Below are 72089 nucleotides of genomic sequence, written 5' to 3' on the forward strand. Positions count from 1 at the left end.
AAAAAAATGAATGAGGAAAGAAAAAATAATTTGTATAAATATTATGAAAATGTATTAGAGGGTAACGAATGAAATATTGTAACCCACATTTTAATTACATAAAATATAAATCTAATTCTATCACTGAAAATAAAGGAATTTGTCCACCTACGGGCTTAACTGATGTCGCACTTAATAATTTATTAAAAAAACAATTATCAGAATATACTGTCAAAGAAAAAGAAAAGGAAAATAAAAAAGATTTTCCAAAGAGAAAAAGAAAAAGAATTGATGATGATTTATTGAATTTTTTACAGAAATAAATTGAATTTCTTGTAAATAATATATATATATTTATAAGTTATTAAAAAAAATTATGATTTCATTTTATATCTTTTGTTGGTTGTGTGAACTTCTAACTAATAAAATAATAAAAAATGGCAAGCGTTAGTGAAAATGAAATTGATAAAAACGATTATGTTGTAAGCAGTAATTTAAATTTATTTCAACCAGTTCCTCGAAATCGCACATTTTTAGAATTTAGACCTATTTATTTAAATCCTGAACCTGATGAACCTTATGCAAAAAAATTCGAATGTATAATGTCAAAATCCGAATATGGTTTGTTGAGAACTGATGACTTTGATATGAGTGGTAGAATAAAATTAATGGCTGGCGGTACTTTATTTAATGATTTAAACATATGCGTTTATCCAAGACCTCTAACTAACATGTGGTGTAATATAAATTTATATATTAATGATGTTTTAGTAAATAACATTACTAATCAGTATAATAGAATTTCATATTTAAAAAATATTTTATATACACCATATGAATCACGTGGTGATTTAGGTGATGCAAATCTAGATATATTGGATGGAAGTGGAAAAATGGATGAAGTAGATAAATTGCATCAAATACGAATGCTAATGAGCGAGTTGATATAAACGGGAAAAATGCACGAGTAAAACTTATAAATAATAAGAGTTGCAAAATTATAGACCAACTTGATATGAGTTTGATAAATGGATATGGTAAAACAACATGGATTACATAAGCTAGTGAATTGAAATTTCAATTTGCAAGAGCAGAAAAAACAAATTATTTGATGGTGTTAGCTGCTGATAATCCTCAAAATTACGATATTCATCTTAAAGATTTAAAGATAAACACTAGAATGTTTAAACCAAATGAACAATTGAGTAGAGCCATAAATAATAAACTGATACAAAAAAATGAAGAGTGTCATTATTTTATAAATAATATGAGAGTTGTTTTAAAAACTCTTCCTATTGGATCCCGAGCAATCAACTGTTATGATGTATGCACTGGGGGTTTACCATCAAGAGTGTTTATAGTTTTTCAAAAAAACATCAAGATTTAATGGTTCATATCAACTCAATTGTCATTTATATAAATTATTGAATTTCCATTATTGTTGTGCACGTACTAATCGTGCAGTAACACATGAGTATCGCGGACGCAAAGAAGCATATTGGAATTTAAAGAAAATTTTAAATAAAAAAAATGAAAAAATGAATTTTGATTACTCTCGATTTAAGTCTGAATGTGGAATTATCGGGTTTGATTTATCTCCTAATCAAGATAGTTTCACCGAAGTTTTATCGGGTCAGAATACAGGGGATTTTGGATTTGATATTAATTTAAAAGCAGCATTAACTGAAGCACATACGATGATATTTTTTGGAGAATTTAGAAATCAAATGAATTATGGATATAAAATTCCTATATATTTTGGATATCGATTTTAATTTTGTTATTATTGTTGTGTATTCATCATGAGAAGAACAAAAAATTATATAAATTAAAGAGAAATAAAAAAAATTTAAAAAGAAAAACTATAAAATTAATTGATATTGATTTTCCATTAAAAAAACAAATTGTACACGTTGATTCAGTAATAAATCCTAATTAATTATAATGGATGATAAAGAAAGTGTAAATGAATGGGGAATATATGATATGGAAAATGAATATAATAAAAAATGCGGAAAATATTGTTAAAGACGAAGAGAATTTAATTAAAGAAAAAGATAAATTTGATGAAGAAAAATTTAATTCTGATGATGATGATGATGAATATGATTTTGATGATGATGATAATGACAATGAAGATGATGATGATGATGATGATGATGAAAATATTTTAAATGAAGAGGTTTTAAAAGCAATTGTCAAATTAGTTGAATTTTCAAAACAAAAGAAAAAAAGTAAAAAAAATAACATTATTCCAAATTTAAAATTATTTATTAATTATAGAGTAGAAAATAGAATAAAACTAATTAAAAATAAGGTTATATTTAAAAATTTGATTTTTATTTTAAAAAATATTTTAAATCATAAAATAATTCTGCATGAAGAAATAAACCCATTTCATAAGAAAATGTTATTAAGAAGTTTAAAACAAAAACATAGTGACGATATAAAACATTTATTATGTGAAGATGTTCAAACAGGGTACTTATTAGAAGATGCTTATAACATAATTAAAAATAATGGTAAATGATAGTGTTGAGAAATTTGGTCTTGTTGACACAAGTCAAATAAATAAATTATTAGCAGAATTGAAGAGAAGACGTGAGGAAGATGATTTAATTAATGGGAAAATTTATAATACAAAAAGACATGAAGTAATAAAAGCATATAATATATTAAAAAAAGAAAGAAAAAATAAAAGAAAAGGAAATTTAATTAATTTTTGAATAAAGCGAGTGACTTAAGACGAGCTGAAAACGAGGATGTTGTAGATACAGATGATATAATGGATGATGGTGATACTCTAAATATAGATGGGGGGGAACTCCCTTTAAAACACCAATAATAACGAGGGGTTCAAAAGCACAACATCACAATTTAATTTCAAGATTTTTTAATAATCAGGGCATAAACAAAAAGGATTTATAAATAAATGGGAAGAAATTTAATTTTACCTACTTTGATTTAGTAAATGATTTAATATCTAATAGAAAAACATTAAATCTCAAAGAACATGAATTAAGATCTATTTTACCTGAGTTAAAAAGAAAAGGAATGCCAGTTTCATATATTAAAAATAATAAAATTAAGGAGATGTATATAAATTCTGATGCGAGCAATACTAGAAGGCGAAGTTCACAAATACCTATTTTATCTACTCCTCCATCACTACTATCTCCTGCTTCAACATCGTCATCCATACGTTTACCACCGCTATTAACTCCTGATCCATCTTTAAATTTAGGGAGCTCTACACCCCATCGTTTTTCTAGTTTTTCTCGACGAAAAACATTGAGAGAAAATAAAACATTTGATATATAAAAAAATGGATATAAAATGTATGTTGGGAAAGTTTTTAACAACTGATAATTTAATAAATTTGGGGAATAATAATAAAATCATTAAAAAAAATTCAAAGGTGTTTTTCCAGCTGATTACTACCCGAAAATAAATTTTAAAGAAGGTGGATGGATATGGAATACAGATACTAGTGATAAACCAGGTCAACATTGGGTAGCAGCGTGGAAAAATGGAAAAATATAATTTTTTTCGATAGTTTTGGATTAACTCCAGAATATTATAAAAATAAAAGATGGCAAAAACTTGCAACTGATAAAAAATTAAATTTTGAAATATTTTCTTATAAAAGACGTCAAAATATTAATACAACCACTTGTGGAGTTTGGTGTTTGTTTTTTTGTTACAAAAATGCTTAAAATGAAGATTTTAAATGTAATTAATCATAATTCGACTTTAGAAAATGATAAAAAATTGTTACGTTTACTTAAAATACTTTTTTCAAGAATTAAAAAAGTGTATGCATGAAAATGTAAAAATGAAATGAAAAATACTCAAATATGTTGTAGTTATAAAAATATATTTAAAAAGTAAAATTATACTGTCGTCATTTTATCAGGATTTACATCAATATCATATTTTTGGGTACATATCCATGTCTAATACATAATTTCCAAAACTTTTCAACAAAGTCTTTCATAGCATAGCATTCATCAATTGTATAATCATTGAATTTAGGTTCTTGCATGAATACTCTGATAAATATCGAGAATACAACTTCATCCAATGTAAAACGTACTTTTTCATATTCGTTCTTGTAAAATACTATGGCAACCATCACTTTCTTTTTCTTCTTCAAAATCTTTATATGAAACACGAAGCTCGGTAATTCGTAAATCAGACTTGCTTAGAACTTCAGAAAAAAATAAATATTTAAGAAAGCAATTCAAATCTTTCATCACATTTAAACAAAATGTTTACCTCGTTCAGGAATCAATGAATTTTTAAGAAAATACTTCCAAACTGTTGTGATAAAGTTTTTCATCAATATATATCTCTTCGTCCCTTTCATTGACAAATGGGACTTCTAAATTTTCTTTTCCTATTTTACTTACTATATCTTCAAACACATCCAATTCACACCAAAATTGAAAATGGGAATAGTGTAATTATGCTCAAAAAAAGTTACAATCATTTTTTTTAAATAAGATGTTTTCGTTAGAACTATTATACATAATTTGAAAATTTACTCTCTATTTATACAAGTCATTTAGCGAAAAGAACTATCTTTATTTAATAAAAAATATATTTCAGAAATAAAATGAAATATTTACATCATATATTGTTGTCAGTTCATTGGGAAAAATATCTTTCCTAATTCTTACATTATGTTTACTTTTTATTTGATTGTCGAAAACAATATAACCATGATCATTCTCATTCATATCGTCCATTAAACATTCCATGAAATTTTTTGATAAACATTTATTAAACAATAATGTTTTTAAATTCCTATTATCTCCTACATTAATGAATACAATAATGTATTGACTATTTCTTCTAGCTGTTCTTAATTTTGTATTTCCGTAATTTAAATTTTGACATGTAAATATGATAGAAAAATTCTCATGATGACAGTCTCGTGTAGCAATTTCATCCAATTTTTTTGTATTATCTTTATTATCCGTTGCATTAATCATCAAATCGTCCAGTATTATTAATGTTTGATTTCCTAATTTTTGTTTTATGTCAGTTACAGAGGGTATGTGTAATTTGCATTTGATAAATTCGTAATTTTGCAGGGCTGTATTTTTTTGTTCATTAATAATAGATTTTATTTCATCAAATATTTCTTGATAACTAGACGAGTAATAATATAAAAGTTTTGTAAAAGGAGGTTCAAAGATTTCATCATTAAATTTTATCAATTCTTTTATAAAATGTGTTTTTCCACATTGTGATGGTCCACAAATAGTCATCATAAAAGGATGTTGAAATTATATAACTGGTTTATATATCATATTTTCAATCTTAAAAATTACCATAAGGAATTGTAAAAAAATTATCTAATATAATACGTTTATCAAAAGTGAATGCAAACTTTTTCACTTTTTCGTTTAAAAATACATTTTGTTGGTTATCACGTGATATTTTTTCTTTATAAATTACTTCAATTATTTTTTCATTATCTTTTACACACTCATTTATCGAATCAAATGTTATTTTTCTTTTCCCATCACCCTTTAAGGAAAATCCTTTCGCATGCACTATTTCATTATTTTGATCTGTTTTAAAAGAATAACTTTTTGGTCCCGTAGAACAAAATGATATAATTTATTCACCATTTTTTAATTCATCAGTAAGGTGACCTAGATAATTACCCGTTTTAATATCATTCCCATCAACACTAATGTAAATTATTGAATCGGTATCATAATATAAAACTTTGTCTAGTAACTTATGTAATATATTTAAAAGCTCTAATCTTGCATAACTTGTTACAAAAGAAGCAATAACAACATTACGATTGGGTAAAATTGACGAACATATTTCATTTTTTTTATGTGTTGTTCTTAAAATATCCGAAGACACGATATTAAAGAAGTTATTTCATTAGTATGATTGTTTGCTAAATACAGTAAATCATATAAGTTATTAATAAGTGATACTGTAACTGCATTATCACTTTGTGCAAACTTTCCCAATAATGAATTTAAAATCATTTTAACAATGAAACGAATACATATATTTTCCTTAATATTACTTCTATCTAATTCAATTCTCTCGTGTTCATAATAATCTAATATAAATTCATTTAATTTTTCTTCATTAACAGTTTCATCCTCATTATAACATTTTTTAGGAATCCCACTTTTTTCTTGTTTCATTTTCATAAAGTTGTCTACAAATCCGTCGAAAATTTTCCCCTTATTTTTATAATGATAAATTTCATATATTTTAATTATTCTATATCCACATTCAATAGCTTTATTTATTTCAACACTAGTCCATGTACCCCTTAATGCTCTTTCTCATCATTATGATTACATTTTCAATTTTTTTCCATAGCACAAGTGTAACATAGTGTAAATATCAATTTATTATTAATGCGTAAGGGTAAAACAGGAAATAAAAGTGTAGTAGGGGGTAATATACAACATTTAATTAACCCAAACACACTAGTGACATCAATATTTGAACATTCTTCCTCTAAATATATTTCAGGATGATTTAGAGGATATTCATACTTTTTTTGAACATATGGATATAATGACGTAAAGTCAATATATTTAACCTTTTCATTTTCCTTCAGTTCATAATATAAACATGAAGGTGATGTTCTACCACCATATAATGCATCACGTCGATGTAACGGTAATACATTAAAAAATTCCTCTTTCCTATTTTTTATTTCACTAATATTTTTATCTTTTAAATATTCACATTCCCACATTTCGACTACATTATAATTATTTTCAATTAATTGTTTTGAAAACTGTTTTGTTTGCATTCTTAAAAAATACATTTTTTCTTTTTCAATGTATTATAATCATCATTATTAAAACATTTTTTACATCCATGGAAAAAACACCCGTGAAATTGATATACAGTATTGTTTTCTTCACAATACCCATCAAAAAATCTACCCAGAATTTTTCTTTCTCCATTAATGGATAGTTTGTATTCTAAAGTGTAATCCATTTCATCTAATTCTGATTTCACTTCACTTAACCAACATAATGCTATTAAACTTTGCATGGTATTACCCCTGTATCCAAATGATGGAATTTGTGCAATTTTATTATCTTGTAAATAATTACTTCTAAATATTTTGAATGTTAAACCAGCGATTGTTATGCATGTTGTATCGTAAAAAGGTAAAATTTTTGTAATGTTGTAATTTAAATTTGAAAATTTTATACAACCAAGTCTTAGAATATCAACATCATTACTACAGTAATAATAAATTGCATCTCGAAATACATATTATTTTTCACATTGTTTGTCATACCATATGATAAAATCGATTTCATCATCTTCTGAAATATCAAAGTATTTTTTATCAATCATGTTCCCCCTATACGCCAGATCAAAAAATTTGTATGGGTGGTACTCCTTTATAATATTATCAATTTCAAGTGATTGAGGAAAGTCTGCTAATTTCATAGATAAAAACGAATAACTATCAATAATTTGCAGATTAATTTCTTTTATTTCTAAAGATAAAATTTTATTCCCGTTCATAACAGTTTCCGGAATTAAATTTTTTCTGACAATAAGTATTTTAATAAAAATATTGTGTCAAATCTACCACCATTATGTGCAATCCAAACAGAATTTTTTTGTTCTAACATAAAATGAGCTAATCGTGATGTTACATCATCATTATTACAATCAAAGATAAATTGACGATAACCACAACAGTCAACGGGATCAATTGATAAGTCAGTAATATAATCAATATCTGGTAAAAAATACTCAAAATTTTTATGAAAAGGAATTTTCTCGCATTTACGACATACTTTTTGAACAACACAATAGAATGGTATCATTAAAATATTTTCATCTGTTTTTGTTTCAAAATCAAAGAAAAATAACGTTGGTGTAGACTTATACTTATTAAATTCTAAAGGTTTGATATGACATTTATGTAGTTTGTCCAATATTTTCTACAATGAGCACAATATGTTTGTTGACAATCATGTAAAACAACCTTATTTTTTTTAACAAAGAAAAATCTTGGAACAATTTCATTACATGTATTACAAAAAAATGTTTTTGACATGGTGTGACTTTAATACTATTCTTATTTTTAAACAATTTATTAAACAGATGTTTCCGGAAACAATCTGATGATTTTAAAATTATATTACATTCGGTGCATTGAATAGAAATATTTGCTTCTTTTTTACAGTTTGAATAACATTTTAAACATGTGTCTTCATTTTTACAAATATGAGAATCCGCATACTCGTCAAATTTTAAATAATGCATGCAGTTAAAGCAAAATAAATCCAATTTTAAATTAGAAAAAAGTTTAGGATTTAAGATTAAGTCATAGTGGAAATCATTTAACCATAAAAAAATAATTTTATCACTTATGTGAAAGGAATCATGATTACTCACTCTTGAGTCATAAATTATTGTATCTAATTTATCTTTAGAAAAATCACCAAATGAAAATTATCTTTTTTTAAGTAGTTTTCGTAAACTAAATTTAATTGGTTAATGGCAACACTTCCTTCTGATGATTTAGCTTCATTATAAAATGATTTAACTTCGTCTACAGTAATTATGTCATCAACTGTTTTATTTAAATTTTTTTTAAAAATAGTTAGTTTCTCATCATTATTAATAAACATTTTTCCAACTATTACAGCCACAGCAAAACAACAATTCTTAACTTGACCTTGCAACTTGTCACACATAATTTGCAATATACCATTTCTAACTTCTCTTTGATGTTTTAATACTGGACGATTTGTTTCACCACCACCCCCTACTACCATCATCAGGATTTAAATTATAAATAAGTTTTTTGTTTTGTTTTTCCGAATTGGTTTTTTTTTCCTAAATGAGATTTTCTCATGTTTACATTGATGTGGAACAATAATAATACCTACATTAGTTTCCCAATCATTATTTAAAAATTCTGAAATATTACTTTGTAAATTATGTTCAAAAGTATCTAATAATCTCTGTATAGTAAATTCCTTTAAAGGTAATAAGGATGTGGAAAAAGGTTTTAACGGAGCTTTTTCCAAAAAAAATCTCACTAAATCATTCTCAGAATTTACAGATAATTTTGCTATATTGAGCAAATATTGTAATATTTTTGAAAATTGTTTCAAAAAATCTGCTAAATTGTTGAAATTGTTTTTTTTAAAATTTGATATATGTGATCCTTAACTTCACCATTTAATGTAAAAATGGTATTTTTATATTGTAAATCAATTATTTTTTATTTTTTTGATGTATTCAATTTTTTCACCAATTTTTGAATGAAATATACTAACTATTTTCTTTATTTCATCATTCGAAATGATTTTCATTTTTTTCTTTTTTCTTCTTCAATTTCTTCATTTTTCCGTTTTTACATGGTTTTGCTTTTTCTTTTTGATTTTTTTCTTTATTTTTTTCTTTATCTTTTATTTTTTCTTCACCGTCTACATTATCATGATAATCAATTTCATTTTCGGAACCTTTTATACACATGCAATTTAGATTTAATTTTATAAGCGGTGTATCGTTGGATGGTTTAGACATAGAATTACCCATTGCTAAAATTAATTAATAAAATGGCTGGAGAAACACTATGTTTTATAGAAGTTTATTTATTCTTAAATAAAAATGAAAAATAAAAAATAAAAAATGATGAAAGAGGAAGTACTAATTGTACCTATCAAATACTGGATAATGATAAATGTATTTTATTCTCACCTTTCTTATTTCAACAATCAATTCAAGATTGGAAATCAGATGATAATGATGATAATTCTGTAAGGTATTATGATGTCAATTTATTAAAAAAGAATTTTCTTTTTTTTAAAAAAGAAATATATAATCTCGACTCAAATCATTCTGATATATGTTTTAAAATTGAGAAATTAATTGAATATATTGAACAAATATTGAACTTTATGCTGGAATAAGATTAATTTACTAAAAATGAAACAAAGTATACGAAAAGTACAACAATGTGATGGAATTACCTTAAAAAATGTAAGATGTCGAAAAAAACTTCAATAAGCAATTTATGTTGGATTCACTTGGGAAAAAATTTAATTTAAGAATTAAAACGTCAAACATTTTAAATGGGGGTAAAGGATTATTTGCATACAAAAAAACAATTTCAAAAAATAAAAAAAATTGCAAATTATACTGGAAGACATCTTACCTCAAGTCAGGTAATAAGAAAATATGGTGATGGTTTAGCAGAATATGCAATTTGCGATAAAGGAAAATGTGTTGATGCTAATGAAACAACTGACGGTGCACCAAGATATGAAAATGATGCTCGAGGCTCACGCTTTAAAAACAACTCGTTTTTACTTGGGAAAAAATTTAATTATTTCTTAAAATCATCAAAAAACATTAAACCACACCAAAAAATATTTACTAATTATGGTAAAGAATATTGGAAAAAAAAAGTAAAAAAGTAAAATTATTTTGTAAATAAATAATATTTTTTTATTGAATAAAAATATATTTTTACATAAATATTTTTTAATTAACTAATTAGGTACACAAATTGATTTCAACTAAAAAATTGACCCCAACATTGGTGGTAAAAATAGTAATATTCCCCCTTTTTGACCTCTTCTTCTTTTACCCCTTACATACATTTGCCCTCTATATGCACCTTTACCTAATTGATTATTTGCAATTTCAAATGCTTTATCCATTAAGGGTAAATTTACAAATTTTTTTGCTTTAGAACCCAGTATTCCTGATTTTCCTATAGCTCAGGCAGCTTTTGTAGATTTTAACGCTAAATGTTTTTTACTTGATGCTTTTTTAAATCCAGATTTAAGTGTATTGCGAATTTTAGAAAATTTAATAAATCCTCCTCTTTGACGTCTCCCAATTTTTTTGTAATTTTAAAAAAATATTATTTCAAAAATTTAAAATGTGATTTTGTAAAAAAATCTATATATATGTTATAACAATTGTACTACTTCTGCATAAATAAACAGATACTGCTTTCCATGCATATATTTATTGAATTTGCTTACTATTTATTTTACTTATTTATATGTTTTTTGGAAAATAAAAATAAATAAATGCATAAAAGAAAACGAAAAAGAATTAAAAAAAGAAAATATAGAAAAAAAAACACAAAAAGGAGGTATTTTTGGTGGATTAGCAGGATTGGCATTAAAGGGAATTGTTCCAGCTATAACCGGCGGAGTTGTTAAAAAAATATTTAAATAATAAATTAATAAGGGATAATTTTTTTCTGGTGAGACAAAAAAAATGTGTAAAAGGAAAAGGAAAAGGAAAAATTATTGTATAAGGGGATCAATAAAAAAAATAAAACAAAAGGAAGTGGATATTTAAAGACAATGATGAATGAAAATAGAAAAAATAGAAAATTTGTATTTAATTAATTAATCCCATTATAATTTGAAAAAAATAATTCGTATCTATCAAGACCATTTTTTTTAATATAAATAAAATATCATCACAATTTGACGTATGAAAATTAGGATCTTTATCAAATATTTTCCCCAATTGTTCAAACGTTAAAAAACTACGTGTTGTTAATGTAAAATTAGGTTTTTCTAATTGTTTACATTTTATAACAAGTAAACTTATAAAATCATGAAACAATATATTACAATATTTACAAGATAATATATGTCGTGCATAATCCGTATAAATTTCGTTTTCCATTAAAAAATTATAAATTACATGTTTATTTACATTTTTCAATTTAATTTTTTCAATTATATTAAAAAGTTTTTTACAAGATATAAAAATTTTTACATCACTAACATATTGAAAAAAGTATCTATATAACGTATTACACTCTAAACCTAAATGAAAACTATCTTTTTTTACAACCTGAGAATCATAGAAATAAATGTTGAAATAATCATATAAAATTCTATTTGTTTGTTTATCTACATTAAAATAATGATATCTGCAACAAAAATTTTCATTAAATAATAATATTTTTTTATGTTGCATATAAACTTTGGGTAGCCAATAAGTCGAAATTAAATAAAGATGTTCGGTATTTTCATTTTCCCAACAACGTATTATCCCTACTGTACCATATAGAAATTCAATAAAATCTACATTTTTGTAGACGGTTTTGAATTTTTCATCATTTGAAAAAGATTTAAAATAAAGCGAATATTTTAAATCTTCTACAGTTGGTTTAATTTTAAGCACTTTCATTAGCGTTGGGGTTCTTTTCAATTTTAATAAATAACTGCATACAAAATGCAACGGATATAACAACGGGTGTCCAGGATATTCCTTCAATAAAATACCAAATACTTGAATAGTTCATAAATCCATATCATCGAACTATAAAAAATTTGTAATAACTGTTAATTTTTGGCAGGTTATGTAATGGGAAAATCCACAAAAAATCGTCATCAAATATAAGCAATTTCTTTCTCACTATGTTATCTGCAAAATAATACTAATAAAAACCATTTAAAAATGAAACAATTGATTTTTAATAGAATATTTATTTATATACATTGTATAGTTAGAGTTAATATCAACTCTGGGTTTCTTTTGATTATAATAAAAATTACAAGTATGTCCACCAAAATGTCCTACACGACAAAAAATATATCCATTATGATCTATAACAGCACATGACTTTTGATATAGTGTCTTTCCATTATTCAATTTCCAAAAAATTACTAATAAAAAAATCATAAATTTAGTTTAACTCGCTTGATAGGATTTTTTGTCAGATATTATTTTTCTTTTCTGACCTTTCTTTTTATTAAAATCAATTATATCGTTGTCATATTCTTCTTCTTCAATATCTTTGTTATATTCTTCCTCTTTAATATTATCATCTTTTTTTAATTGCATAAAAATTTTATCCAACAATCCATCGGTGTTTAATAAAGTACAATCCATATTTCCTTTTTGCAATATTTTTAATAGAAATTTGTCTTTAATTCGAAAATAATCCTTTCTTTGTATCTTTCCACGAATAAAATGAAAAAAATCAGCTTCAATATATTCCAGTATTAATTTTACTAAGGTTAACTTGAACTTTACACAATAATTGCACTTTTCGCAGTTCTGAAATTTTCTTTCGCAGAGTTCTTTAAATAAGCTCATAATTTTTCCAAGCAAAAAATTAACATAAAAATGTATTGTTCTTTTTTAATTAAAAGCCTGATACTTTGGATTATGCGTATAAAAATATTTAAAACTTTATCAAGATCTTTAATATCATAAAAGTTCTTTTCATATCGTCTAACTTTTATATTAAAATGTTTTTTCATCCACATTAAAAATTCTAAGGGTAACTGATATACGTCTTTACAATAACATTTTAAAATAAAAACCCAGTATGATATTTCATCAGTATGACCAAATACTCTTTCAAATGATCCATTAATCGTTTTCTATACCGTGTTATCATCTATAATTTTTTCCATAAATAATATCATACTTCGTAAGTAAAAGCAAATAATATTAAATTCTTACCTTTATTTCAAACACCGTATACTCCTTCCAATAAACACACTTTAGCGTAGCTAGAGAAGCGTTAAAGCAATTGTGAATAAAAGCAAATATTAAATTCTTAACTTTATTTCAAACAACGTATAGTCTTTCGAAATAGTATTTGGAAGAAACAATAAACAAATAAATAAACAGATAAGTATATTTCATAAAAAATATATTTCAAATACAATACAAAATAAATACATTGATGAAAGTCCGAACTCCAATTTTAAATGATAATATAGAATGTTCAAAACCCAATTTACTGATGATACAAATTGTCTCGTTTCAATACATCATCCACAATAAAAAATCGGAAAAAGCATTCAAACCTTTCACCATATTCATCGTCCCAAAACCAGTCTAGCCAATCTTTCATTTGTAAACAAAGACATGGGTAAAACCTTGAACTAGTTGGTATGTTACAAAATTTACCAAAATCCAATTTACTCATGATATAAATTGTTTTGCTTTAATATATCGCTTTCCAATAAACAGATTTTAACGTAACTAGAAAAATGCAATTGCGTTATTAAGAACTACCTCGTAAATAAACGCAAACAGTATTAAATTGTTAGCTTTAATCCCAATATTTGCAAGACTCTCAAGTAAACAGACTTTAACGTAACTAGAAAAACGGTAATTCAATTGCGATATTAAAAAATTAGCTCGTAAATAAAGGCAAAATTCTTACCAGTACAAGTTTCGCCTCAACAAATAGCGAGTGATCAACGATTTCCAACAAGATTTCAACCGATTTCCAACAAGATAACTTCAACAGAGCTTGAGAAACTTCGACGCAGTTGTGATATTTACACGTTCTTAAATACTCTCGTTACAACAAAATACCCTTTGTTTCCGTTTCACCTTGAACGTTCGTATCTACATCTCAATACACTGTGTCTTTGTTTGCTAGTTGCCCTTGAACATTCGAGATCACAAACAAACCCATTTACTGTCATCATATCAATTAAATATCAATTAAACACCTGTGATTGGTACAATCTGGCACTGGCTTCAACAGAATCGAAAATGAACGCTTTGTAATAAAGAAAGATACAAAAATTGTTTTCATCTCTTTAATGTATTTAATAATCAAAGCGAATTGTACCATGACAAAAATCGCAAGATTTAATACATAAACTCACACCTAAATTCAAAACAGAATTGCACAAACTCTAGAGAATACTAATAATATCTCAAACAAAATCCATTTGCTGTCATCACATCTATTAAGCAATTATCTTTAATACCTGTGACTGGTACAATCTGGTACTGACTTCAACAAAATCGAAAATATGCATTTTGCATTACACAAAGATTCAAAAAATTATTTTCACCGCTTTAATGTTTTTAATAAACAAATCGACGTATCTTATAATAAATAACGCATGTTTAATACATAAAATCACACCTAAATTCAAAACAGAACACAAATAATATCTCAAACAAAGACCGTTTGCTGTCATCACATTTATTAAAAAATTATCTTCCAATGCTGTCATCACATTTATTAAACTATTATCTTCAACAAAATCGAAATATAACATTTGTACTAAAATTTAGTAAAATTCTAACATTTTCTGTACAACTTTATCACATTTATCAGATTTTTGCGTTCTTTTTGTAATTTTTTGATTGTTTTGATTTCATCTTTACACACCCGAAAATATCGATGTACTTTAACTTGATCGTAATTTTGTTCTTTTAATTCAGAGTGCATCATCTCTAATATGTCTTCTATAAATTCCTTGAGGGTGTCGATGCGAAGTTCACATTTATATATCTCATCATCTATTATATTGTACCAATCCCCATCAGGTGTCAAAGCCATTATGATACACGAGTTACAAAACACACTTTAACCTTCAACTACCAACAATCGATACAATTCGTGTTGTGATAAAAAAACGCAAGTTTTAATATATAAAGAAACAATTTTTTTACAAATAAATTCAAAACAGAATTATGTAAATTTTAGACAATACTAATAATAACTGAAATAAAATCCATTTGCTGTCATCACATCTATTAAGCAATTATCTTATGGGTAATGATGGATTCTGATACTGCTAGCTTCAAAAAAATCAAAAATATAAGTTTTATTAGAAAATCTATATACAAATTTTTTTTTCAACACATTAATGTAGTGAATACTCGATGCGGTTTATGTTATGACAAAAATCGCAAGTTTTAACATATGTGAAACAAGTAAACGCAACAACAGTATGTTTCACTGGGTCAAAAGGTTATATTTGCGCAAAAATTTGATCTATAAAATTCAAGTATTTATTTCGTTTACTTCACTTGCAAGCATACACTTATCGCAAAAACAGTGAGAAAAAACGGTGAAAGCAAACAAAGTAAAGATGGCAAAATGCCAAAAAGAAAGAGTATTACGATACAAAAGACGGGAAGAAAAAAATAAACAACAGGATAGAAAATATATGAAAATATACAGTCATATTTGGAAAGAAGTTTGCGATGAGATGATCGAGTTTATTGAAAAAGAATCAATTAAATTTGAAGAAGAAGCCAAATTCAGACAAAGACAATTAGAACACGGTTTAAAATTAAATGAACTAAATAAAAAACAAAAAGAAGAAGAAGAAAGAAGAAAAAAGGAAAAAGTAATAAGAAAATCTAAAGATTATTTAGAATTTATTTATTTAGATGTTGACATATCCGAAAATGAAAAACAACTGCATGTTAATCGTTTGAACAAAATTTTTAATGAGTTATATTAAATTTTATATGAACTATATTTCACTTTGAAGTTCTTCATCCAACTTAACTTGTGCTAATATTAACTTTACTTGGGTACTTTCTTTTATTTTTTCATAATCAGTTAATGAATTGTTTAAACAATCGCATTCATCTTGTAAATCTCGAACATCTTTTAAATATTCAAAATGGGCTGCTTCATTCTGCTCTTTCTTTTTTTTCAATTCATCTTTTAAAGCTTGAATTTCTTTTGAAAATTTTGTAATTTTTGCTTCATTTTGCGTTAGCCTCTCTTTCGTTTCTTCTAATTCACTCTGCAAGTCAAGTATTTGTTTTCTAAATTCGGAAAGTTTTTTATAATTTTCGCTAAGTTCGATGTTTACATCATCATCATCATCAGCTATATAATAAAATTTTCTTTTGAGCCAATGCGTTGTGTTTGGACTTTCATCTTCAGATGTATTTGGAGTTGAAATGTTTGATGCATTTGCGTTTGATCCATGTGATTCCATTTTATAAAACAAACTTAACAAATATATGACACGTTAGTTCTTCAATGCATACAATTTCAAACAACAGATCTTTTATATACGCGCAATAAATGATTTTTTTGCACAAAAACAAATTTCTTACAAATGCAAATATGAGGCGTTCAAGGTTATCATACATATAATGACCATATATAGTAATAAAAACATATAGTAATTCTTCATTGACGTCAAAAAATGCAAAGCATCTCAATTAGTAACTTCTAGACACTCAGTAATGTCAATCAACTTTAAAAGTCAAGGTTATATTCTAAATTTAAGCAAAAAATGGTATCAGATTGTACCAAGTACAATCAAGGGTATGTAGTAAGTTCACCCAAGGGTAATCATACCATAAATAGATTAAATGAAAGGAAATACAATTTTTATATCAAATTCCAATAGTATTTAAGAGCTTGCTCGTTAAAAATTTCTTTATTATAAAGAAAACATGGGATCAAACGTGTCATATAAAGATTTTTTACTTTATTTGAAAGATAAAAGAAACAAATATCGCTTCGATATTTTTATAAAAAGAAATAAAGAAAAAAAAATAAAAGCAAAAGAAAATCAAGAAGAAAATCAATTTCAAGAAGAAAATAAATTTCAAGAGAATAATAAATATCTCTCTCTACAAACACCCATACCGAATTGGACAAATACTGAGACAAATAAGGAGACAAATTCTGAGACAAGCTGTATCGAAAATCAAAATCGTACATCATCATCACCAGACTCTCCACAACCCATGGATGAAGATACAGCAGAAAAGAGTGATGGTAAAGTCCTTTGAATACTTATAACGATAATATTCAAAAATCATCTCCTTTACCAATAATTAATAATGTTTATTCAACAAAAGATTCCCTACTAAAAAAAATACAACTCTTATGAATATCATGTCTCCAATCACAACTACAAATATGATGTCACCAAACACGATGTCTTTCTTGAATTAAAATGTCCCCACACCGCGCACTTTTTTAAGAGAACTTGGAGACATTGAATTTAATCAAGATCAAGGATTTACAACTCCCCCTAATAATAATAATACTGTGGTTCAAAATCAAGGAAATACATCTCCTCCTCCTGAACAAATGAATCAAGATCAAGTATTTGCTCATCCCAATCTAGTATTTACAAGTCCTCCTCATAATCTTAATGAATGGATAGGGAAAAAAAGACAATTAATGGATACTAGTGAAAGTATAAAAAAGAGAGGACGTCCCACCAAAAAAAAACTTGAAGAATACAACAACGAAATCACTAAAAATCCTGAATACTCTTGTAATATATTATCTTTTAACACCAGACAAAATTGTGTTAATAGACAATTTTATTTACTTATAAAAGGAAATATCATATGTAAAAATGAGGAAGAGGCAAATTTTTTAATTGATCTGTTTGAGAGAAGAAAAAAATTACTTGATAAATTAAAAGAACTCAACCAAGAAATTAATTTAAACAACACAATGGAGCATTTTTTTTAGAAAAATGTCTTAAAATTCGTTTATATACATCAATTTGTAAATACTTCATCTAATACTTTATATAATACTTCATATAATGAAAAATTAATGTTTTTTTATTTTTTTGAGGTTAGTATCAGGTTGTACCAGACACGACTCTTAAAGATGCTCGCTTAAATGATGGGATGGTTGTTGGTGTTAATAAATCAGTTCATCATATCGGACAGTTAGAAAATCCTTGTAATAATAATTGTGTCAAACAATCAAAATGTATTTTGTGACCACATTTTAACATTCCGATTCCAGTTAATCTATCTTCCAAACATATCATACATTGAACATGTTCGTTTTTGCATATATGATATTGATTTTTTACATTTTCCTTTTCGAAACACGATCCACAAGCATCACAATGAAATGATCTATGTAATTTAAGTCTACAAACACCACATTTTACGCAATGATAAGGATCTTTCGAATAATCATCGTAAATCTTACATTTGTCACAAAAATAGTCAGCCAGCTTTTTCTTACACTTGATACAATATTGTTGAATTCCTTGGTCAAAACCACAATAATTACACATTATCCAGGAAATATCTTTTGGATTGACTTTTTTATTGCAAAAATGATCTTTATTATGACAATGATGACAAGGATAAAATCTTTCACAACATTTAAAATAAAAAGAACAATTTTTTTAGAGTGTATACAATTTGTAAACATACATTGATACTTCTGTATCCGAGACATTTTTCCATCAATCTGTTTTTACATGGAAAGGTAAGTTATATATATACAAACATCTTCAGCTATTCAGCTACATAGGAAATTATTTTTTCAACATTACTGTTCATAAGTACTTTCATTTGTTCAAAATGTTGATGATTATCATCATTTTCATCCAAATATTTTTTTAATATTTTAATAAATGCTTCAATAAGTGATTTTTGTTCCAAGATATATTTCTTTTCAGTTGCATCAAAAATCATTCTTAAATTATCTTCTTGACATTCATCAATAACATCAAAAACCCTGCACTGCTTTTTCCAACTCAAAATGACATTTGAAGATAGAAACACTTTATTCGAAATAAAGTCATCATCAGTTAAGAATACTATAGTTCTACTTCGCCAATCCGCCATTATCACCAGCAAGAAATGATAGTAAACATCTAACACTCAAATGTCAATCAGACTTCATCTTCTTAAATATATCTTCTACGTCATCTGGAAAACTGAAGCGGTATGGTTGTCGCTCTATGAGTACAACTATATATATAATACTTTATCCATCTTAAATTTGCATTTGAAGACCGCAACCATTTTTCCGAAATTTCAGCAATTAATACAATAATTCTGTACAAAACACTCATATTACCAATTAGAAATTATATTATGCAATATCCCGGTACTTTTACCATCTTATAACTATCATATAGTTACTATTACAATTTTTTCAATAATATTTTTATAAAATACTTTAATTAAATCCAATTGTGTAATGTGCTTATAAAATTCTTTTTCATCATGATAATAAAAGTAGTCTTCCAATTTTTCTATAAATATGTCAATACTATCTTTTTCGCTGATTATCATCCCTTCATCGCATAATTTGAAATTAAATTTTCTTCCATCTTCAATTTCTTTGTTAAAAATAATCATCCCACCATCATCAATGAATTTAGATATACATTCTGATTTCATAATAATTTGACTTAAATCTTTTTCTTCATCAAATTCGTCATCACGCTCAAATATAAAAATAATACTTTGATTTGAAAATTTCACCATTATCAATTAGACAGCAAAACATTCAAATGAAAAATAAATCTTTTATTGAAGATTTTAAATTAAAAGAGTGATAAAAACGGTAAGAAATTCGAATTTTTATAAAAAAAGAAAAAAAGAAATATGATGAAAAAATTGAGAAATTCGAATTTTTTTATAAAAATAAGAAATATGTTTTTTTATTTATTTACTAAAAAGTGTAATATATAAATCCTTAATATCAATGTAGAGTAGATAACCACATTGGTATTGGATAAAGAAAGATGGAAAAAATGATGTGAATAACCCTTCCAAAAATTATGGTGGATTTGGAAATATTTCATATGGAAAACCACAAACATTTCGTGAATTTAATAATTTTAATTCACACCGTATTTCTCCTCTAAAAATATGTAAGCAATCAACATGTACAAAATGTATCTATTGTGAAATTGAATCTTCTGTAAATTCAAAAGTTTTTTCTGAATTTAACAAAATAATACCAGTAATAAATGGAGAAATAAAAAAAATTGAAGAAAGACTTACAGAGAAAATTGATGAATTTATAAATCATCTAAGAATAGAATTTGAGTTTAATATAAAAGAAATGTATGAAAAAGTAGAAAAAGATATAAAGTAAGAAAAAAAGAATAAAAAAAAGAATTTTTATTAATTCAAAATAAAATTATTTGGGTAAAAATGTTTGTACTTATAAAAAAAGAAAAATAAAAAACACATAAAAGGAAGCATTACAGTGATATGGTATTATTTTCATGATGTCAAACAAACTGGAAAATGCATCAAGACGAAATACAAGAGAAAATACTAAACCACTGAACTGTATTAACTATGTTGAAAAACACTCTAAGAAATATCCCGATGGAAAATGTATTTACAGCCACAATGCAAATGAATTTCTTTGGAGAGGAAATATTGTTCATTGGTTGAATAATCGACAAGAAAGAATTCAACAAAATCAACTTTATTATGAAGGAGATGATGAACTTTTTCAATTTCCATATAAATCAAATAGAGGTGAAGTTGAATATGTTCCCTATTCTTTTTTTTTTATGGTTAATGCAAAAAGAATATAAATATGTTGGTATTTGCAATCGTTTGAAGTCGTTTTTTAAGAAATAACTCAAAACAATAAAAGATCCCCCATTTACAATGTGTGTACAATGTGCGACGTACCATCTTCTACAAATTCTTTTACATGCGTTTGTGTACAAATAGAAGATTGGGTTAATTGGTTTTTGGACGAAGAAGTTGGTGAAAAGACTGGGGCATATTTGCGATTCTTTCTTGTGGATCATCTATTGAAGCAAAACAACTTATATCATCAGTAAATTCGATTTTGGCAAAATTTAGAATGTGTAACATACCAACGAAGTCAAGATTTCATACATGTCTTTGTGATCAATTGGAAAAATGGTTTAAGTGGTTTTGGAGCGATAATGAATTTGGTGAATTACTTCAGTCCTTTTATCGATTATATATTGTGGATTATGCATTGTTGCGAGACAATTTGTGTCATCAATAAATTGGACTTTGGACTTTCCATATATCATTTTAAAAAATTGGACTTTGGACTTTCATCAATGTAATTATTTTATATTGTATTTGAAATATATCTTTTTTTATATATTCTTCTTGTTTATATATTTTATATTACTCTTATTCACTTTTATAATATATATATGTATATTATCACAGGCTCACCCTCCTCTATTATTATGTTTACTACCGCTGACTGCCTGAAAAACGATCCCCCCAGTTTTTTTTATTATAAGATGTATTATGACTATTTTTAGACATAATGCATTTTATAATAAAAAAAACTTGAGCCTGCGATGATATATATATATATATATATTAGTTAACTACTGTTGCCATGCATACTCATGTATAATGGAAACTCAGAAAAAAATGATGTTCGGTTATCCGATTCCAAAAAAAGACAATGATTTCTTAAAGATCTGAGACAATAACAAATATACAAATAAATCTGTAAACGTTTCAGTCGCTATATAGCATAGAAAGATATGTAAACAAATAAATTAAAATGGTAGTTTGTGTTAACAGATGCTAAGTACTTAAAAATGCTTTAAACTACCCAAATTCTGTAATATAGTTTCTATATACCTAGATTCAATTAACGTTGTTTAGCCTTTTTATTTATTACCCGAGCGAAAAAGGTGATCCCCAGTGTCATACAGCCCATACGCCCATGGTTGCAGACTTTTCAAAAATTCGATTATCTCAAACAACCTGTATGAACCTTGCTGAAGCAAATAATCTCAAAGCAATTACTACTTGTTGAAGTAAAGCTTTTCACTTAATCTCCTAACTAAATCTTGAAGAAGCTGATTTGTTTTACAACTTATTTTTTCTGCCAGATGTAGACATTCTCCTTAGCTCACCGTAATAAAATCGGTAGTATTTACTCCACGCACAGACGATATCGTGTTTTGCTATGTGAATAAATTACACGGGAGATGGAGGGCAAAATTTATCGTAATTGATTTATTTGCGAAAAAAATATGTTAACTTATTGTTAATCAAGTATTTTGACCCACTATGCAAGAATAGTTAAATTTAACTCTTGTTTTAACCGAGGGTTTTAAAATAACCTAGTTTTGAGCAACGCAAACTAGCCTAGGGTAAAATTTAAACCTAGGCTGGCATATTTAACCCTAGGTTAGCAGTAACCGCCTTGATGCAAGTGGGGTAATCATTCGTTCTATAATCCTGTCCACACCTCTAAACTGAAATTCATGGGGGGCTCCCTGATGTAAATAATTGAAGGCATATCGAAAATCCAGACACGCAAGAGTACACCATTAAGATCTATAATAACTGGAGGGGCTAAGTGGACTGAGGCGAAGTTATCAAAAACGTGGATGCCTAATTACCTATTACGGCTGAAATGATCTTTTGCAGAAAAAAACTTTTCGCTCCTCCCTGACATGGTCAATGATGACTATGGTCAATTATTTAGAGTTTTATAATGCCAGCAATTCGATTTTTCACTTGCTGGACTTAGCACTTTCCACGAAAGGAGCAACTCACTTTTAGAGGTGCTTCCTTTCTTTGTTCGAAAAAGATGAAATAGCGATTATACCCTTGATAAGCCGTAAAACCAGTAATCGTATTTTTTAAGACTGACTTGAACGATAAATATATCGTTTTTTTCTGTTATTTAACAACTCGGAATACTTTTCTGCTATCTTTTAATGTATAAAATCTTTACTTTAACAATTTACTTGCAAAATAACAGGTACAGTCGGACACCCACGACTTTGTGCACCGCATACTAACAGGATTTTGTGTTCTAGCATATGTTGCAAATATGTTCAATAAAATACTGTAACAATCTGTTTACACAAACAGTATTGTCCTGGATTCACTAAAGTATCCGGATTTTTTGTTTTTTTGAGGCTTCAGCGTGTCGTTTACACTTGAATGTTGGGTGGTTAATGCAGCTTATAAATTTTTTATTGTATCAAGTATGCCTCCTAAGAAGAAATCAAAGACTCACACTACTCAAGAAAGAGAACAAGCGCTTAATTTAATCTGGTCTGACGACGAAATCGAACTGCTATTTCATTATATCACTTTCATTCACTCCTGTGTTATCCGCCACCTTGAATTTTTTGTATTCGGATCATTGAGTTCTATAAGACCTGGAGGGGAAATGTCAACCAAATTACTATAGATTATTAGCGCGCGGTCCCGTTGTCAAAAACATGGCAGATTTTGGCTGTCAAAGTCAGAGGAAAGACGAGGGCTCATAAAATAAAATTATTTTCGACCATCCTTATTTGACAACCACAATTGCGATTATATAAAATATCAATGCCAAGCACAAAAACATTTAGAAATTTTATCTTTAAAACATGCTGCAAACTTGTGTAGTATAAGGATGCTGAAGTAATGCCAGAAAAGGGAACATTTCATGACACCAGTAAGGAACGTAAGATTCTGTACTATTCAAAGTGTTCAGTTTTTTGTTTTAAGTCAATACTTGAAGTGTGATGGTATATACTTTGAATGTTTTTACTCCTAAGTTTTAATTTAAGTTATGTTTATCCAGTCTTATTTGGTCTTTACCTAATCGCTTGCTAGACGAGGCAAAGCAACCAATTCTTATCGAGATATGCATATCTTAAAACTCCTTGTTTCAAATGAGTTTACCTTCAAGAAATGGAGGAGTTTTCATGATTTTTTTCTAAAAATATGAAGCAAATATTAAGAACAAGTATTGAAATCAAATGCAGTGTAGGATTAATTAATGTACTCTTTGGTACATGTTGTACAATAAAAAATACCTGTATTAAACAGCTAGCCTGAACATTTTGATAGATTATGGACAGTCATGATGGTGGTGTTTAAAGGTTTGCTTTATGCTAAAAGTTTTAAAAATGCCATCGGATGTTTCTGTAAATGAATTGTTTTTTTCTAGTAAACAGGTTAATACATCAACATCAAGATAAAGCTACTTTTCTCAATAATGTGTCAAATTATGCTCCAAACTTTAAATATTTGCTCAAGAAAAGCTTATGATGACATGCATGAAACATTAAATATAGTACTGCATCATGTGACAAAATCCATACTTCTTTCAATTTCAGGTAATTAAAAATTCCCATAAGATGCATTGCTTGCAATGAAGTTAAATGTGAAAGAAGCAAAAATTGATGTCAAAGAACTTTTTATGTCTTATGAAGAATTACGATATTATTTAAGAGAATAAGAATAGCAATCTAGTAAAAGGAGCGACATCTGTCTTCAACATGAGACTTTTCCAATTATGTATACTTTCTTTGTACAAAATATTATTATAGATAAAATTGATTTTTAAGTCGTTCGCTGATATATTTACCAAAAGACAAAAACGAAAATTCAACGGCATAATGTAAAATTCAAAAGTTTGTCAAGTTGTTTGAACCTAGAAAAAAATAGTTTAGGTAACTGTAATTTGTAAGGACACAAGAGAAAAGTAGTGCAAGAAGGTTAGCATTTTTTGAGGATTAATACGTTCTTCTTGACATACATTTCACAAGGCCATAATATTATAAAGAATGACTGTACAATAACAACTATGCAACATGCTAAATATCTTCACCTACATTATAATTATTTAACAGGTTTGCCTTCATGCAGCATAAAAAAAAGTGTTACGTCAGAGAAACCATTGCACTTTAATTTAAGAAAATCGTATTTTTCATGGGAAATTAATATAAGTTCTGTTCAGTAGTAGATTTATGGTTGTCAATGACAATCCAGTTTCTAGTATCTTGGCTCAAAAAAAAGCCAGCAAAATGATTATAGAATTTCTGAATTTCATTCTTTTGCTCTCCTATTTCAAGATATTTTCTTCATAAGTTCTCAGTAGATATATCAGAATATCATAATACCTTATAAGACACCCAGAATCAATCCTACCAAAAAAAAAAAATCAAAAAAATTACATACCTACTTCCAGTGGACATAAGTCGTAGGGGTAAGCTAACTTTTTCTAACTCCTTTTTGGACATTTTAACTAAGATTTACCCACCTATTTAGGAAGGACATTTGCACCAAGCTGTTCATAAACAGTCAAAAACACAAGTATTGCGCATGGGATTATGCATTAAAGCTGAACAACACATTGACAGTGTAAAAAATGCTGTTTGATATTTATTTCTAATATAGCTAAAGCAATACCTGACAAAATATACGTCATTTATTTGTAGATTTTCCTCATTTAAATGCGTGTGTCTATTTCACAAAAAACTGAAGCATTATTTTCAAAATTTTATGTTTACGGTATCGTGGTTGTTTTCGCTGGTTGTCATTAATATAAGCAGTAACCGAAATCCGGTTTCCGGAGGGAGCGAATGTTAAAAATTTTTCTCAAAGTGGAAGTTTTGGCAACCAAAATCCGCCATTACTGCCATGTTTTGACCACTGGGTTCAGGCCCCTTTTTCTCCTCCAGGTCTTATAGAACTCAATGATTCGGATTCGTCCGGCTTTCTTTTACACGAAGATTTTTGGAAACATGAGCCCAATAATATTGACCTGCTCACCACTGTGTTACTTCAGAGCTCAGTTGGTCAGAGCACTGCACCGGCACCGCAGAAGTCATGGGTTTGAATCCCGTTGAGCCACCTGATTTTTTCAGGTCCTGAGACAATTGCTTAAATTGTCCAGCAAAGTGCGAAGATCATATCTTCATTTAATTTCAAACACCGCACTGCATAAACATTCATACGGTATTATACTTTCTTTACTCGACCGATAAATCGAACGCATGTTTACAAGTTTACATACGTAAAATTAGACGATATTAACAAAACAAAGATATCATAGAACTATATTTTCTCGCCACTATTTAGTCAATAAAATTTTAATATGACCTTATCGCTCGTGATTCTGTGCCGATGGCAATTAAACGATATTTAATCTTCAAATGTGTAGACTACGTAGTCATCGCAGTAAATATCCCATTGAATTCTTTGTCCATGCCATTTCTATACTTGCATCATTCCTTTAAATTCTTTGTAATTCTTGACGTTTTGTTAAATCCATACCAATACCATATTTTCCTAACCCGAGCACTGTGACAAGAGTGTACAAATAATGGGAATATATAAGGTCCGAACTTGTAAAACGGCATGGTGAGTCATGTTTTGTGTTCGTAAAACAAGATAAAATTGATGTTGCTTATCACTCAGGCGAGTTTAGCATTTACAGTATTGAAATTACGTTGTTTTCGGTATATCTAATCAAATTCCAAACATAAAAATCAAACAAGACGTTCAGCAAGATTCTACTTTGTTGTTATTGTGCGCTCCTCCTCGAACCTTTAACCCCAAAAAAAAAAATAATAATAAACCGACAGACAGACTGAGAGACAAAATTAAATCGAGATTTCACCAATATATAGATCCGGCGAAGTACTAGGCCATGTCTTAACACGCTGAGGAGTGGCAGCAATAAGGCAATAAGTAGAAATCCTACAATTCTAGCCCGAAAAAATAACACTGCCCATTGCATAAAAAGAAGCAAAAAATAATGATAGCCATTATGCTAGTTTCTCTCTCGAACCGTTGAGATAAACTGGATATACTTTTTTGATAGACTAAAGAGTTAAATCGAGCAAACATGTTTCACGCTGGTAATAAAAACACGCACATCTGAGTTCATAGGTAGCTGAAACATAGCTCCATCGTTGACAGTTATTAAACGAATCATCGTAGGAGCACAGTAAAAACAACTTGGCCATTTAATCCCATGATGTCGTTTTGGCTTTTGAAATTGCTAGCCATGTTAGCTAACATTAAAGGGGCGTGTTGGCACAGTGACGGTGCTCTACGATTTGTGCCAAAATAGAAAGATATGGGCCGTTTTAGCAGCATGAGGTTGTTTTAGCTTTTCAAATCGCTAACCATATTGGCCGACAATCAACGCTAAAACAGACAAGAGCTCTGGAGGGTGATCTCCGCCAAAATTAATTGCTACATTATTCAATTACTAATGCGCATTTTGTCCTTAGCAATGTGCATTTTGTCTTGATCATATTTCATTCTGGAATTTCATAATCGGATTTTGTCCTGTACAATTCCGTTAATTAGCATTTTGTTAATGAACATTCCATTATAATGACGTAACATTATTCGTGACTTGCAAAACATCAAATTTTAATCGATCACATTATAATTTATTTATAATATCTTTCTTGATGCGGTAATAATGAAAACAAAATAAATCAATTGTTTTACCAACAGGTCTACAACCCTAAAACATGGCAGACATGTTGCAACTCTATTTTGGGTTTTATTGCTGACCTCGAAGCAAAGGTCAAATTTAAAAGCAAGAAAATATTACTGACAACGATATTGTTCAAACAGATAAACTTACTGCTGCTCCAACATATAATATATAATCAGTAGTGGTGCAAACCATATTCATACAAAAAACACATACATAGACTGACTACAACCAATTACAACCTTCCCTGCATCTTTCTACCAAAAAACGTACTACTATTTGTCCCATCAAGTAGATCAATTAATGTAGGAAAGAATGTGCAATCATTCTTCCAATGCAATTATAGAAGCCTGTACTTCTCAATAGTGAGTGGGCTACAGGAACTTAATGGTCATTTTCTCCTTCAAAAACTTTTATCTTTTATGTATATATATATATATAATGAGCTAAAATAAAATGGACAATTGTTTGCTGTCGCTACTCGGAGTTTCACGCCGTAGGGCGATCTTCAGGCAACTGACAGATTATATATTATTTGCTGACTATATACATCGACTAAAAGGTGTTAAGTTACATGACGGCATGCACTAAACATATCGGAACGTTTATTTAAAATGTTCTTTTTACGTCCTTTCAGGATAAGTAGCCTTTCTTCAAGGCAAAGACGGCAGGTTCTTTGGTTTTTGTTCGGAGGTCGAAGTTGTTTGATGTAGTCCCATTTAATGTTGTAGTTACGTTTGTTTTCTTTCAGTGTCCACGTGTATTTAGAAAGTTCTGTCTCGTTCCGGTATTTAATGTTCGTAATTGATTTAATGTGGTTTCGATATCGTGTCTTAAAAGCGCATGCAGTAACACCTATGTAAGTTTTTGTTTCGTTGTTGTCAGTCGTTGTCACGTCGGCTTTGTAAATCACGTTGGGTTTCAGGCAATTGCCATTTGTCGGGCATAGATGTTTCTGTCTGCAGTTACATTTCTTTGGTGGGTTGTTCTTGTTCTGGGTTGTGTCTGGGTTAAGTCTTTTAAAATAGTCTTGTTGTGTCTGGTTATGAAAGTTTTCATGTTTTCGCCGCAGCTGTAGCTTACGCGTATTGTGTGTCGGTTGAATATCTTGGAGAGTATAGTATTTGGTGGGAAATGTTTGTCGATAAGTTGTAGGAAGTCATGGGCGATGTGTGTTTTTACGTTTTTGCTGTATGGTGGGTTAAACCAAGTGACGTTACGTTTTCTGTTGTACGTGGGGTTTACATTGATGTTTGATGGATTAAAGGTGAGTTGGGTGGTGAAGTTGCTTTGTTTAAGAGCTTGGTTGTAAATTGGTGCGGCATTTTCGAAGGTGTCTTTGCCAGATGAGAGTGTGTTAATTCGGTTGTTGATGGATGTGGGTAGTTGGCGTAATACTGATGGTGGGTGGTTGGATGATCTGTGAATGTAGAGGGGCTCGTCGTTGGGTTTTCTATATGGTTTGTAGGTGTCGTTGCTAAGGTCAAATGTTACGTCAAGGAAGTTTGTGCGTTCATGGTTTGTCATCGCTGTGATTTTTAGTCCAAGCTCGTCAAATAGGTGTGAGAGGGTTTTTCTTTCTTTGTCGCAGAGCCTTCCAGATTTCGTATTTATGACTGCAAGGCCATCGTCACGGTATAAGCCGACGTTGTTTCCGTACCGTTGATGTAGTTGGTCGAGTAAGAATACCACTACAAGCTCGCAAACTTCCGCTCCATCATAGCTGCCCATGGTTACATCAAACGTGTTGGTAGCGTTGCGTTTGGACCATGATTTGTTTTGGTGGAAAAGAAGTGATTTTCTTGCGTGTTTTATAATGGTGTGGTCTTTTTCTGTGATTGTTGTGTATTGTTTTGCCCACGCTAGGCATTTGTCCAGTAGGTGTTCGGTGATCGAAGGGTAAAAGTCAACTATGTCGAATGATATGAATGATTTTCTTTGTTTTCGGTGATGGATTTGAACCAAGTGATAGCATCTGTTGTGTTGCGCCATTGGTTTAGTTTTAGTTCGTTTCGTATTATGTTGTTGATGTTGTCTAGGATGTATTTGCTGACTTTTCCGAGGTGGCTTTTGCGGGGTTGATGAGGCGGCATTTGGGGTTGTTTTCAAAGTCTGGTTTGTGGTCTTTTAAAGATATGAATGCTGGAGTATGGTTCATGGTGTTTATTTGGTCGGCGATTTTAGGTTGTCAGCGATTAGTTTTAGTTCGGAATTTATTTCTTCTACAGTGTCTTCTTGCGTGTGTTTGTATGTCTTTGTCACATTGTCTGTTAGTAGTTTATTGTAATTTGAGGCGTCCATTTCATAGATGTTTGTTGTTTTGTCGGCGAAGATGAAGACGTTGTTTGATGCGTTGATTTTGTTCATGTCTTTGTGTAATGATTTTAGAAAATCGTTGTGGATGTTGCGGAACTCGATGTTTTCGATTAACTGGGAAAGGTCGTCTTCAAAAGGTTTTAAGGATGGAACTGGTGGTGGATTTCGTTTTGTCTTTAAGCCATAAGTGTGCGGTCTTTGTGTGCGAATGGCGTCGTCAGTGTGGCGGAGAAAGAAGTGGGCTTTCCATCTCATGCGTTGTACGAATTTGTGGGTTTTGGTGATGAGGTTTCTGAGATAACTGTCTTTAGCTGGTAGGCCAATGTTTTTCAGCGAATAGTTAAAGTTAATCTGTTGCATAATTGTCCTCGAGTTTTCAGGTTTATAACAGCGCTCAACTTCAGAAGGAGCGAATATATTATTATGGATAATATTCCTGGATAAAAGAGCGCTCAATATTCTATATAAAAAGAACATTTTAAATAAACGTTCCGATATGTTTAGTGCATGCCGTCATGTAACTTAACACCTTTTAGTCGATGTATATAGTCAGCAAATAATATATAATCTGTCAGTTGCCTGAAGATCGCCCTACGGCGTGAAACTCCGAGTAGCGACAGCAAACAATTGTCCATTTTATTTTAGTTCATTTTATCTTACGCTCTTCTAATATTTAGAATATTGAGCGCTCTTTTATCCAGGAATATTATCCATAATTATATATATATATGTATATACAAAGTGTATAACAATGTGCCCTCCCGGCTATCACAATAGTAAAATTGTGACTCCTGCACTTGGGACACAGTAAAATTGTGACTCCTGCTCTTGGGACACAGGACGTACGGTTACACATTGTACGGATTGTATTGTAGAGTCACCAGAGCGCTCAAACCTATAAAGGTGAGCTTTGCATAAAGCGAAAGCAGTGATAGCCGGGAGGGCACATTGTTATACACTTTGTATATATATATATATATATATATATATATATATATATATATATAGGAAGTTTTGTTTATTTGAATCTCCGTAAGTACAATGCTCGATGCTTAAGAGTAGAGCGTAAATATTGATGAGAAATACACAAAACTACAATTTCATCCCGACAAGCCTGTTTCGTGATTTCTCACTCTTCAGGGATAATATTAAAAATAGGGATAATTGTAGTTTTGTGTATTTTCTTCTTCTCATATATATATATATATATATATATATATATATATATATATATATATATATTTAGCATGGTGTCACCATTTTTCATTTTACCAGTCACCAGTCACCATTTGACTATTGTGATAGCCGGGAGGGCACATTGTAATACACTTTGTATATTACGCTCACTGCGCGTGGGTAGTTTGAGCACTGTCGGATTGTGAGAGAGTCTCATATGGAGACGTTCACCGCGTTCGCGATATGCAAAGCTCACCTTTATAGGTTTGAGCACTGTGGTGACTCTACAGTACAATCCATACAATGTGTAACCGTACGTCCTGTGTCCCAAGTGCAGGAGTCACCATTTTAATGTGGTGATAGCCGGGAGGGCACATTGTAATACACTTTGTATATTACGCTCACTGCGCGTGGGTAGTTTGAGCACCGTCGGATTGTGAGAGAGTCTCATATGGAGACGTTCACCGTGTTTGCGATATGCAAAGCTCACCTTTATAGGTTTGAGCACTGTGGTGACTCTACAGTACAATCCATACAATGTGTAACCGTACGTCCTGTGTCCCAAGTGCAGGAGTCACCATTTTAATATGGTGATAGCCGGGAGGGCACATTGTAATACACTTTGTATATTACGCTCACTGCGCGTGGGTAGTTTGAGCACTGTCGGATTGTGAGAGAGTCTCATATGGAGACGTTCACCGTGTTCGCGATATGCAAAGCTCACATTTATAGGTTTGAGCACTGTGGTGACTCTACAGTACAATCCATACAATGTGTAACCGTACGTCCTGTGTCCCAAGTGCAGGAGTCACCATTTTACTATGGTCACAGAATAGATACATACAGAAACGCCACTCGATGTCGGAGCCTTTGATGTTCGTGTCCCCAGCATCCGGGCAACTTTACATGGCGGCCATGTTTCCAGCCAGATCGCAATGTAATTTATAGTGCCAAGGACAAGTTTTTAACCAAAAACTAAAATAGTTCGGCACATTGGCAGTTTTTTGCGTTTTTCGAGTAGAGACAGTAAATCACAGCAAGTGTTCTATGTCTTATCAGTCAATTCGATATCGTATTTGAAAAATAATTGTTTGTAGAAACATTCAAAGTAGAACTTGAATACGGACGACGTGTCGCCTGTCCTGACTGTTCATCAAAGTTCTAGAGGTAAGGGTCAGGTTATTTGTCTATGTTTTCTCTTGGACTGTGAATAAACCTGCTCTGCATTAAATTCTTCAATTTTGTTTAGGTTAAAGATGTTTGACTTTTATATATTTCCGACATTTCCTTTTGGTGGTGGTAAAGTTACGATTTCCAAATTTGATCGCGTAATAGATAGGCATTCGGTCTAAAAGCTTTAACAAATAATCATGTGGGAACTCTGTACATACATCAACTGGTGGAATTCCCTGGAGGACTTTTAATATATTTGCCCCAACGTTGGAATTTTTCGTTGTAGCAGAAAAGCAATTGACGAAAGTATCTTCCTGTGTCTTCGTGTATTCCAGGTATCTTCTAGCCGGGACATTCAATCCACCAAAATTCTTACTATCATATGCTTTGAAATAGCAGAAAAGCTGTTGATCACTGTCAAAATCATTTGATGTAAAATTTCTCTTGCATTCATCACAGCTGTGCCTCTTGAATGATTTTTTCAGCAAGTAGCCAGGAACATAAGCTACAGCGTTATCTTCAATGATGTTAGAAGTCACATTCTGTTCTCTATAATCTGCTGGTCGAATTGAAAGAATGCTTGGATGGGATTGGGGCATGTTGTCTACATGTTTTGGCTTTGATATATTTGCTGATGTGCATTGAATCAAGAGGGCATCCATATCTTTACCACAGTTGCCTTTTGATGATGTAAGAAGCACTAAAAAACAATTTTCGAAATGCTCTTGTGAACTGTATTGGTGTGGGGTTGTCGCAATTCCCCGCTTGTTGTCGTATGCTTCCGAAAACATTTTCAAGTGCGTCAGTGTTCAGCCGTCTGGTAAGTAGGTAAGTAAATTTGTGGGCGGTTTGCAATGTAATCCAGATGTTTATAATTGCACTAATTGTAACCAACCAACCATTTAGAGATTTTATCCTGCCTGTTACATCCTCATTGCCATTGAAAACTTTAATTTTTTTAATAAATTGTAAGGATTCTTGCAAAAATGTGATGTGTGAACTCTTTGTTGTGATTGGTCTTCTCAACTCTTTCATTGCTTTTAGCTTGGAGCTATTTACACAATCAAAGAGGGAATCAAACTTCAAGAGAAACTCTGCAGTTCCACTGGCACAAGACGATAATCCTCCCAAGCTGACATATCTGCAAATAGCTGCTGCAACGGTATGACTAAAAATCTGTGTAGCATATTTGACTTTCATTTTTTGGAAGTTAGTTGGATGGATGTGAATCAAACATAATTCTAATCATTTTTCACATACAATTGTTGGTCACAACTCACAAGTGAAGTTTAACCAAAGAGCTAAGCTGTAGGAAGTTGACAATATGTTTGACATAATGGCAAAGTTGTTAATTTAATTGTAACAATTTATCAATAACTTCATTCTTTAAAAAATTGTAATTTCATATGTTGTTTATTAAAAATAAGACAACAAGAAACATCTTTATTTGTAAGTTAATACAAATTTGACAGACATGATAGCCACAGGAACTCAATATACAATTACATATAAAAACTTTCAAATACAATTATGCAGACAAGCTACATTGCAAATAAAAAGCCCCGATTCAAGAATCAAATATAAATTAGTTTAGTCCAAATTTTATACTAATTACGTCTTCATCTGAAGAACGTTCTTTACACACAGTAGGTCGTTTTATCGCTTCTTTCAAATCCGTTGACCATTCTAATAGGAAACTCTTTACTAAAAAATACAGAAATGGAATCACACTAAATATATTTATGACTTTTGTCCTAAATTATAAATTCTTAGGGCAACTGCCGTTCAATATAAGAGACGTTCTAAACATGGATCTCGCATACAATTCAAGGCAAGAAACTATAAAACCCTTACAATTATATTTGACGAACGTATTTTACAACAAAACTGTTTCTCACCTCATATGCTTGGTATCCTATCCGATTGCATTAAAAATTTTGTCCATAAGTGAATTTAAATTCGTCAAATTTTCGAAAAACAACTCTTCATAGTATTAATCTATATACATTCTGGCCAGTTTATCTGGCTGGAGTAATGGCGGACGCAAAAATGCGCCATTAAGAACTGGGTACAAGTAGGGGACAGATTTTTCGCTGAGTGGCGCTTCTGTATGTATCTATTCTGTGCTATGGTGATAGCTGGGAGGGCACATTGTAATACACTTTGTATATATATATAATTGAAAAGAAAAGAAACCACGAATTACTTCATCGAAATTTATTCCCTACTGAACTGTTTCGTATGGCAGTTGATTGACTTGCGACACTCGTCAGGAGAATAAAAATAGCACTATAGCACAACGGAACTTATACACAAAGATGAATAATTAAGTGTTTAGGTGATATAGTATTACATTAATGACGTTAGTAAGTGTTTATTACGATGGCGGCATGCGGAAATGAGTTCGTTTCGTTTATTGAGCGAGCTGAGTTCTGGGTGGAAGATGATGAAGAATTTCTCCGAGAGGCATAAATTACAGCGTTTGGTTTTGTTTGAGTAAGGTTGTGATTTCTTTACAATTTTCCATTTGATGGTGTATGGTGTGTTAGAGTCGTTTAGTTTCCATATGTGTTTGCTAAGTTCAGTGGAGTGTTGTTTTGATTTATTTCGGAATGAGCTGGTGTGGTTCAAGTAGCGTGTTTTAAAAGTGTTCTCCGTTGGACTGATGTAGGTTTCTTTGTGTTTTGTTAATGTGTTGGTGACTGTGGCTTTGTAGACTACCCCTTTGGTTTGGCATTTTCCTTTTAGTGGGCATTCCTCTTTCTTCCGGCAGTTGCATTTTCTGTCTGTGGTGGCGTTTTTCATCGTTTCGTCTTTGGGTAAAACGGTCTTATTGTGTGTAGAAATTATTGTATCACTGATGTTATAAAATCCCATTATTTTTTATACACTTTGTATATTACGCTCACTGCGCGTGCGTAGTTTGAGCACTGTCGGATTGTGTATAGAGTCTCATATGGAGACGTTCACCGTGTTCGCGATATGCAAAGCTCACCTTTATAGGTTTGAGCACTGTGGTGACTGTACCATACAATCCATACAATGTGTAACCGTACGTCCTGTGTCCCAAGTGCAGCAGTCACCATTTTAATATGGTGATAGCCGGGAGGGCACATTGTAATATACTTTGTATACATATATATATTTATAAGTTTGAAAATTTGTAATCCAGGCATTGAATACATAAAAGATAAAAGTTTCTCCGGATTTTGAATGATTTTATTGAGCTTTCGACTCGTTGCTTCGAGCCTTCATCAGAATGAGGATATTTATTTACACGTGCTTTTAGCTTGGAGACGTTTAGAGCGTCTAATTGGATTAGTGCGTGGATGAATGTGATCAGATGGGGTGAAATGCGTTGCCATGGGTTTTGGTGTATTGTTAATATGATTGGTGTTAATAATATTAGAGTGTAGTGTTTTAGTTTTGGTGTTGTTTGTAGTTTTTTTGATTTTTTTTTTCTTTTTTTTGTTTTTTTTTCCGATCAAGTAAAAACTCCGTACATCCACTTCAAGCAGTAAACGCGTTTCGTTAAGGATCATAAATCATAATCTATGGATGGATCATGTAAGTAAAACGGCAGCTTCCATTTTTCCTTGCGCATGATTGGCAAGTTTTTTTTTTACGTAGCAAAAATATGTTTTGTATCCCTTACATGAGTTATATCCACACAAATCTGAAATTAATGGTTGATATTTGCTATGAATGTACTTTACACTTAGAGTCAGTTTCTGTAAGATACACGTTCTCCGTTGTCAATAGAAATACCTCAAAAGCGTTGAGTATAATCTTCATTCATAATCAATGTGTGTTTGTTCTATGGATCCAAATATAATATTAGTATACATAAGTTATATTCATTAATCACTATCAAAAACATAGTTACCTTTTGATTCCAAGCATCACTACCATTCAACATTTACCTGGATACAATTCTTTTAATGGTAACTAAGAACTTAGTTGCTAAAGAAAAGCAAATTTATAGTCGTGTAAAAGTGCAAGTTAAACATATATATAAACCATATCTTATAATTTATGAACTAGGTTTTGAAAGTTTCAATTGTAAGAGAATTTTAACGAACCTCAAATAAAACTAATAATAATTCCTCTTATTAACAACGCATTGTTTTATATATTTTACGGTGGCCTATAAGTGTCACGGCAACATTTGAATACAAAAATCTCACGGCAACATTTGAATACGAAAATCTCACGGCAACATTTGAAAACTCACGGCAACATTTGAAATTCTTACGGCGGAAGCAAAGTGAAGGAAGTTAAATCATTGACTTATAGACTAAAAAATATAAAATGGCGGAAAACATTGAAGAATACGATGTCGATGATGACCATGAAATCTTGAACAAAGCAGTGAGGAAGAGATCATACGTTATTATTTTCTTAAAGGATTTCAATACAAAGAAATTCTTAACTTCATAAGAAAATATCACGGTAAGCAGATTAGCATGAGTACATTAAAGCGAAGAATATAATATTTTAGTCTTTGACGAAAAAACAGCCATTATGATATGGACGTTGTACGTGATGCAATTCTTGCGGAAGTAGACGGTCCAGAAGGTTGCCGAGGTTATCATTTAATATGGCATGCCCTTTAAATGAAGGAAATAACTGTACCTAGAGACGTTGTGGCAGGATTGTTAAGAGAGCTTGATCCAGAAGGAGTGCAAGAAAGATCTAGACGCAGATTGAAGAGAAGGATTTACTGGAATCCTGGACCAAATTTTTCCTGGCATTGTGACGGATATGATAAGTTAAAACCATATGGCTTTCAAATCGAATGATGTATAGACGGATGGAGCCGTAAAGTCCTTTGGTTATATGTTACTAAGTCAAATAATCTACCAAGTAATATTGGAGGCTGTGGAACAATTTAATGGCTGTCCTGCAGATTTTATTACAGACCTTGGTACGGAAAATGGCCTTGCTGCTGCCATTCACTCGTTTTTTAGTAATGACCCAAGCAGTCATAAGTATGTGTCTTCACCCAGAAAACAAAGGATGGAAGGGTGGTGGGCATTCCTGAGAAAAGATCATGCAAAGTGGTGGATCAATTTTTTTAAAGATCTGGCTGAAGAAGGAACTGTAGAACTCACCATTCCTCTTAATGTGGAATGCCTTTGATTTTCTTTTGCAGATTTGCTCCAAAAAATTTAAATGAAGTAAAAGAGCTTTGGAATTCACATAACATCCGAAAATCAAGGTATGACACTCTACAAGGATGGCCAGATTCTCTGTACTATTTTCCCGAACTTCAGAACGGTGGATGTAATTTGCTTTTGCCTGTTCTTGAGTCTGAAAGACTATATGCTAGAGAGCATATAATATGTGAACATGATGCACCAAACAACTGTCACAGACATTTTTTGTATGTGATGGAAAATTGCTCATTACAGAAGCCCCAATTGATTAGACCAAAGTTAACGATAAATAATTAACTGAAAAAGAAAAACAAAAACTTTAGGACATTAGAATTGATTGTACCAAATACTGTGATTTTATTTTGGATAATGGCTACACTGGGGTTGTTGAGGGAAGTCATGTTGAAGATATTATAAATTCCCTGAAATTAAAGTTTGTTAGAAATTGCATACTATACATGAATGAGTTTAAAAAAGGTCTTGATTTTTATGGATTTGGAGATATGATTATGAAAAATCCAGATGCTTGCCGTTCTCTTTTTGTGAAAAAATTTTTTCTGATATGGTTCCTGATGCAGATTCTCTTTTTTCTTTGGTTGAACCTGTGTTTTTAGAGGAAGGATCTTCAAGGCGAGCCTTAGAACACACTATAGTGGACAACCTTCAAGATTTTTTCATTTCACTAGACGACACATTAGTACCGGGGTATTCAACAGCAGTTGCTTGCAGGGGCGGATCTAGGATTTTGGATACCATAGGCAAAACATTATGACGTCATTCAGTGCTAAACCTATGACGTCATACTTTGCAAAACATACTACACTATTTATGCTTTCGATAAATTGTTTAAATCAAACAGTCTAATCATTCAGCTATGCAGAATCTTGTAGATCTCAATCGTATAAATACATAAAAACATTGTATATTTATACTTACATATCACAAGGTCGTTGATTTTCACTATTCAGAATATTGAATGCACACAAGACTGTTTCGCCCCATATCAGGGCTCATCAGCATGCCTAGGAACACTTTAACGCAAAACAAAAAATCGTGATCCGGCATGGACAGCCCTGTGAGAGCCGAATTAAGCAGACTGGTTATGGCGCCAGAAGTTCGCCTACACACCTTTGAAAAGAAGTTTGGTTAGAAATGGGTGACTATATGGGATATTTCATGGATGTGATATTGCTCAATTTTTCACACCATCCCAGTCAATTCCAACCCTTTACCCCCCACCTAAAATGAGCACTCTGGTTTTGAAGGCGCCAGAAACTCGCCTTTCACACCTTTAGCAAATAGCAAAAGGAGTTTGGTTAGAAATGGGTGACTATGTGGGACATTTCATGGATGTAAGATTGCTCAGTTTCTTACACCATCCCAGTCAATTCCAACCCTTTACCCCCCACCTAAAATGTGCACTCTCATTTGCCAACAAATGAGCAGAATGTAAATGTAATGTAATAGTCAAAATAGAGCTTTGTATAAAGAGTCTTTGTGAAGACTAAAATTTGGTGTAAGGAAAAATTATTCTATTTATGCTTAACAATTTTGTGAAAGTAAATTTATGTCGACAACGGCCGAGTACCATACACGTACTCAGCAGTTTTAAGATTGGAATGTATATAGGGAAAAAAACCTTTATCGGGCGAGCTATTAGTTTGATGCAAATTCTATTGACGTTACTATTGTGTACAACGCACAATAAATGGTTAACATATGGACATTTCAACAAAATAAAAAACTAGGATATGAATAAATTCATGCAAATTTTAGCCTTGTATTTCCAACAGCAAAAGTATTAATAACCTCACCAATATCTGGTACAATTTCCTGATGAATTTGCATCAAGGCCAAACCATTGAAGCGTTCCCCAACCATGGTACTTCGCTGATAGTTTTAAGTGTCCTAAGGGAAGAAATAGATCGTTCACATTCACAAGAGGTAATGGGGCGTTCCTAAAATACGTAGTAAAATTTTAATGTTTTTAAATCCGGCGAAATGAACAGATTTTAAAGTCTGGGCAATGTTATCAGGAAGGAGGCCGCAGTGGGTCTCCCAATAAGTGTACCACAACCTAAGTTCAGCATCTAAGGCCAAAAGATTTGGCAAATCATCATAATAAAAGTTAGCCACAGTTTTGAATGGCTCTTTCCAATCCACCCCATCTCTTGTCATGGACATCATTTTCGCCAGTACAATGCTAAGGCCTTTATAGACATTCACACTCTTAAGGTTGAATCGTTATTCTAAAGAAGATTGCAAACGATCTAGTAGAGGAAAAGTAATTGCACGTTTATAATACTCAGAAATGGTTGTGTGGGGAATATTTTCCCTGGTCGTTTGTTTGCGCACTGTTCTTGGTTTCCATTCTTCAATGCCAACTTTTGCTGCCAGTTCAAGCGCTTCGTCATACCAGGTGTCATGATAAAAATCAGAGGAATTCCTCATGTTCACCACCTCAGTTTTCAAAGTTGAAATTAAATGAATACCATCCATTATATCGATACTCTTACCCTGTAATAACTGTGTTACTGGAAGAGTTGAATCAAGAATATTTCTCGTGATAACTAAAGCAACGACGAAATCAAACCTGTCAATAAGTTGAAACAAAGATGAGGCATCAGACTGAAGCGACGGTTTGAACTCACCATCTAGATTTTCAGACATATCGTTAAGGGTGGTGTATACAGGTACAAAAGCTCTTGGAATGTATCTAAACCTTCGATACGTTCTACCCATCTAGTTTTGCAAACGTCTGTTAATCTAGTCTTTTCGAGTTTGTTTCTGAATTACGTATATGTTTTCAAAGGGAATATTGCGAGTTTGGGAAATTTTAATAAAATTAGTGGCATTGTTAACATGTTTCAACATATCATTGACAACACGTATACTCAAAGAATCGCAAATGGATAAGTTTAACCTATGACTATAGCAGTGTGTATAAAGAGCCTTTGGGTTAAGCTTTAAAATTTGAGCTGCTAGACCATTAGTGCAACCAGCAACTGAACCAGCCCCATCATAACCTTGCCCCCTACAATCATCTATTGATAAAGTCAGTTCCTTTAGAGCCTCTAAAAGTAGCTTGGCAAGTTGAGCACCACTTAGTCCCCACTTACAAAAAGAAATGAAATGAATTCTTCCCTGATATTCATATCGGTATCAACAAAGCGCAAAACAAGAGACATTTGTTCTTTATGTGAAGAATCAGATGCTTCATCAGCAATAACAGAAAAACTTACTTTTTGATATCAGAAATAATCTGATTACTGATTACCTGGCCACAACATTTAATGATTTTATTTTGACTTGTTTTAGAAATATAACTTCTATTCTTACCACAATTCTTTAAATGATTTTCTAAAACTTTATCCCTCTCCTAACTCCATAATTGAGTGTTTCAATGAAATTACCAACCCTCCAGATGAATAACAACCAACAGTAGGGTGATACTTGGAATCATCACGATGCCCACGAAGAGGTAAACCTAGACGTCCACAAAAAATGACAGAATCAATAATTGGAGATAGTATTTCCCTATTCTGTTCTATTTCTTTCTTGATACCAGCATCCATGATCATCTCGATAGGCTGCAGAGTACCTGATATTTGGGAACGCAAAGCATCAAAATTGGTGATGTGGATGCATGCAAACCGACTTCCCTCCCTTTACTTTTTCCAGCATGTTGAGTGAAAGAGCATTTAGCATTCTTCCAATCTTGAAGAGGTTCAGTAAACAACTTTTTTACTTTACTGGCCTTGCCTGGGAATCTATTGCCAAACAACACACACGATAGACAATACGCACCATTTTGTGAAGGTGAATAGCAAAGCCATTCATGCTGGTCTAGCCAATCATGCCTAAATGATCTGCCATTAGATTTAGGAAAATGATACTTTTTATCTGGTTTATATACATTTTTTATCAAATGACATATTTCAGAATTATCCATACCCTTAACTTTCTCCCTATACAAGGAAACATCAAAATTATGGGTTAAAACAGCAGGTTGCATATCACCAGAAGTTGGAATACCAGGCAATAGTTCCTGGAATGATGTGTGAAGCAAAAGACTATTGGCTTTATTTAATGTCTGAGCAAGAGCTGCAGCAGAAGAAAAACTCTCATTGGGCATCCTTTTAAAAGTTGGTTGGGCAGCAGGCCTATTAGTTGAAGTAAAAAAATTTGAAATGTCAACTGTTTTTGGTGCAATATTTGGAAAAATTTTGACAAATTTTCGTTTCTCTGTTGTTGAGCTGCTAGAATTAGACTGTGTAAAGGAATTAGACAATTTTCGCTTCAACCAGTGGGCATGGAAAATGAGAAGCACAAAATGATTAGACTGAAAAGTCTCACCTGGTTGTACAGATCCTTCATGACAAAACAAAATATTAATAGCATCCAAACCTCTTTGGCTTAATAACCGGGGCTGAACAATACGATTAAATAACAATTTATATCTACTTTCACCAGAATCAGGATAAAAAGTATGAATTTTTCTACCTAAAACAGAAGATAGGCCCAAAATACAAAGAAAAGATGACCATTTCTGGTCATTACAATTTAAAATAGCCTCCTGTTTTACCAGTTCATCTGTTGTATATCCAGTGTCTAAACATTCTTTAGACACTGACAAAGGCAAAAGATTGTTTAAGCTTTGGGCAAAGTAATCACTGTGCTCACTTATAACAGACAAAAAGCATGGGTGTTGAGCATAAAAGCAGCATGAATAAATAGCTCAAGCGATGTTAAAATTCGCAAAGTAGGGACCAATGCATTGTTACCTACCAGAACTAGGGAAGCTGAACTGTAGAGGCAATTGCCAGAAGCTTCAGATCTTAAAAAATATTCAAGAAAAGAAATTAATATTTTGTTTGGTAGATTGATTGCATTGTATGAATGAATTGCTGACTGTAGACAAAGATATAGCCTAGCGAAATTGAGATTTAACCATTTTACACGTATATATAAATACTACAATACGATATATATAATTATAATATATTTACCTTATTGCAGTACAAGTCTTTCCGTCATGAGCGTGCTTTGGCACATATATTTCAGCTCCAAAATTTCGACACAGAGTATGGTCGGGGTCATAAATTCTATCTAACAGCTGCTCGTTAGTAAACATAGGTCGAACATCGACCAATAAACGAGAATAAAGCTCATTAAGGCATTTTAAATCGTTTTTGGCCAACGCAGACTGAGCAGTCTCGTATAAATTACCACAACACAATGAAGACATTATAAAATATTACAAAACCGTAAACTGAGCACAGAGGCTGTTCAGAAACAATACGAGTGTATGTTAATTTTCAATTGCCTAATTTGCCTAGCTCAACTATGCTTATCAACAGCAATGATTGGTTGGAATTGCTCAAGTTAGGCAAAAAAAATTGACCAATGAAAGCATACGGTTGCAAAAAATTGCCCAATCAGAATACCTATACACGATGTCAAGTTAGGCAAATTCATCTTGTTTAGGCAAATTGCTAACAACCAATCAAATGGCTAGATCGCCTTCTTGACTTAGGCAAAATGGCTGCTTTGCCTAACGACACGGAGCTTTATAGATAATCATACGCATCTGGACTACGATTCATATCAAAATTACGTCATTTAATTGCACAACATTTCTAAACAAAAGTCAGATGATTTGACTGCGATAAAGTGCTATTCATAGTTTCATAATTCGATAAATTCGTATCGAATCTAAGTCAAAGTATATTTTGGTAATTTCACCATAGGCACTTGCCTATGGTGCCTACCCCTAGATCCGCCCCTGGTTGCTTGGAAATATGATGAAGAAGAGAATGTTAACATAAACACAGAAGAATTATTTGAAATGCCAGAAATGTCTGTAAAAGTGTTAAGGGATGGCTCACAGGCCAAAGACATAAACATATTCTACCTAAAGAGAAACCTTCGATTACTCTAAATTTTGACCATGATCGCCTTGTAAGAAATCCAAACCACACGACGTGTTTTCCGTTAGTTGGAGCTTGTGGGAGAGAGCTAACCATACCAGTTGTACATATGTGCGAGTCAGGGAAGTTTAAAGAAATATTTGTCATGGCATATTGTAAAGCTCAATCATTTAATAAAGCACGAATTAAAAGAAGATTGACATTTTAAAATTGAGAAAGAAATATGTTCACATTTTGTTAAATTTTTTAATGAACTGTTTTACGTGAACTTTTAATAAGCTGGAGAATTTAAAATTAGAGCCCTCTAATGAAACTAATCTCGTCACTTATGTTAAAGTTTTGTTTTCATTTTAACAACAAGAAGCTTAGTAAAATAGTCAGAATTTGTTATGCTGTCTATAAAAATCTATGCTATTCTCAGTCCACAATGTTTGCATGCCATATTAGTGTAACAAACTATTCTAAAGCTTGCCTCCGGTGATGGGGTTTCTGTAATGAGCAATTTTCCATCACATACAAAAAATATCTCTGATAGTTGTTTGGTGCATCATGTTCACATATTATATGCTCTCTATCATATAGTCTTTCAGACTCAAGAACAGGCAAAATCAAATTACATTCACCTTTCTGAAGTTCGGGAAAATAATACAGAGAATTTGGCCTTCCTTGTAGAGTGTCATACCTTGATTTTCAGATGTAATGTGAATTCCAAAGCTCTTTTACTTCATTTAAATTTTTTTGGAGCAAATCTGCACAAGAAAACCAAAGGCATTCCACATTAAGAGGAATGGTGAGTTCTACAGCTCCTTCTTCAGCCAGATCTTTAAAAAAATTGATCCACCACTTTGCATGATCTTTTCTCAGGAATGACCACCACCCTTCTATCCTTTGGTTTCTTGGTGAAGACACATACTTATGACTGCTTGGGTCATTACTAAAAAATGAGTGAATGGCAGCAGCAAGGCCATTTTCCGTACCAAGGTCTGTAATAAAATCTGCAGGACAGCCATTAAATTGTTCCACAGCCTCCAATATTACTTGGTAGATTATTTGACTTAGTAACATATAACCAAAGGACTTTACGGCTCCATCCGTCTATACATCCATCGATTTGAAAGCCATATGGTTTTAACTTATCATATCCGTCACAATGCCAGGAAAAATTTGGTCCAGGATTCCAATAAATCCTTCTCTTCAATCTGCGTCTAGATCTTTCTTGCACTCCTTCTGGATCAAGCTCTCTTAACAATCCTGCCACAACGTCTCTAGGTACAGTTATTCCCTTCATTTGAAGGGCATGCGATATTAAACGATAACCTCGGCAACCTCCTTGACCGTCTATTTCAGCACGAATTGCATCACGTACAACGTCCATATCATAATGGCTGTTTTTTCGTCGAAGACCAAAATGGTTTATTCTTCGCTTTAATGTACTCATGCTAATGTGCTTACCGCGATATTTTCTTATTAAGTTAAGAATTTCTTTGTATGGAAATCCTTTTAGGAAATAATAACGTATGATCTCTTCCTCACTGCTTTGTTCAAGATTTTCATGGTAATCATCGACATCGTATTCTTCAATGCTTTCCGCCATTTTATATTTTTTAGACTAAAAGTCAATGATTTAACTTCCTTCACTTTCCTTCCGCCGTACGAATTTCAAATGTTGCCGTGAGTTTTTAAATGTTGCCGTGAGTTTTCAAATGTTTCCGTGAGATTTTCGTATTCAAATGTTGCCGTGAGATTTTCGTATTTAAATGTTGCCGTGAGATTTTTGCATTCAAATGTTGCCGTGAGATTTTGTATTCAAATGTTGCCGTGAGATTTTCGTATTCAAATGTTGCCATGAGATTTTCGTATTTAAATGTTGCCGTGAGATTTTCGTATTTAAATGTTGCCGTGAGATTTTCGTATTCAAATGTTGCCGTGAGATTTTTGTATTCAAAAGTTGCCGTGAGATTTTTGCATTCAAATGTTGCCGTGACATTTTTGTATTCAAATGTTGCCGTGAGATTTTCGTATTCAAATGTTGCCGTGAGATTTTCGTATTTAAATGTTGCCGTGAGATTTTTGTATTCAAATGTTGCCGTGAGATTTTTGTATTCAAATGTTGCCGTGAGATTTTTCATTCAAATGTTGCCGTGAGATTTTTGTATTCAAATGTGGTAGTGAGATTTTCGCATTCAAATGTTGCCGTGAGATTTTTGCATTCAAATGTTGCCGTGAGATTTTTGTATTCAAATGTGGTAGTGAGATTTTCGCATTCAAATGTTGCCGTGAGATTTTTGTATTCAAATGTTGCCGTAAGATTTTTGTATTCAAATGTTGCCGTGAGATTTTTGCATTCAAATGTTGCCGTGACAGTAATATTTGGATAGGTATAGCAAACACAAATCTTAAATATCCAAAGCACCAGTGACATATTTTAATGTTGAAAGCAGAGTTGATTCAACGTTGGGAACGTTGAGAACGTTGATTGAACGCTGTGAATTTAACATTGACTTTTTTCAAAATTTCCGTGCAAAAAAAGTGTTTTTTAACCTGCGACTTTACCTGGGTGTAGATAAAAAGCGGGCGCGGACGACGGACGCGGACGGCGGACGCACGACGGACGCGGAGGCGGACGCATATGTAAGACGAACGTCTGTTTGTTGTGGTCGGGAATTGCAAATGATTTATTGTAGGAGTTTGACAGTAATTTAAACGAGCTTTATCTTTCAGGATATATTTTTTGACCTCATTATTTAAAGCAATTAAACATGCATATTTCAATTTCAGTCAGTCATATAGAGTGTAACGCAATGAAACCTTATTGTATTTTTTTCGTGTTTTGTCAATGGCATTTCACTCATGTTTGCCCTACGTGGGTGAGCCTTGCTTTTCCAATTTTAAAAAAAGTCAATCTTATATGACTCAAATCATACAATAAAGAAAATAAGTATTAATTGAAACCATAAGTAAGTAAAAGCTTTGCATGCACTTAAGCAAAGAATGTCCTACAGGTAATTTCCTTTTTAAAGATAAGATAAGAATATTTGTTGAGGTCCCACTTCTCTGCTGCTCCACATTTCTTTAACACAATTCGTTTTAACTTTAAGTCACTGAGGTAATTCTATGTGATAGAAATAATTACTTGCATCCTTAGATACGAACGGTAGTTATATTGAAAAACATGAGACAATCCTTCTTTTATAGATGAATCACTAGCGTTATAGTTTCTCACGCATTGCAAAAAGAAAGATTCAAGCAAATAAACAAAGAACTTGTATATAGCTCTTTAGAAATATTAACGGAAAACTAGCCTAGCGACGATATTTCTATTGCTATGACTGAAAGAATGCAGTGAAACAGAATTTTAAATTTGACTCTAAGTTATACTGAAATTACGACGGAAAATATCATAACGCTTTTTGAATGCGTTTGGCTAGTATTCATCAAAAGTTGTCATATAGCTACAGCAAACATGACTGTAAATGACGCACTGACTAACTTGCAACGGCTTCAAACCTCAGCTTTCAAAAGGAAGTTCAGGTTGAAAACAGCAATATACGTATTGCTTGCCAAATGACAAGTTGACGGAAATCATTCAGTGCAGTAAATATGAACAGGCTCACGCACGTAAGGCCAACATGAGTGAAATGCTATTGACAAAGCACGAAAAAAATACAATGAGGTTTCATTGCTTTACACTCTATATGACTGACTGAAATTGAAATATGCATGTTTAATTGCTTTAAATAATGAGGTCAAAAAATATATCCTGAAAGATAAAGCTCGTTTAAATTACTGTCAAACTCCTACAATAAATCATTTGCAATTCCCGACCACAACAAACAGACGTTCGTCTTACATCTGCGTCCGCCGTCCGTGTCCGTCGTCTGCGTCCGTCGTCCGCGTCCGTCGTCCGCGCCCGCTTTTTATCTACACCCGACTTTACCTGCGACCTTTTACCCGCGACAATTAGATACACACAGGCGACGGCCAATAATATTAAAACACTTTAACTCGCTTGCCATGTGACTCGCGAGAAAGAATATTAATGAAGTTGGAAAAGAGATTTGTTTGTGTGCTCATTACAAAGAATTTTTTGTGTTATTTGCATTGTGAAATCTGGAGGTTGAGAGAGGATACGAAACTTCTGGAATTATAAAGCTTAGAAGGTAATCTAGCCATTATTTATTTGACGGAATAAGGTCCTATTTAAACCTATAATGATTCCTGTCGTAGTCCAATATTTCTACCGATCAAAACTGCGTGAAAATTACGTCCGTACTTACGTACCGTTTCAAAATTTACATAGCCTTCTTGGCCTGCTAGCTGAGATGCATCTCTTATGTGAGTTTGATATGTTATTTGACATGATTTATTAAATATGAAAGTTGACTTTTAATTGATTGGTTGATTGTTATTATTATTTAATGAAATCGAGCAATAGTGCTGATTATTCGTATACGTTTTAGTTATCGGTTTAATGCATCGATTCTCAATGACTTAATAATTTGACACGTATAGGTTATATTTACAAGTAAAGTCGTTAAAGAATTCTTTGGCAATTTCGATGATAAAAATATGATCATTCTTGCCAGTATGAGACAGGGGCGGATCTAGGATTTTTCAAACATTATTCATAGGAAATTCACGTTTTGAGAAAAAAATAAAATTTTTTTTCTGCCAAAGATTAAACAAAGATTATCGGAATGAAAATTTGCAATTAAGGAAAGCTTTATGCCATTAATGGTTATTAGGCATTTCACTAGACTATTATCTTCTGTAAGTTTATGTAAAGTGTGCTACATTTCAATCACCAGTAGCATTGTATTTGCCAATATAAACAAAATGTAACCAATATGCCTTTAATCATATAATTACATGAATGTTAAAATTGGTTTATGTGTCATTCTTACTGGTCATAATAAGTATATTTTCATATAATCAAAACTTGTTTAAATGTAAATCTGGAATAATTTAGTTTAGAAATTATAACGATTATCAGAAAAATTACCTAGTGATCATGAATAATACCTTGCTGTTTTTCCAAATTTCAAGGTTTATCTGCATACATAGAAAGACATTTTTACTTTATAGAAAATGCTTTTCATGAATCAGCAGCCCTTAAGAATTTCTTGCAAACAATCTGGTATGAGCCATAGATCAACACACCTTGATATCTCTTCATGAGATGTTCAGTTAGAAAAGGGGACAATATGTGACATGCCACAACATTTCATCTATGTAAAATTCTCAGGTTTAATGCCATTACAGTCAAATTGTCAAAATAAAAAGCTTCCTGGATCATAAAGTCTCATAATCACAGTTTATAGTAAACAGCTTCTCATTTAATCAATATTAGTTGTCTCAAATCTTAAACAATGTGTACTATAACGGTCCAATGATTGATTGATCAATGATCATAAACTGAAAAGCCCCAAACATTTGTTTATAATAAGGTAAATAATAACAGATTATGGCTACAGATTATTTGTCCATTAAAATACATTTGAAGGAATGTAGAATTTATACATCCAGCAACATTATACAACTTGTTCACGACGTTGATTGGTGATAAGTAGATATTATTGTCTTTGTCAGGTATAAAATAGCTCCAAGCTGCTTTGTTAACGCTTCAATGACAAGGCTATGGTTCTGCATGTACATAGATAATAACAACAAAATAAGACAAATATTTTAAGAGAAACGTGAGGTATTTGTCTCATTATCTTTTCTTTGAGTTCAGCTGAACTAGCTCCAATGACGCTATCTTGTGCCTTGATATTGTATTTATTAGCACGATTGAATGATTGATAAACTTTATCATTATATTCATCCACTTATGCATTTTGGATGAACTTATGTGGGGTTTTGTAGGACATGTAGTCTCTTGAACGCATCTTTTTTTGAAATTTTCATGGTCATTGCGAGTGTGATTACCTTCACGAAGTCGATTGAGAGTCTGCGCAAAATTCTTGCTTTCTTCTGTCGCATGATTTCATCAAGCTCAAACATTCTGAGATACTTTCTCCATAAGTTTGGAGCAACAATATCGTAAGAACTTAAACACTTAACATCTTTGAATATATAACCATCCATCACAGGCTTCATTTGAAATAAATAACCTATTGTATTTATACTTACACCGCCAAAATCTTCTTTGACTGCTTTTAAACCTTTTAAACGGTTATTCAATTTAATCGCGAACTTATTATGGCCAACCATTGATACTTCATCAAGTAATATGAACTTTGAACCCAGTTCGCATTTCATCATGTTTAATTTGGCAGAATCTAACGGTTTATAATTCTTTAGTGACTGACTGGCTGGTATACGCAAGGCACTGTAAATCGTGTTACCTTTTGTAATATGTACTGTTTTCCTGTATGCGCATGTAGTAGTATATGAACACGATGAAAATATTCTCCTGCTCTTCAGAACATCAACAATTTCCTAATAAATAGGTATGTTTATTTCGCCATGGAGTAAAGAGCATAATTAACTCAGGATAATGTGTTTCGGGTTGAAATTCTTTATTAGACCAGACACTACGTATTTTTCCACAGCAAGATCTTTTTTTTACATATTTTGCAATTTGAGCATTATCATCATTATATTCATCAAAATTTCCCAAAAGAAGATTATATACATCACACTTGTTTGGGTTTCTATATGCCTGTGAGGACGAGAGTCGTACCATGCGGTTTAATGAGCCAAAGTCACACTTTCCAAGCTGCCAGGTCATTCTGTATACCTTTTTAAAAGAAATTCTTCGACCTCATCAGATATTTTCTCTATTGACTCAATGGTTTAAGCAATTCAAAGCTTGCGGAAAGAGAAATGTGGTAATGAAAATTACACTGCGAGACAATTTTGCATTGTAATTTGAAGAACGACGTACACTGTGTACTCGCAATACACAGCTGATGTAGACTAAGTTCTAAAATACAACGTCATAGTCTAATCACCTAGCAAACTTTACGTCAAATCGTAATGAGCGACCAAACTACTATAAGCTAACATAAACTTCAATTGTCCTTCTCAGGACTTTATCAACCTGGACTATTTAAATTAAGAAACATGTAACGATACTCGTGTGTTCAACCATTTACTTTAAAAGAAAATATAACGTAATGTAATAGGACGTTGGGAGGGATTATTCTATCTCCCTTCTGTGTTCTCATATAATCTCAACTTTACTGCGGGCGCTGCGCCAATTGTGGCCTGATTTTTGTGCTAAATTCACATCAGTATATTAAAGGGTATACGCATGCGCCTGTCAACAATAAGGTACGTGCGTGGAATTGCCGCGAAAGAAACAAAGTTTTGCCGTGAACTAACAGAAAACAGAACTAACAACTCCAAGTGTTTGTCTTCTTTACACCAAAAATATTGCCCGCACATGCTCAGGCCTTGGGGGAGTTTGGATTACTTTAAACAAGTTTGTATTGAGATGTTTGAATGCTTTTTCTGAAAATATAATCATCTTCTAAAGGAATCGACTAATTTCATCTGTTTACCTTATTTTTAACGCTCAACTTCAATATTTTCGCACATGCTGCATACTTATTTGATGATTATGATATTTCAAGATAAGATGATGGAAACGGAAACCATGATAAAGGCTTTTTGATATAGATGAAAGTTTTTTCACAATATAAACAAATATAAACAACAGTTCATTTAAATTTTTTCCCAATTTGAAACATTAACATAACATAAACTTTCCGGAACAAACCCCGCTGAACAAACACCCCTGAACAGATCACAGCAATTACCGGCACCTTACAACGACTTATTCACAATACAAACAAACGATGAACTAAAAACATTACACTTCACACTAATTCACAATGACAATACACAATTGACACCCACACATTACAACTAAAAACATCACACATAAATCACACATCACAACTGAAAACATTTCACTTCACACTAATTCACAATGACAGTACATACTTCCTGTACACACAAAACAATGACGTAAGAATCAGATAACAAATACGGCTAACCTGACGTTTGCTCCTCATTTGACTCTGAAGATGACTACCGCTAAGGATGTCAAAACGTCAGTCAACAACAACAAAAACAGTCCTTCTCAGGATTATACCAACCTGGACGATCTACATTTACAAACATGTAACGATACTCCCGGGTTCGAACCATTTACTTTTTTACAAACATAAAGTTTCGTGTAACAAAAGTTAATTGATCACAGTTGATCTTTTTTAACCTTGACAGTGTCAGCAAAGCTGTGTTCTTTGAAATGTCATTAATGAAATTGTTCTTGTTAGCAGCTGCTTCCACGGCGGATTAAAATCATCATTTTCTTTACACTCCTTTCATTTTGTGCATTATTTTTTCTGGATGAGATCTTTCTGGATCGGTATTTTAATAGAATGATTAGATATATTTTATCTTCACCTGACTGCTCCTCTAGACCTCTTCAAAATGCTCTCTTTCACATCATCAAAATCCACATTACTTCTTTCTCTTGCCTCTTATATCATTGGTATCAAGAATCAGTTTCCTCTTCGGTATCAGCCTCCCTACCCGTTGACATCAATCTTTTAGATTCATCGGTGTAACTTATCAAAGCATTATCATGAAACTGTACATCCTTACTGTCTGAATCTAATTGAGACATTTCTCTCGAATCCCTTTGTCAACAGTACTCTTTCTCGTGACGGCTAAGTTAACAGTATGTATATCTGTATATCAGAATCATGAATATATGTTTGTAAATAAAGGCGTTCCGGTAAGTTATGTTACTCATGTAACATAACTTACCTCATATACCTCATAACATAACTCATGTAACATAACATGGGCATTTTAGCAAGTGTTTACATGCAGTTGTATGTATATTTGCGCTCATCTTGGTATATTAGGTGGTAAAAATTGTGTTACTCCTTTGCAGATCCTCCATTTTTGTAAACGTGCTCATCAAACCTCCATTTTTTTTATGTCTGAGAGGCTGATTACACGAGCCCGGTAGCCGGGATTCAGCAAAGCGTGAAATGATTTTGGCAAATGGAAACGATTCAAACTTATCATTAGTTAAACCGTCTCGAGCAATTTCGCAATATTCTGATTTAAAAACTTCTCGCAACATTTAAAACTGAAACAACCAGTTTGCCCTATATCGAGAATTACAACAGGGACGTTTGGTGCTTCGGAAACAGTTGTAATTTTTAACCTTGAAGTTTCGGCTCTTTTCAACCCCTTGAAATCATCGAGCTATCCTGCTAACAGGGTCAGCTCAACTCGGGGTTATAATCAGGCTCTTAGGGGCTGTTAAAATAAGCCTGATAGCTGGGATTAAATAGATAATACTTCACAACAAAAAACTTTTTTTAGAAATTTCTCTATGCTGTGTTGCAAAATTACAAAACCTTTAAAATGAGAACAAATAATCTAGCATGATGTCAATATTACGACTAAATTGATTTATGACGCTTAATATTTACTAAATTTTTAGAAATTTCTCTATGCTGTGTTGCAAAATTACAAAACCTTTAAAATGAGAACAAATAATCTAGCATGATGTCGATATTACGACTAAATTGATTTATGACGCTTAATATTGGTTGCTCTTTTTTAATTTCTTAAGGTGGTATTAAATTGTGGCTGTTAGTTTATGTTATACATGCTATGTTACATTTAAGTTAATTAGATATCTCAGTAAAATTGATACTATTATTGGTTTGTCATCTTTTCTATAGAGGAGCAAGAGTTCTAAGATTTTTTGGGAGTGTATGTAATGCGCGAACAAAAGCCACACTGTATTTAGTTGCAGTTCGATATTTGTTCAGAGAAGATAAATAGCAGTAAGTATTGAGTGTTTTAAGATATCACGCATTTATCTTACAAGTCGAGTAGTTTATATTTGAATGAACAATAAGCTTGATTTATTTTTATAGTAATTGACGCCATGGCCTTATTTTTTCATTATAAGAAAAAAGCAAGACGTCTCATTAGAGCTGGTTTTCTGATAGCCATTGTCTTAGTTTTGATTGAAAATTTTCAAAAACAATCATACTTCAACGGATACGTTACAAATGTTTCTGTAGCTAAAATATCCTCATTTGAAGAAACCCCAAATTTTACAACATCTGGCAAAAGTGGACGTTTCTTAAACCGACTTAAAAAGCAAAGTAAAAAATGTGTTCATTGTTCTTCATCCTTTTCTTGGAAACGAATTTCAAACACAATCAGTGTTTTCTCATCTTATTACGATAAGCGTTTTTTACAAACAGTCCGTTACGGAAATTTCAAAAGAAGTGTGGTGGTCTTAGGCTACGAAATGGGCAAACTCGACAATGCATTGTTCTGTGGTTTTATAATGAATGGGAACCAAAGAGTCATAGAAAAAAAACCTGCTTTTCGTGTCATTTTAGCGGAGTTCTGGAAGTCTAAAGTTGACAGATATAGAGCAATTATGTATAGATGTAACACTGTTGTGGACAGACCACAATATGTCACTTTAATGATGTCACAGGACATTTCTTCATTTCTCACGATTCCTATCTCACATTTCGTTCCCGTAGTTGATCAGTCCTCATCAATCAAACACCAGTTTGCTGTTTGTTATGAGACACCACTCTATGGGGGTAAATATGACCAAGGAATTATGGATTCCATAGAACTTAACAAAGCACTAGGAGCTACATGGTTTACTATATATGTTTATGAAGCCCATAGTATAGCAATAAATTTTTTATATTATTACTCAAAGAAGATTAAAATTCTTGATGCTGTAATGAATTGGGGTAACAATATCCCTAATCCTGTTTACAACAGAGGTTTGCTAGTGGCCATCCATGATTGCGTCTACCGCAACATGTTTTGGACTAAGTATTTGGTACTTTGTGACTTGGACGAAGTAATAATGCCCAAAAATGGTCTGAAATGGAAAGAACTGATGCTCAAAGTAGAGGACAGCAAAATCGCTCATTTTACATTTCAACACTTGGGTTTCCATAGGAACGTAAACAAAAAAACTGAATTTATACATTGTCCTGGTAAAACTAAATTAAAGTACAAGGTTCCACGATTTTTTGCAACTTATAACAGATCAAACAGTGTCCTCGGTGGTAATCTTCGTGCAAAATCAATAGCAAAGCCCCTTTACACTGTTACTTGTCGCGTACATATTTGGCGATGGATGATGAAAGGCTATAGGTCATACCAAGTACCCACTAATATGGCCGTAATGAGGCATTATAGGGACAAGGATATTGAAAATTTGAAAACTAACACCACAAGTTTAGATTATGGTATGAATGCACTCAAGTCTCAGGTGATAAAAGCCATAGAAAGACAATTTTGCGAGAATGTAAAACCCTTTTACACGTAAGAGGTATATTTTTCGGAAACTCGTAGGTGAATCATTTAATATTATTGTCGAAGTATTGCAAAGTGGTAAATTTAAACGACTTGCTCTCTGTAAACAAGGCTTGATCAATATATTAATAATCTGAACTCACCAGTTTCTTTTCATAACACCTTATCAATTTGCAAGAAGAATATTAAACATCGAGCATAAAAAGTTGTTGTTACTACGAAAGAGATTCATATTTTTGGCTGGTTGGGTGGATTTTTTTGCAAATTTTATCTAAAGCTAAAATATTTCAAAAATTAAAGATATTAATAACTTTAGACTTCTTTTAATTGAAGCATTTAATGGTGTAACAATTCCATCTATACAAAACAACAGTACGATAAATTTTTTTTCACCAAATTACCTTTCTGTTTGAGCGGATGTTGATACGACACAAACAGTTTGTTTAAATAAATGCTAAATGCCGACTGTCTTTTTTTAAAGTAATAAGAGGAGATTCATGTTTGTTGTTTTCAAACCAAATGGTTTATTGCAAGCAGGACAAACCACTTTCCTTTTCAACATCCGTGTGACGCAACCAGCCATGCAAAACATTGTTAATTTTTGAGTAAAGCAGAAAAGCTGGGTGCATTACGATAATATTTACAATAATCTTGGTTTTGGCCGTTCCATGATGGCATAAGCCTCATCATTTGTAATAATTGACTTTGTGAAGTCCATGGGCCAGAGGGCTATAAAAATGGGGATTTTTTGCGAGATAGAAGGACAAAGATACATATCTTAAAATTGAGGTTCTGAAACTTTGTTTTGACGTATGATAACCATCAAAAAAGAGTACAATAACACGGTAAGTCATGGGATGAAAGTAAGTGTCACGTATGTCTAACAGACAAATAAGAAAAGATGATGAGTAAAGCTAATGAGTGTGTCAAATCTACTTGTTAGTACCAAAATGACATTATGTCTGTCACCTTAGTAGTGTGCACTTATCCAAACATTTTTAAGACGTTCACCAGACATTTGCAGGTAGTAATTTGCATGATAAGTAGTATCAAGATAAAATTTTCAAAATAGCTGTTTGCAGAAGCTCGCCACTCATTCAACTAATGGCCACTTAGCCGTTTTCATAATACTAGCCAGATACAACTGCACATGGAATTTGTGGAAACCGTTCTAAAGTGCGTTTTCAGACAGCTGTCTTGTAATTTGTTCGGCGTAATTCTTGTACAAGCAATCTATACAAGGCTGTATTTTGCAAGAGTCGATACTTTCTCTTTTGATTCCAAAAAAGTCTTTAACGAAACACATTGATATCTGAAGTCTCTCTGGACGACTGCAAAAAATATTGTAGGTGAAAGATTGAAGTTTCTTGAATAACTCTTCTGATAGGTCTACGAAGTTCAATTATCTCTTAAAATTGTTTGTTCTGTTATAAAAGCCGTATCGCTCCGACTTTCCTCCACCGGCCAAGCCCTGACTGTATCACATATAGTATACAAGCATGTATACCAAGCAAGCTTGGACAAAGATCTGGATCAATGGCTTAAGACAATTTGAGATGTTGATAAACTTGATTCTTGTTGTTGTTCCACTTTTATCAAATATACATGAAATAATTACATGATTAAATGGCAAAAACACAGCATTAACAAATCTGTGCAAATTCTGATACAACAATTACTGTTCCGCGGCACGATTTTCTTCAACAACATGGGTATCATTTGCTGAGATCTTGTAACACTTCTCTTTGCAGGCTACGTACAAAAACTTACTTTCTAGCTTTTCCTATATTTATCCACTTTTATGTTCTCTACTCTTCGCTCAAAAAGATCGTTAGGGCTTTATTATTTTTGGGATTTAGTAAGAAATTTCTCCATTTATGTGATTTGTGAACGCACTTAAATGTTCTTAAACTCGTCTGTTGTGACCTGGGCTGCTTGCTCTCTCTCTTTGCATTCTTCGTACATATTTTTTGTTAATCGTCAAAGATAACACAATTCTTGAAGTGAATGATCCTTCATGTAAAATTTCGTTGTGAAGAGAATCCTCTATATCTAAAAAGCTTTTTGCAATCTATGATACAGCAAAGGTTAATGAATCTCTTCGGAAACAGGTATATTTTCTGTAGATCTTTTGCAAGTAATGCCTTGGTCTTTTTTCTCAATCAGCCATCTGAACTTAATAATGACCTTGGAAGGGGACCAAATGAATGGCAAAAGAAATCTTTCATCTCAAGATGGCGGTTATTGCATATCAAAACCATCTGACCAAACAAAGATTTATTGGCTCAAAGAATGATTTTTTTTTCATTTTTATACTGAAACGCACTTTCTTATTTCAACTTAGAAAATGCAAATTAAATATTCTTATGGTAACATGGAAACAGACCATTATAAGTGATCTAAATGGTGCTGTATGGTTTAGAAAATTGGACTTAAATCAAGGCTATAACCAGTTAGAGCTCGATGCAGAATCAAGATATTTGACAACCTTTGTAACACACATTGTTCTACGGAGATTTCGACGTTTGAATTTTGGAATAAACTGTGCTGCAGAGATATTCCAAAATGCCTTCAGAGAAACGTTGAGTGGACTGAGAGGCGTGATTAATATTAGTGATGACATTATAGTGTTTGGCGTAAATGGAAAGATCACGATGCAAATTTGAACGCGGTATTACAACGAATTAAAGATCGAGGACTAACTCTTAAGAAGGAGAAATGTCTGTTTAAGAAAAGAAGTTTAATATTCCAAGGGCATGTGTTCTCAGAGAATGGTATTGTGACGGATCCCAATAAAGTTAGAGCAATTAAGGAATGCATAAATCCTAAAGATGTAGGAGAAGTACGAAGTTTGTTAGCATGACCAATTTTTGCTGTCGATTTATTCCACATTATGCCACAATTACAGAGCCGTTACGTCGACTTATCAAGAAAGATGCCCCATTCATGTGGACAAGAGAACAAGAAGACACAATGAAAGCCCTACGGAAAGCATTAACAGATGGTCCAGAAAGTGCGTGTTTCGATCCGGATAGTGATACGGAGGTTTTCACAGATGCTAGTCCAGTTGGTATCGCAGCAGTCTTGGCGCAAAGGAAAAAGGGAGAAGAAAAAAGGAAAATAATTGCTTACGCTAGTAAATCACTAACTACCACAGAGAAAAATTATTCTTCCTTGGAAAGAGAAGCTTTAGCTATAGTATGGGCCTGCGAATATTTTCATTTATATTTGTTTCGAGGAAAATTCACCATCGTCACTGATCACAAGCCGTTGGTGAAAATATACACAAATCCATCATCAAAGCCATCTGCGAGATTAGAACAATGGGCCTTGCGAATGCAACCATATGATTTTGAAATCTGTTTTCAACCTGGAACTGAAAATCCTGCAGATTTTCTCTCACGTCATCCCTTATCTGATGAGAAACTAAACAACCGTCAAGAGAAAGTAGCAGAAGAATTTGTTAATTACGTTACACAGAACTCGGTCCCAAAAACAATCAGCAGGAAAGATCTGGAAGAAGCTACAAGAGAAGACATTACTCTTCGAGCAGTAATCCGAGCCATTGAAACAGGTAGATGGTTTGAGAGTTCAAAGATGGTAGGAGTAAATTAAGCATTATATTTCATATGAGAAAATTAAAGATGAACTTTGCATATCTTCGGGTATAATTCAACGAAAACATCAAATAATCATACCAGAAAATTTACGAGAGAAAGTAGTGAACATTGCTCATGAAGGTGAAATGGGAATGTCAAAAACGAAAACGTTATTACGTGAAAAGGTACGGTTTCCACGTATAGATGAATTAGTTAATGGAAAAGTTAAATCGTGTTTACCCTGTCAGATTACAACTCCAGTCAGGAAAAAGGAACCATTGAAAATGTCAGAGTAGCCAAGATCTCCTTGGAAAGAACTAAGTATGGACTTTGGTGTAGCTCTTACAGGCACAGGTGAATATTTGTTTGTTTTGTATGATGATTTTTCCAGATATCCCATTGTAGAAGTAATCCGATCAACGGCCGCAACGACTGTTATACCCTGTTTGGATAAGATTCTTTCGGATTTCGGGATACCAGATACGATACGTTCAGACAATGGACCGCCATTCAATAGCAAGGAATTTTACGAATTTTCAAATTATTTGGGATTTAAACACAGAAAAGTTACTCCTTATTGGCCACGAGCCAACGGGGAAGTGGAAAGACTTATGCGTACTATCAAGAAGACAATAAAGGCTGCGATAGTGGAGGGGAAATATTGGAAGCAAGAAATCCACAGGATCCTGCGAAATTATCGTGCCACACCTCATAGTTCGACCACAATCACTCCATCTATGGCTTTATTCGGTCGACCAATGAAAGTACGTTTACCTGAAGAACCATTTCATGAAGATACAGAGGAAAGAATTCGAGTACAGGATGAAAGAGCAAAATTGAAAATGAAATTACATGCAGACAATAACAGGAACGTAAAGACAAGTGAAATTAAAATAGGTGATATTGTGTTAGTAAAGAAAGATACGACCACTAATCAACAACAAACACCCTATGATGGTAAGCCGTGTAAAGTCGTGGAAAGAAAAGGTTCAATGGTAACAGCGAAGAAATATAGAATGTTGTTTACTCGTAATTCGTCATTTTTCAAGAAGATAGAAAATGGAAAATGTCTAGAAGAGCCCATTGAGGAAAGTATAAAGGAAAAAGAGCGGCGGTATCCTTTGCGTACAAGAAAAGCCCCTATTCCTTACGGAGAAGTTGAAAGTTAATTTAGGGATAAAAGCTATTTAGCTTTAGAAGAAACAATTACTATTTTCATATACGAACTTATAGATACAAAATTGAAAAAAAAATATTTAATTACCTTGGGGAGAGGTGTAGTATAGTTATTATGTAAATTATTAGTATTTCGTACGTCATACTACGTATATTATAATTAAGTAAAGATCTGTATCAAAGTAACATGACTAAGCAATAAAGGAGAGAAAATCTCACAATATTACAATGCAGAGCGCCGAATTTTGATATTATAGAACGTCGCAACGTTTGGTATTATAGAACTACGGCATTTCCTTCATTTTGGAGACACTTTTTTTAAACATCATTGAACATTATTTTTACTGATTTTTTCAATAAAAATAAGATTTTTACTGAATTTTTAAGTGATTCTTATTTAGATAAGTTAGTTGACCACTCAAAAATTGTTGCTATATACGTTTATACTGCAGAAAAAAGCAAGCCAAGTTTTCATTAAAGCCTCTTCCTTTTTCATCAGTACTCGATACCGGTAAATGGGAAAATATTGGAGTAAGCAAAACAGGAAAATCGTACAAAGTACGTTCGCAGCCTCTGCTCAGTCTTGTGAAGCAGGAAAATCAAAGCCAAATAATTCAAGTAAGCAGTGGCTAATAGCAATAGATTTTTAAGATTTTACTTTTTTTACTCGAAAGCTTTAATAAACATTCACTTCTCCTAGTCTTTTCTTGTGCAGCAATGTAAAGCACTATATAAAAATTGCTTCCTTGATCTCTATTATTTTTGCAATATGTACGAACACGACACAAAAGTATGAGCATCAAATTTACATTAGCGAAGATGACTTGTGCCCTTTACATTTCCTAAAATCTCACGAGCTCTAGGGTAAAGTTCCACATTAGAAAACCGTGTGGAAAGTCGTGTATGGGGAAGTATTGTGGAGTGCATCTGCAACAAATCCGGCGTGGCTCGCCGTTGCCGGTCCCATGTCGGGATTGTGGTGTCAGCACGCACGCAGAGGCGCAACGATGCGCAGATTGTGGCCAGCAAGCCAGAAAAGCTCGCCTTTGTAGAAAAGAGGCCCGAGCACGAAGGCAGTTTAGCCTGGTCCTCCGTGATGTGGAGGCCGGGTATTACTATTTAGAGAAGGGCGTATGGTAGTTTATTTTAACTGAATTTTCATTGTATGCTTGGCTACACCCATTTTAATAAGAGCTTACTATAGGTTATATTCAGTGAGTATTCATTATATGCTTGGCTACATCCATTTAGATAATAGCGTACTATAAGTTATATTCACTGATACAAATACTGTTAATAAAATTCTGCAACTATATGACCAAGGTGTAATCAGCGGACACACGCTGAACATCTCTGTTAAGGCTCTTCAACCTCTCGCTGCCTCAACACCCACGCCAAGAAATGTCACACCGCCTATGGTAAACCGTGCCAAGGCAGGCCTATCCACAAACCGAGCAAGTGCAGGCCCGCCAAGCCTACTAATGATGAGAAGAACGCATTCATCAATGATTTTCTGGCCGAATTTTAACCACGACGCCCGACAAGGGCTCCTCTCCCACCACACCCGGAACTTAAGTGGGATGAAATGAAGGCCTTTAGCTATCATCTGAGAGCCTAGAAATTGTAGGTGCCGAAGGGACACCCCTCCGAACGCGATTTGATTGCTTTCCTTAAAAGTGCTACCAGCCCTACATCAAACGCAAATTCGTTGAGGAGCTATTTGCCCTACAAGAGTTAAGTTCCAGTTGGCTGTAGAGGTTGAGCATCTGAATGATGAAGCAAATGGTACTGAAGTGCTTCAAGCACTAGTGCTCAAGACAAAGCAGATCACGCTGCTACATGCGCATGAGACTCCGCAAGCCTTACACGAACCTTCCCAACAATCCTGGAGAGATTGGAAAAGTTCACTCGGGAAGGGTCTTGGTGGAAAGTGGATCATGTCAAAACACTCTGGCTTGACATCACTAACTATCAGCCTTTACGTGCAGGCTCATACCTTCCTCTCCCCACCACGGTCAAGAATAAGAAGGCGATCATCAACGTCAAAAACAAAGACGAAGACTGCCTCCGCTGGTCTCTAAAGGCTGCGCTGTTTCCTGCAGTTAAAGACCCGCCACGGCCGGGCAAGTATCTCCATGAAGAAGGTCTTGACTATGCGGGAGAAAGCGCACCCAAACCACTCTCCCTGCTCGTACGAGTAGAGCGTAAGAACGACATTGCTATCAACGTGTATGGTTGGAAAGGGAGCGTTGTTCCTTGCCGTCTGAGCAAAGTAGTGAGAGCTCACAAGACTGCGAATCTTTTCCTCGTCTCGGATTCAAAAAACCCCGAGAAACACCCCTACACTTGGATCAAGGACTTCAAACGCCTTCTCATCCAGAGTGACCACCACAAGCTGCATCTCTGTGAACGTTGCCTTCACGGCTTCACCAGACAATATTTGCTGGAAGAGCACAAGCCAAACATCTTGAAAAAACGACAAAATCCGCTTTGAGAATTAGCGCAAGCAGCTCAAAGTGCCCTTCATAAATTGCGCAGACGTGGAGAGCCTGATCTGCAAAATAGTTGGCCCCGCGCTTAACCCTGAAAAAAGCGGCACCCAAAAAACCTCCATGGACTAGGCATGTGGTTACACATTCATAGTCATTCGTTCCAACGGGGAAACGCAGCGGCCGCAGCTTTACCGAGGGCCTGACGCAGTCAAACAATTCCTGGAAGCGCTCTAAGAAGAAGAGCGTAAGATCAAGACGGTGTTGGCTAACCCCGAGCCTATGCACATGACAGGAAAGGACTGGGGGATCCACAATAAAGCCACAAACTGCTACGTCTGTGGCAAGCCCCTCGAAGCCGATTCCGTGCGATAGCACAGCAACATAACTGGCAAATACCGAGGTGCGGCCCTCAATGAATGCAAGATGAAGTTGCGGTTCATCCCGAAGACGACAACCATACCAACTGTCTTTTACAACCCGCGGGGCTACGACATCCATCTCGTCATGTAGACTATCACAGAGACTGAAGGGAAGGTCACCTGCATCCCTAACAACGCTGAGAAATATATCTCGTTCAGTATCAGCCAGCTTCGATTTTTTGACAGCGCCCAGTTCATGCTCTCAAGCCTGGATGACCTGGTGAAAGCCAGTGATCCGCAAGAAATGCGCATTACTGCAGACTATGAGCCGAACCTCCAGAGGCGTACCCTTTTGCTCCGCAAGGGGATCTACCTCTACGACTATATGTACGGCTGGCCCCGATTCGACAAGAAGGCCCTCCCGGCAAAGGAGGCTTTTTACTGCAAGCTATCCGGTGAAGGCATCACCGACGGCGACTACTCCTACGAAAAAGGGTCTGGGACGCTTTCGGCTGCACAAGCCTCGGCAACTACCAAGACCTCTACCTTCGGACTGATGTCGTTCCCTTCGCCGACGTCTTCGAGAACTTGCGAAAGCTGCGCTTCGCCAAGGCCAACAACACCAAGAAGCCAGACTACGATACGGGGAAGCCCCAAACTTGGATCCAGTACTACGACGCCAACAACCTGTACGGCTAGGCGATGTCACAGCCGCTACCGTCAGGTGCGTTCGAGTGGGATGCCCAAGAGGATGCAAAGGTTGCCATGAACCAGACTGTAGATGCAGAAAAGGGCTACATTCTCTAAGTCCATCTTTAGTCGCAGAAGAGCTGCTCGACATGAACAATGCATATCCGTTAGCGCCAGAACGCCTGAAGATCGACAACGGGTGGATGTCGTATTACCAGAAAAATCTCCTCAAACAGATACATGGGAGTGTGTCTCACGAGGTCAAAAAGCTGGTTCCTAATCTGCACGACATGACTCGATACGTCCAGCTGGAGATCCAAACTAAGGATGTGTAGGCTGACATGAGACGCAATGCCGGTCAGTACGACACCAGCAACTACCCCAAAGACCATTCTCTGTTCAGCACAGCCATCAAGAAGGTGCTGATAAAGGTAACTAAGAGTGCTCTGGGGCGCCTATCGCTTAGTTTGTGGGGCTTAGGCCCAAGATGTACTCTATCCTGAAAGCCAATGGTCTGGAGGAGCGCAAAGCCAAAAGTGTTAAAAAGGCCGTCGTGAAAAAGCATATCAGTCATGCCCCGTAGAAAGAGATGCTCTGTGAAGCAAAGCGATTCCGCCTCGGTATTGATATGCTGCGTAGTCCTGGGATCAGATCTTCGGCGAGCATGTCAACAAGACATCGTTGAGCGCGCTGGACACGAAGTGCTGGATCGCGGCCGACGGGATATCTACCCTAGCATTCGGGCATAGGAAGCCGGTGCCGCAGGCATATAAATAATAAATAACATGCGTAATTATGCTAATAATCACAGTAGAAGAGCTGCTCCACTGCTAAGCGCAAGATACTAATTGTTAGTAAAAGCTTTCATAAAAGCGTGACAGGACCCATCGACTAATCCGGCGGTGTTTCGGTCCCTAAGGGCACCACTTGGAGCTCCTCGCGCACAAACGCACACTTAAGCCCATCGCTCAAATAATACAACACAGGCTTCCCGCCCTCAACCACACCCCACCCGACCTGATGGGAGGTCACACTCCAGGTAGGATCGGTCACCCTACGCCGTTTGCAAACCTCGAGTTTGCCAGGGGAATAAAAATACCGTACCATAACATCCAATGGTAAGCGTCGCCCTTTAAAACCAACTGGACGAAGCGCCAGCGCTACTGGTTTGGCCATAACGCTTTTCTTTCGAGTCGCAAGCTAGGGCTATTTGCCCGTCAAACGAGTAGTTTCATTATTGAGCGCTTTAACCCCCTCAGTTAATCTTGATACCAACTCTTTGTTCCGATTTCCGGGCTCAGTTAGCTCGCGATGATACTGGTAACCGAACAATCACTCCGCCAAGGCTCTGTTAAATGTTCTACGAAATCCTGGTCTCTATAAATTCCGACCCTACCCTGTTGAATCGTGATACCATTTTTATCACACACTTTTTACACAGCTCCGCGGAACTCCGAGCAAGGGTTGACTTGTAAAACATTAGGACATCGAAGAGGCCTACGGGCATAAATAGACTCTAATGCCTTCTCAACCTGGGTCGCTGTCTTGTCTGTGATTGCCTGGGTCTCCTTATACCGACTTGCTACGTCGATGACCGTCAGTGCGTTTCGAATGTGCGTCTTTCCACTCGATCGTAAGGCAGATACATAAGATCGGCCTGGTAAACCTCATTCGGGGTGTTCATGTCAAACTTAGGTCTGGGGATAGCACTTCGTGCTGGTGCGGGCAAGTAGATCTGCCAGATGGCCTGTTTTGTTAGCCATTCATGAGTCACATCCTCGCCAACGCCAGCCTCTTTAGCGAGCATTAGGATAGAAGCACGGCCGCGCCAGTACCCTGATGGGCTGTGGTACGCCTCTGCGAGGCGTTCCTTAACGCTTCCGTTCGTACAAACGGGACCATGCATAATCGGGACGACGGCTTTAACACTACGTGTCGTAGGCGACTTCTTTTCAGCTTCGAAATCGTCAGGACCACCGTCAGTGGTCAGAGGCACAAGATCGAGCACCTTCTGATCATTGTGTAGAGGTTCTTCGAACACCCCACTTAATCTTTTTAAAAGCACCTATACAGAACCCTCTTCGATAAACAGCCGTTCGTCAGGACAACATGGTGCCCGCAGACAAGTGGGCATCGACCGCAATGAACAATGCCGCCATTTGCCATCACTGCGCACGGTAGGTTATTTTTCCCCATGTCAACAAACGCTTCCCGAGACATTGCTCTCCATCCCTCCATTGAAACATCGGCAATATCGCTGAACTCCAGTAGTGGGAAACCTCGCAGAACGTGACCCCTGAGATCGTAGTGAGCTGCTGCAGCAACACCATGGCAGGCAAACCAAAGCTCCTCCGGAAGACCCATTATTAGCTTGATATGTTGTTCATATCTTTTGGAGCTCAAACTGGGCACTTTCAACGAAAATCATCTTTCCTGCAGTGTTCAGTTCCTTAACCCGCGTCGTAAAGTTGGGCTCGAGTAGGCCGCGGCTGACCGCGGCGAGTTATTCACCGCGGATAGTACTACGCTTGTTGCTGCTGCCATGTTTAAACATGACCAAACAACCCCCTTCCATCAAATTGGAGGTACAAGCCACTGACGCATTTACCGAAGGTAAACCATGGTGACTGTTAACATGATACAAATAACATAGAGTAATAAATTTGAAAAGTTAATGTTATTTCAGTTCTTTAGTTATAGGTCAGTGGACACGTGACAATCGTACGATTTCATATACTTCCTGTACATATATATTTTGTTGTTGTAAAATCAATACTTTTTCTTGAATAAAGTTCATAATCTAACAGGTTATGGGCCCAGGAGAAGCACAGGTAGCCCAGGAATAGCCCAGAAATAGCTCAGCAATAGTACAGAAATAGTACAAGACCGTATTTATGGATAGTCAAACAATTAAGTGGTTTGTGTTCGATGGAACAGCCGATAACTATCCGGCATGGAGACAAAGGTTACTGCATATATGCAAACGAAAGGTTTGTGCAAAGCTCTTCCTGGGAGAGAAGTCATACCTCAAGAAGTTACACCGTTAACAGTCGACGCTACAAGTGAGCAAAGGGCCGAATGGGAAACAAAAGTACGAGAGAGAAATCAACAAATTGATCAAATCAAAGAAAGAAACAACACCGTATGGTGTCATATTGCAATAGCTCTTGACAACAACAGCCTTTTATACATACGACATGACTGCATGTCGCCAGATGAAGTCGGAGACGGAGCAAAAGAATGGCGTCTACTGCAACAAAGATTATTTCTAACGTAGAAAAACCAACTGTAGTAAGTCTAGTTCGAAAAATATCTCAATTACAATTAGGTGAAAGTGAAAAGTTATCCGGATACTTTATATGATCACAAGAATTAATGTCTCGACTCACTGAAGCCGGAGAAAATATATCAGAAACATTATTTAATGCCGTAGTCATTAGCGGACTTCCAGAAAAATTTGAACACTTCGTGGTTCAAGAAAGTTTCAACCCAGCAGCTAACTTCTCAGAACTGAGAACTAGACTACAGAATTACGAGGATAGTCGGATCCAAAGAAACCAAGGAGAAGATAGCGCAATAGCAATGCATTCTGGAAATGCACCAGGCAAAAACAAAGCCCCAATCAAGCAATAAGGAACTTGTTATGTTTGTGGACTCCATGGTCATTTTGCCAAGCAATGTAGTATAAGAAGTTCAGCTTTCTGTTCAAAGTGCAAGAAAAAGGGACATCTACCAAGAGCATGTAGGAGTCAGAGTAAAACCGAAGAACCTTCAACAAGAGGACCAAATTCATTCTCATCATACTCTCAATGCATGAGCAGTGGCACTGGAATAAATAGTGACAGTAAAAGATTGAATTATATCATCATTGATACCGGTTGCACAGATCACATCATTACAAAAAAGGAACTATTCGACAACTTAAAACCATGCAATACGACAAATATTAAGGATCCAAAGGGAAAATTAACACTTATCGAAGGTATTGGTGACGTACCAGTAAAGCTTGTATTGAAAAACGGGAAAGAAGTAGAGATGGTACTGCAAAATGTCCTTTATGTGCCAAATATGAAGTCAACCTACTCTCTGTCAACCGAGCTGTCAAATTTGGACATAAGTTCGTATTCAAAGAGAGTGAAGCAAAGTTGATGTTAAATCATGGTCCAGAAATTGCACTAAACAAAAATGCAGGTTTATTTTATCTGGAGATCATTTTCCAAAGATCCAGTTCCTGTAATTCCATTACAAGCAACCAGAATAAAAGATAAATCAAAAGAGATTTTCAACTGTGGCATCAACGCCTCGGACATTTGAACGAAGATGATGTCAAACGCACAGTTTACTGCGAAGACAAATTAAAGAATGTGTGTGAAACATGCGCACTTGGAAAGCAATCATGCAAACTTGTACCTAAAGAAGCTCACAATAAGTCCCAGAAACCATGCGAATTGGTATACACAGATATTCTTTGTCCATTTAAAGTGCCTATCCTCAGTGGATGGAGATATACAATTACCTTTGTGGACGAATATTCGAAGTATGCAGTTGTTAAATTCATGAGCAAGAAAGCACAAGCATTCGAAAATTTTAAAGAGTACGTAGCAGAATCAGGATTACCTCGAAAATTGAGAAGTGATAATGGAGCAGAGTATACATCGAAGCAATTCAAAGCTTACTGCATAGAATCAAAAATAAAGCAGGAATTTACAGTACCCAAAACCCCGCAACAAAATGGAGTTGCCAAACGCTATAATCGAACTCTAGTTGAAATGGGACGCTGTCTATTAATCCAAGCACAGTAACCAAAACGTTATTGGGTAAGAGCTTTATCCACAGCATCTCATATCAGAAATCGCACCGTTACTAAAACAGCAAACAAGCTAAAAGCTCTTTCGAGCTATTCACCGAAAAAACCCCAAGATTAAATCATCTACGTACTTTTGCCAGCACAGCATATGTCATGAAAAGGAAGATCAACCTAAAGAAATTGGATTCAAGATCTGTGAAAGCAAAATTTATTGTTTACGATGACAAAAGCACGGCTTACATCCTGCAAGAATTCGAATCAATGAAAGTTATCAAAGCACGCATTGTTGTCTTCAAAGAAAGTGAAATTCAAACGTTTTCAGCAAAAGATACGATAAATCCAGAACAACCAAGTCTTGTGAGCCCCAACATGGATTTCGACGATGATTATTCAAAAGATGAGAAAACAAAGGAACCGATTCAAGATAAAGGGGGGGGGGGAATAATGCACCGATACCAGCTGTTCAACATCAGCAAGAAGATGAAGAAGCAAAAAGCAAAATACGATTCACTAATGGACAATAACACATGGGCAATAGTGAACGAACCAGAGAATGTACAAGTCTTACCAGGAAAATGGGTATATAAAGTGAAATATGGAGCAGATGATCGAATCGACAAATATAAAGCGAGATATGTAGCCAAGGGTTATGCTCAAGTCGAAGGCTTAGACTTTTTCGATACTTACGCTCCAACATGTAAACCCGAAACTCTTCGAATCCTGCTCGCAATGACAGCACACAAAGGTATACATACTGGCCAGATGGATGTTAAATCAGCATATATTCATTCCAACATAGAAGAAGAAATTTATCTAGAACAACCACAAGGTTTTACCAAGAAAGCAAAATCAGAGCGAAAGCAAGTTTGCAAGCTAAGCAAATCAATCTATGGATTGGAACCAGCGGCAAAGAATTGGTATGAAGCATTGGCTACTCTATTTATTAAAGAAAAATTCAAACGTAGCTGCAACGATTATTGTTTATTTGTGAGAAAAGAAGAAGATGGAACATCCTCATACGTATTACATTGGATAGACGATATTATAGTGTCTGGTGCGTGTGAAAAAGCAGATAATCATATCAAAGCAATGTTGAGAAAAATTTCAAGATGGACGACCGTGGGACACTGCACTGATTCTTAGGAATGCGAATTCTACGATCTCACGAGAAGATTACCGTTGACCAAAAGAAATACATCGAATCTGTTCTTCAACAATTCAATATGAGTGATTTTAAAGCAAAATCAACGCCTGGTAAAGTAAATCTGAAGCTAATGAAAAGCAACGACGATCTGGGACCGGTTGTATAAAAACGTAGTTAACTTTAACTATAGTTAACGCTCACTACCGTAGTTAACTCCTTAACTGTAGTAACTTAACTGCTCGGCTTAACTGTGTTGCACAAAACGTAGTTTGTCGGATATTTAAGTAACTGCGCAGTTAACTTGCGTGGAAATTGCGTGGAGTGTTGTTTACATAAAATGACATAAGGTTAGAACTATTTTCCACCCAGCAAACCGCCCTTTACTTTACACAATCGGAAATAAATTAAAGATGGCGGCTAATGGGAAAGAACCAAAAGCTAAAAGGAAACCATGCATGCACTGGTGCTAGGTCGTTTTGAGATGGCGAGTAATTTTATATTTTTATATACAGTTTTTAATATCAACATATGAAAATATTTACAGATAAATGTTGCAGTATAAATTTTCATGCAACCACCTTAAGTTATAAACTTATAATACAGGCTGGAAAATATGTCGTTTTTCGACGATTGTGTAAAATATTATATAAAATATTATATTGTGTAAAATATTAGATTGTGAAAAATATTATATTGTGTAAAATATTATATTTCAAAGTAAAGGGCGGTTTGCTGGGTGGAAAATAGTGCTAACCATGACATAAAGTTTAATCAATTTGTGCATTGTGATGGCGGGCAAGTGAACTATAAAATGACTTAGAAAACAAGAAAAATCTCTTGGCTTATGTAAAAATCCTAAAATATGGCAAACTATTGTCGTTTTTACGGATGTTGATGATGCGAAAAGAAAATTTAACAAACGATTCACGGTGACATGGTACCGGATTAAATTGTAGCATATATTTTATACTTTTCTCAAGAAAATCGACCCGTATCTTCTGTGTAATACAGTACGATGTTGATGAATGATATGAGTCTCGGCAAGGATTGCTTTATTTCATGTACCAATTGTATATAATGGACTTGGGCAAACGAAACAATGAACTCTTCTAAAATTGATTCATATTGTGTTCTATGTGCAAGGATATAAATATTAAAATGGCCTTGCTTTTACAGAATTTAAAACTGAGAGATTGAGGGTAACAAAGGAAGAGGTCGTTTCGTTTCTCTTTATAACAGCTGAGTAAAATGCTTGAAAAAATGTGTTTGTACAGACATAAGTCACACATATTTGTAAAAGATGACAGTGATGGACTTTTTTATTATTAGAAAACATTTCCTTTGAGTCATCATAGTTAGTAGCCATGTAATCCAGCAACTGTCTTTTCTCTGCTTGTGACATTTTATATTCAAAGCTATACACAAAACCCTTTTTTGTTCTTAATTTTGCCTTGCAAAAAATGAGTTATAAAAACTGCTTGGTATATTTGTTAATGAGCCTTAGCTATGAAACTTTTATTTGTGCCTTTGTGATTTATTAGCCTAACTTTGTCTAAAGCTTGGGAGTTTTATTCATTTTTTTCTACTATTTAAATCATCAAACAGTAGCTAGATCTTTATTGGCAGGCAAGATTGTATGTACATTAAAAATAAAAATTTTTACATAGGAAATACTTGATGAAATATCAATAAAACCCACTAATTGACTGTCATGTATATTTTCTTCGTGTGTAATAAACAATATGCAATGGATAATGTACATATATCAAGCAACATGGACCTTCACCATGCATGCTGATGAAATGTTTCATGTATTTAAGAAATTAAAATCATTGTATCTCATGCAGCTGATACACAAAAGAGTAGTCATGAATAAATACTGTTGTAAAGCTCATGTATCTATATGTATTATCATTGGTATACTTAGAACAACATTTATACTGTAGTGCCTCTTTGTTTTAACATAATCTAGCTTATTTTCAATAGAGCAAAGAGTTTATATGATGCATATGATATTCAATCAAGCAAAATGCATAGGGAAAAAACCCGCAATTTGAATATTTGATACATCCAAGGCATCCATTGCTCGAATAACATTCTTTGTTTTTTTTGTCATTGAACGAATTGTACGTATTTGTAAGACAATGTCAGCGAGTTATGTGCACTAATCTTAAAGAAGTGGCTCTATCTCAATTGAGAGTCTCGCTCATGAGTTGCAAAGAGCTACCGGACGCAAGAAAGATAATACAAAATGCAATTGCTCTTGTGTAAAAAAGGATTTGTTACGTGGATAAATTATTGGCTGTTTTTCGTCAGCAAAACTTGGGATGTTTTACAGCACTGACGAATGTAGTACATTGTCCATAAAGCTCTTATTCTAAAAGCCTTTGCCATGGAAGATACATATGTGATTAAAAAATCAAGGTAAAACCTTGTTGATCAACAGCATCTCGCCCATAATTGTCTTTGAGAAGGTAAGCCGCCATATTTAACTGTGTTTTGAAAAGTTAACAATGCTCCATAGCATAGTTAACTTTAACTACCTTTTAACTGCATTTAGCGCTAACTACTTTTTAATACAACCGACTTAACCGCGTGGTTAAATTTAACTACTTTTTAACTGCAAAAAGTGTAGTTAAAAAGTAGTTAAGAGCTTTATACAACCGGCCTCAGAAGTTAGTTGATGGTAAGTTATACAGAAGTTTAGTTGGCTCATTACTATTTATTGGTAAACAAACCCGTCCAGATATCCTTTACATTATTAATCAGCTATCAAGATTCCTAGATAAACCAGACATTTCACATTGGAAGCAGCAAAGCACGTATTAAAATATCTTAAAGGAACTATCGATTTACAATTAACATTCTTGAAAAATTCCAATCTCGATATTATTGGTGATTCAGACACAGATTGGAGTGGTGATCTCAATGATCGCAAATCAACTACAGGATATTACTTCAAATTTGAAGGGAACGGAGGTGCAATCAGCTGGGAAGT

At 33.5% G+C, this 72089-nt stretch overlaps 1 protein-coding gene and 1 long non-coding RNA gene across 3 annotated transcripts; one reads left to right on the top strand and one right to left on the bottom strand.

The window, feature by feature from the left end:
- Window positions 1-33811: 33811 nt before the first annotated feature.
- On the bottom strand, window positions 33812-34365 carry LOC124457927. The gene is made up of 2 exons (XR_006952891.1): window positions 34294-34365; window positions 33812-34099 (listed from the first exon to the last, which is right to left on the bottom strand). It is a non-coding gene; the product is annotated as an uncharacterized LOC124457927 (long non-coding RNA).
- Window positions 34366-47493: 13128 nt separating this feature from the next.
- LOC124457999 lies at window positions 47494-55139 on the top strand. Of its 2 annotated transcripts, none has more exons than XM_047008119.1 (3): window positions 47494-47644; window positions 53204-53308; window positions 53384-55139. In XM_047008119.1, the coding sequence occupies exon 3, from the start codon at window positions 53413-53415 to the stop codon at window positions 54835-54837; it is 1425 nt and encodes a 474-aa protein (XP_046864075.1). In that variant the 5' UTR covers window positions 47494-47644; window positions 53204-53308; window positions 53384-53412; the 3' UTR covers window positions 54838-55139. The 2 variants fall into 2 exon arrangements, with proteins under 2 accessions (XP_046864075.1, XP_046864074.1); XM_047008118.1 differs by having other exon boundaries at window positions 53402-55139.
- Window positions 55140-72089: the final 16950 nt, after the last annotated feature.

Source organism: Xenia sp. Carnegie-2017, unplaced genomic scaffold, assembly GCF_021976095.1.
Source record: "Xenia sp. Carnegie-2017 unplaced genomic scaffold, XeniaSp_v1 HiC_scaffold_6, whole genome shotgun sequence".
In the NCBI taxonomy this organism is placed as follows: domain Eukaryota; kingdom Metazoa; phylum Cnidaria; class Anthozoa; order Malacalcyonacea; family Xeniidae; genus Xenia; species Xenia sp. Carnegie-2017.

Excerpts from the sequence above, each read along its gene's own strand:
- LOC124457999 (XM_047008119.1), top strand. The coding sequence starts at position 53,413 with ATGGCCTTATTTTTTCATTATAAGAAAAAAGCAAGACGTCTCATTAGA.